Here is a 64,096-nt window from a genome sequence, read left to right on the forward strand (position 1 = left end):
CATCATCTTTCCGAAGGAGGCTGGACTAGTTGGGGATTCAGAAAATTTCTCTTTGTATGAACACATATTCTGTTGAGAATCAATAGTGATAGTAAAGGAGTTAATTTTTATTACAGCATTTCTCTATTCACCTTGCATGGGTCAGTAGACCAACCTCATTGTAGTATTGCAGATTATATGTTGGTACAAGTATAATAAAGATTTATCTTATTTCATCTTGAACATATTTTTTCAAGCAATAGAAGCACATAAAATAGCACTTAGCTTTGTTGTTTATGTCAAACCATAAACCAAAAACCAGGTCTATAAACTCTACCCATCCACTCAAACTGAGCACGGAAAAATATTATCAAAAGATCTGCCTTTCCCTCATATTCCCAAAGCAAAAAAAAAAAAAAAGTTTATTTCAAAACAGTTTTTAACCACCACACTGGTTTTGGATTAGTTGAATACTTATATTCAACTAATGCCTGTCAATGCATATTCAAAACATAGTAAGATTATGTTGATAATACTTTGCCATCTTCAATTGCTGAGTTTTGTCCAGTTATGCTTATTTAATTAATTTTCATTCAAAATGCCTAAATATGTTCTACATTCCATTTAACATGCTATTTAATTTAATTTAATTCAATTTAATTTAGAGCTGCACAGTAGCAGTAAGCCTTACAGCAAGAAGGTCCTGGGTTTGAATCCTGGCCCGGTGTCTTTCTGCCTGGAGTTCGCTTGTACTCCTGTGCATCCGTGGGTTCTCTCCGGGTACTCTGGCTTCCTCCCACAGTCCAAAACCATGACTGTCACGTTACTTGATCTCTCTAATTCTCATTAGGTGTGAGTGTGTGTGTGCGTGTATGTGTGTGGTTTGTCCTGTCTGTCTCTGTGTTGCCTTGTGATGGACTGTCGCCTCTCATCCGTTGACCGTAGAAGATAGGTGACCTATATGTCGGGTGACCCAAAAAGATATAATCATGTTGGATAATGAATGGATGGATGATTTAATTTAAAAACTTTGAAAGCACTACATAATTCTAAATTAATTCAGGCATTAAAGGTTTAACAAAAAAAATGTTAAACTTGGATGCAGTTACATTCTGCTCAATTTTCTTTAAAAGAGAAACGAAAGTGTTCTATTTCTCTTGTGGGTGCTGACTATACCTCTGTTTACTCAGGAACATTTCTGACTGCCCCCCACTTGCTTCAGCATGATCCCAGGTCTTGCCTGCAGTGCAGCAGCCTAGAGGAGCTGAGATTCATAAATGCATCTTCCCAAATATTTGCTGACAGATCTTCTTCAATAATGAACGGATGTATTTTAAGGCTACACCTGGAAGACACTGCTTTCTTGTTCTTGGGAACCATTTCCAGATGCTTGGAGTTGTCATGTTCGTGTGTTTAAACAATTCTACACAAGTCCAGCTATGACAGGAATGTCTAACCATCATAACATTCAGGAAAGAGACGGGTCCTGTGCCCAAGAGATTAATGTGTTTTGGTTTGAAATATGCAAATTGACCCCAGAACAAAAACTTTGTAAAGTGTGGCTTTAGCTGTTAAGCCGGTGTCATTATCCACAGTGAAATGCGTCCCGAACCAACATGAAACCTCTGTGAGGAGGAAGACGTTACTCTAAAAGAAACACAAACAGCAGTTCAAAGACAATGCTATTAAATGTTGAGGATGTGCATTTTTTTTCTCTGCGAGGTTTGTATACCAAACTGCTGTCAGATAAAAAAAAAGGATCTGGCTGTACTTTCCATTAATATGAATGGGTCACCCCTAAATGCTTGCTAAATGTTCTAAAACTTGGACATACTGCTGCCGCACACAGAGAAACATTTTCATTTGTAGAGACATTTCTGGAGCAGATCTGACTTGGTTTTGGTATTAGATTTAAAAGAGCACCCATATTTAAGTTTGCACATCTTAACAAATAGCTTAGTAAATTTGCTCTTTAATTTCCCAACTAAATTTTTAAATTCTTTATTGTTTTGTGGGATTTCATGTAAATCTACTTTATGAGTGTTGGACAACCTTTCAATGCAATGTGCAATTTTTGCGTTATAGCATGCTTTGTTCTTCAAACCTAGTGTGTTTTTGTTCTTCAAACCTAGTGTGTTTTTGTACACTTGTGATTATTTTTCATGAACATGTGCGTATTGGGCTTTCAACAAGAGCGCATGTTGAGTCTGCAGATATGATCATGTACTAGACAAATAAAAAAAATAATAAGTGAGCTCTTATGGCAGCCAGGTTGAACCACAAACACATCAAAGCAAGGACGGCTGCCAGGAGCATCCATCACTCCCCAGAGAGACCCTGAACACTGGCCTGCTGTTTGTTGCAGCTCTATTTAGTTGAATGTTTCTTTTTATGGAGCTTTTCTACACTTTTGACCTTCTAATCCGCAAGGACAGACGTGCTTCAGACAGCAGAACATACTGATTGGGTTTTACACTTATGTGACGCTTTTGTTAGTCTTTAAAACACTCGTTTGTGTTACTTCAAGCACAAATAAATCAGACAACTAAGTAAATTATTGGCGCTCATTGGCCGTCCTGTAACAGTACATTTTCGACTGATAAGAAGTTTCCCTTCTCAACAAGGATCAAATTTATGACTATAATGTTTTTAGAACTCTGCTTAAGTAAACACAGCAGGGAGAGTATGGCTGCTGCATAAATCGACACTAATTTGACAAATTAGACTTGATGCAATGTTTCCCACACGGGGGAATTTAAAAAGGAGTCTCATGCACCACCATGACACAAGGGATTGAGGAGGATTGTTAAAGTGAAGCAACAGGATTTCATTGACACTCCAAAAGGTTTTAACCTCCTATAGCAGCGACTATAGGTCTCTAGGAGCAACAGCTGGCCTATCAATTCCAAGGCCGGCGCTGCGGCTATTTGTAGCTCAGCGATACCTTCAGCAATAAATTCCCTGACACAAACAAAGAGGACCACACAGTTACAATATGCACTAGTGAACACGTCCCTTCCACACTCTACACACCATCGTCTCAATCCAACGTTCTTACCTCACAAACTGGGACTTTACCCGGCTAGACACATGAGAACACAAATATTTTGAAACAGAGAAGCTCCAGCTCCCCCTCCTTCCAAGTGTTGAGAGTGCCTTATTTCATTTGATACGAGACGACAGCAGGAAACTCCTCCAGGCTGCAAAACACGGACATCAATTTCAGGCACTGTGGGTTTACACGGGCAGCGCTCCCAACGCGCAGAGACAAAGGCACACTGATTATCGTCGGGTATAAATATTAGATGGGAAAATATTAAAGGTTGCAGGTGAGGCAGGATTCCTATAAATTTTTTAGGGGGGCATTTAGGCCAAGGACGAGTATTCTTGAGCTGCGAAACATCCATCCACAGTGCCTTTGCAGAAGTATTCAGTACCCTTGAATTTGTTTTAGTTACAACACAAATGTTTTATGTATTTTATGGAAATTTTACGTGATGGGCTAACACAAAGTAGAGCTTAATTGTAAGGAGGAAAACCTTTCATATGAAAAACTTACATATTCACAAACCACGCAAATTAAATCTTGAATGTGAAATCCTTAATGTGATACCCCTCAATAAAATTGGCCAACCAACTATTTTTTGTAAACTTTTTTGATAAATTATCAGATTATTTCTAAACAGAATCCACCTGTGTGTAATTTAATCTCAGCATAACTCCAGCTGTTAGGTCCTGCAGCTTTGTGTTTTCTAAGCTGGAAGAGATGTGCCCCAAAAGACTTGTGGCGGTAACTGCAGTGAAAGCTGCTTAAACAAAGTATTGACTCACTGGGTGTTGGATACAAAAGCATGCTACACCTTTCATACATTTTACAAAAAGAAACAAAAAAAACAATAATTAGAAAACCATGTATCATGTTTATTCCTCTGAACAATTATTTACTAAAGTTTTTTGGGCTGTCATAATAATCCCCAAGAATAAATTTGATTCTTTGTTTGATGAAAATAGAAAGAAATCAAAACAATATGAATGCTTTTGACAGACACACTGCATATGGTTAGGCTAGATGCTTAAAATATTTTTTAGCCAATCAAAAACTGGTTCAAAAATAATTCCAGATCTTTACCTGGTTTCAAACCTTTAAAAGATAGCTGTTCTTAAGTAAATAAACCATGCACAGGAAAAATAAAATACTCAATTGAAAAAATACATTTGCGTCTCATTATCTCAGTTTAAATGACTACAACTATAAAATGCAGTCTTGTGGCTTGCGGTCTAATGAACAGTTTCCACATTGTTTGTTCGCCATTTTTCAGCTTCTAACCTTTGCCCAAACCAGTCCTCAGGGAATGACCAATTACAGAGCTTTTATTTTCACCCTACACCGACCCAGATGTGTTTATGGCTCCTCGCTGCGCTTGGATGTATGCTTGCTCTGATGCCATGAGTAAATCAGTGCTCTCAGTGCCCAACTCTGAGATACCTATGACACCACCTTTTTAAACACAGATGACTGCAAGCTGTCTAATTCAAGAGAATGAGAAAAAGTAAACAATATCTCATGTTTTTGCTTATGCTTTCACTTCTTGTCTCTTACATTTTTCCTTCCAGATCTACCAATTCATTCCTCATTCCTCTTTTTTCTACCATTTTCTCACAAGTGTTTTAAACTCATGGCTCACTTTCCTCATCTTTACTTATCACTAGGTCCCCTATTCTCCACCTGACACCCAATGACCTTTTCTCTCTAGTTTTTGTCCTGTCTTCCCACCATGAAGTTGTGATAAATACCAATGACTATTGCTGCAGTTTTTCCACACTTTTCACCTGGATAGTCATTGATGTTTCTTATAAGTTTTTCTTTTTTCGACTACTATATATATATATATATATATATATATATATATGCTTAAATGTCCCTTTGCAAAACACAGAAAATTGGCTATGTGGGTTGTCTGTATCTTGTTGGAATTCCCACCTGTATTCAAGTGTTAATCACCTAATCAAGCCGCTAAAACTTAAACGAGAGAAAATTGGTGAGGATGTTCAAGAACAACCTGTAAACCACTGGGTATTTTGAACTGAGAGATAAAATACTAGTCAACTGTTCAAAGTGAAGTTTTTTTTTAGTTTCATCTTTGACTTAGAGGGCTCCACCATGAAAGAAATTTCTGCTCCAAGACATATTCCTTCAAGCTGAGCTTCAGTTTGCAGCTACTCACATGGACAAGCCAAATGTCTTCTAGAGAAAGTTTTACTATCAGATGAAAAAAAAGATTGAGCTTTTTGATCACAATAAAGTTTTATAGGAGTCCAGGTGAAGCTTTCCAGCACAGATACAACTATCAAACACAGTGGTGGCAGCCTCATGCTGCGGGAACTCATGTATTGCACAAAGTTGACCAGAACAATGATGGAGGAAGATTTTCTCCTAGTGCGACTACTTAATCTCAACTGAAGAGCAAACTAGTTAAAACTTGGACACTTTTGAGGGTTGCAACCAGACAATTGGGCTAAGATTAGGATTCTAGAATGACATAAAGACAGTGTGGTATGTTACTGGAACCACAGTACATTTATAACATATGTTAAGCGTTAGATTAAATGAGATCGTTGATGATATTATTGCATAAACATTTGTCCTTTCTACATCTCTCAAATTAGAGCAAAATTTTCAGCAAATTAAAATAAATCCTACAGAAAATCATTATTCAAGGGCGTTTCTATTTATCTTACTTGATATGTATTGATTAAATATGCTTATAAAAGTACAAGAATTTTAAATGTGACAGCTGTTTATTGGACTTTTTGTGAATTGTTAGTTCTGTCTTTGTAGGTGCCTTCTTTGTGTGTGTGTGTGTGTTAAACCACTACCAGCTTTAATGCCTCCCTTTGCAGAACACAATGACCCTTGTGAAAGTGACAACTTGATCACTTCTGCAGCTTTATTGCCTCAAAGTAATAATCTGCAGATGTTCTCTGTCCCAGTAAGATGACTCTCCGTTTATATTATATGTGCCTACAGTCACACACACACAAACACCCCCACACACACGCACACACACGCGCACACGCACACACACACACACACACACACGCACACACACACACACACGCACACACACACACACACATAACCTATCTCAACACTGGTATCATCTGTGGGGTCACACAGAATATCATAATTTATTTGATGTTGCCTTGTATCAGGTTTACTGATTTCATCTGAGGTTCTACCCAACAAATGTGATTACAGGTGCCAAAAGAAACTGGTAACCAATCCCAACATCCTCAGGTATAATATTGGAAGTGTCTTCCCCCATTGTAGTGCACAGTTGTAATGTTTGTTGGTTGATTTTTTTTTTTTTTTTTTTGGGAAATGCAAGTGCAGTTTATAAAACATGAAGTTTGTGAAAAGAAAAACAAAACAAATTTTTTGTCACTCATTTCATAAACATGAATCTAATATTTAGATTAATCAGCGCATAGATTTTTCAATCATCTTATCCTTATAACCTCTGTTATAAGCATAATTCATTATTTATTTTCACATTTCATTTAGCCTCGTCTCTTAAATAACTTGTCTGCCTTTTTATGTGTTAAAATGGGCCTTAAGTTTGTGTGAAGTTGGTTTTGTCTTTATGGTCCTTTGTTTCTGTGTGGCTGTCTTCTGTTTTCTTGGAAGCACTTTGTGACAAGTGCTTTATAAATAACTTTAACTTGATTTGACTGTCCTGTCATGCAATATCATAATGGGATTACAACATCTCTTTAAAACACAACTACATCATGAACTGATGTCAGGAAGATGGTCAGTGAGAGAGAGGTTTTCTGACAGCGTTATGCTATGCAAATGTATTTTTGAATATTTATGACTTCATGTCAAGGATATAAAGAATGATTGTGAATTTAGTTTGTATTTTTACTGATATATATTTAATTCAGCCATGCATATAGAGGCAGTTTCAAATATAGAATTACATGCACTTTATAAAAAAAAAAAAAGCCTTCCTCTTTTTCTCACCGTTGACATTAAATCAGACTCATCAAATGTTTCTTGTTTTGGGCGAGTCAAGTCTATCAACGCTTTTTGTGCTTGCTAAATACTAGAACGTATTCTATGAATATCAAATATTTGAGGAGATTTTTTTATCAGACATTTTTTAAATGCATAGCAAACAAATATTTCCTCTGGAAGAAATGACACCATTCCAAGGACGCTTAAGCTCTCTGGTTTTGATTACAAAAGTGACTAAAATTCAATTCAGTTTTACACAACACCAATTCACAGAACATGTTGTATCAAGGCACTTTATAAAACATAGGAGATCCAAGTTATTAAAAGTAAGACATGCTTAATTTAACCTAATTTTACAGATAGATTCAAAGTTAATTGCATACATTCCAATTCAACATTAGCTGTAGAATAATGCAGTTCAGTTGATTTTGCATAATGTCGTTTCTGCATGAAACTACAAACATCTATTTTGTCGAGTGAAGCAGTCCCTCCTGCAGCTTTAGCTCCTCAAACATGATGCTTCCCACCTACAAATCACTTTTTCGTACTGCAAACCAACGTATAACAAGAAGATTTTGTACAATTTCATATCGTAGTAAATAAAAAAAGCTTTTATTGCTTGTTAAACGGTGCATGTACACATCTGGTTTCAAATGCCTCTTTTTGTGGTTCTTGATAGACATTTGGCTGCACAGTTCTGGACCAGTGGCAGACAAGACAATGGAGACTGGCTGATGCCAAAATAAATAAACTAATCTTTGAGTGATTTAAGCAGTAATAACCGTCTTTCTTGAAATTATAGTATGAATGGAAGCTTTGATTTTCTCTTAACCAAAGAGCTGATCTATTTGGGGGATTTTTTACTGTTGAGAGCACACATAGTTAATAAAAATGACTCCTAAAATTCTAATTAGTGACTAAAGATTACTAAGCTACATCCAAGGATTGCAGTGGAACAAACATTTCCATCTCTGATCTGTATTCGTGTGCTTTAAATGTAGAAAGTTGTCATATTTTCAGTGCAGTTCATAATCAGTCTTACAGGTGTGGTACCACCTGGACTCAGTGGAAAGGAAATCTGTGAGTTATCTGCATCATGTGTGATTAAAGACATAAGGAAGATCATGTTAACTATATAACCCTGACCCCAAAATGGATCCTTAAGGACCGCCACTGTTTAAAGCGTTTGTGAAAAACTTGACCCCAGAACAAAATGTTGAGGAAAAATTTCTTCAGAACAGGGTCTATTAGATAAATAAGGCATGTGCCACTGCAACAAATTCCAACAATTGCCTGAGAATTGCTTAAAAGAAGAGCATGATCCACCATATAGAGTGCAACTCTAAAATTCCAGAAATGAACAATGACAAGAAATGTAACCCATGTCTAAAGACAGTGTAACAACATTAAAGACTTTCAACAAATCTTTTTCTACACTATGAAGGGTCCTGAACAATGATTACTTGAAATTTCACCAAAAACTAAAAGAAGAACAATTTTGGCCAGTTTTACTGCTGCAAAACATTTGGAGGTTTGATGCTAATATTAACAGAATACTGAATTGTCTTGATTCTCTAAGCCTTGGGCTGAATTGCATTAAAACTAGACTCTACTCTATTGTTGGAGTCATTGCATTAAACCGAGAAACACTTCTGAACTGTAAGTGAACACGGTTGCTTTCAAGCTCATCCATGCAATAACAAAGCAGGATCCAGAAACAGTCTTGGGTCTGAACACATTCAGAGAAGACTGATGTGAACTGGAGAACGGATTAATTCTCAAATGAACCACGGACAAAGGGTTTTGGAAGTCATTCTACATGCTTAATCTGAGAGAAGCCATTTAACATATTATCCAATGCACTAACTGTGTTGTAATACGTAATAAAGGGGTGTATTAGTGCTCAAGGGTCACTTGTACACATTTCATTGTTCCTTTATTTCTGTTTCCTATTGTTGTTTCAAGCTGACAATACAACTAACCTTTTTCTGCACATGCTGATCGTGTTTGTAGGTATTTTCAGTGAAATTCTCTATTCCATTTAAAACTAAAAAACGACGAGTGGCTCAGTTTTTAATACGCAAGAATGAAAAACTGTTTAACTCCAAAAGCAAATTCTGGAGCCTCATACTAAAGTACATAGTGCAATAAAACATGCCACTAGATATCACTTTTAAAAATTAATATCCTAATAATAGTTTCAATAAAATTTAAAAGTGAATATTTAAATGAATGTAAATTTAATGCTATGCAGCACATGGGGTTTGCGCTGAAGAATGAAAGATTCATGGATGGGTAACAGAAAAAGTGTTTAAGACATCAATGAATATTTTAGGAGCAAGCGGGAGCTGCGGGAGCGACACACAAACTGAGAAAGAGTTGGGCTGCTGAGAGACAGAGGGATAATTTAATAGATGGGCAGTGGGAACGTGATGGAGAGGAGACAGAGAAGCTGGAGAGATATGAGGAGAATGAATGGTGGACTGATCAGGAATAAGTAACGGCGTGAGGATGCAACGTTGATTTGACGAGATGGTTGAACGAGCATGCGGCAGACTGGCGACCTGTCCAGGGTGACCCCGCGTCTCGCCCGGAACGTTAGCTGGAGATAGGCACCAGCACCCCTCCTGACCCCACTAAGGGACAAAGGTGTAAGAAAATGGATGGATGGATGGATGGATGGATGGATGGGTTGAACGAGCAAACAGACAAAAGACTGCTGGGGGGGGAGCTTTTAAACCTGAGAAGCCTGACAAATAATAAATCACTGTCAAATTAGGAATATGTCTAATAAACAAATCTTGAAATCTGAAGCAAACGGCAGACACAAAGTTTAGACAGCTGAAGACTTAAAAGGGAAATTGGAAAAAAAACAACTATTTGATGGAAAATTAAGGTAAAGAAAAATAGAGTTTAGCTTTCTGAGACAATATTGAAACCAACAGTGAAATAAATAATATTTCTATTTGTTTTGGTGCTGTGGGGACAGCAGTGGAGCCATTTAAGATTTATGGCTCTAGTGGCCTTTATTCAATAGTTAATTGACAGTAAAGTGGGTAATAAGAGAAGGGGGAAGACATGCAGCAAAGGTCACCAAGGCCAGGAATTGAACCTGCGACAGCTGCGTCAAGGACTAAGGCCTCCATATGTGGGTTGTGCTTAACCCCTGCGCCACCACAGCACAACCCACAGTGGAGTCATTTAAGATGATGAGCTGGGCTCCTCCTTTAGTACAGGAAACAACTGACCCAAGCTCAGTTAACTTGGATTGCTTTTGTGCTCCACTGGTGATATGTTAGAGGTTAATTAGATACAGCTGATGATATATGAATTTAATTAGCCTTTTAATAGCAAATTCATATCAATTAAGTGTGCTAATGCACACAGAAGTTATCCGTCCATCTACTTGCTTGTCTAACATTAAATTGTCAAAAAAGTGGAGGATAGTATAAAAATGTACAGTAACTGTAGCAACAATTTCTACTTTCAGGAACAAAAAATACAATAAGATTCTAAGGTTAATCACAAAATCCTAACTTATTTATTAATATCATTTTTTCTGAATATACGTTTCAATTACAGTTTTTCTCAGTCACTATGGGATTTCTCAAATCATCCTCAACTTTTGCAAAGCAGTAAGTGCATTTCTCAAAACAATTCATCCAAACAGCAAAGCACCATGGATTACCTGCCAGTTTACTTCTCAAAATCTTTGGTCCATATCTCAAAAGTAAATATCTGTGTCAATGAACATCAGAATGATAAGTTCTTGTCTCATTGTGTACGGATGAGACAGTCAAATGGCTTGTTCATGTTGCCAATATAACAGTGGAGGGAAGTTCTGTTGTACTACTGCTACTGTTTTACTTTAATTTCTTGACATTGTGAGACAGAAATGAAAAGACAGCACTACAGAGCAATAATAAAGATAAAAAGCATCCGGCTGCTGAGAAAATTCCTCAATAAGATTAAGTAATGAGGAGTAGGGTGAGAGGAACTCCATCAGCATCCTGTTGTGGGTCACCAACCATTGCCTGACGATGCTGGTGCGATGGAAACTGGCGTTATGTCCTTGGCCTTTTCTGACTCGTCCTCCGTTTTGCCTCGTTACTCCTCCACACAGCCTCGCTCCTCTTCCTCTTCTTCTCTGTTGTCCAAATCCTTGTTTTTCTGCTGACATAAATGTAACGTTGTCGTGTTCTGGCTATATACACTATATACTTGCCAGTTGATGGTTCATGAGATGAATCTTTGACCTACTGCTCATTGGTTGATCTAATACTTCTAATATCTAATATCTAATCTAATACACACTTACTATGTGGAGAAAGTCAAGATTCACCTTGGAACAATTTACCATTTCAGGACAGATTTAGAAAAAAGTAGAATGGGAATGTTTCAAATTATGCTTGACATATTTTGACAACTTGTTCAAGTGTTTTGCTTGTAAGGACTTATAAGTTTGTTATCCAAGAATAACAAAAACTTATTCTTAGATGTTGTGGAAGTTGAGAGAATCCAATAGAGATACATATAATACATTTTAATCAACATGACAAGAGCAATTGAAGATGTAGGAAAAAGCAGAGAATTGCACATAATTACTTGCTGCGTTCAGTATTTTTCTTTTCAGCTCTTTTATATTTCAGGTCTGTGGGTTTCCTTATAAATGCTTACAACAGTTATTTTTTTTTAACTTCAATTAAATATCTAAATCATTTGTGCATCACTCCTTACAACAGATGGAACAACTTTTTGTGGTTCATATTATTGACTTTGTTGTCAACTAGTTATTATCTGCAGCTCTTACTCTGGTGTAATGTTCCCGTGTTTCAATTTACCTTTGGGTCAGCTGTAATGTTAGCGTACGGAGAGCAGGGTCTAGACATGTCTGATTGTTTATTGATTTGATAAGACATCGTAATGACTAGCAACTGCCTGGACAGCTGTACATCAATCTTGGATGACCTTTCTGTAGCTGACATTTTCATTTAAACACTGAAATTCAAAAGTAACTCAGAAAAAGTAATTAATTTCCATGAACAATATGGTATGAAGGCAACTAACATTTTTTTTTCTCACTGTCTGACACCAAAATACACTAAAGGTTTTATATTTTAGTCCATTTAGGATTGTCAACATTATTTCTATTTTCTATATAGCAGAAAAATGAGAGATGTTGATTTTTTTTCTTTGAAGGGACAGTTTTATGTATTTTCCAGGTACATAGTTCCACTTTATAGCACAGTTAAGTAACTATGTTACCTTCTATTGCTATAATAATGTTACATATGTCAAATATGACTTAAAAGAAATCTGACTTCATTATTGAAGCACATTTTGGCAGGTTGTGTCTGGAATCTTGTTTTCTTTTATTCAATGATTCCAAAACCAGACATCTTCTTCTGCACATTTACTCCTCAAGATCCCGTCCATGAACTCCACACTCTCAACAAGAATGCAAGCCCAGTCTCATGGAAGGAGCAAAACTTGATATTTTACAAAAAATATAATTCATTTATTTATGGTTAACCTATTTTTAAATACGCCAGCACAATGCAAAGTAAGAAGCATGAAAAAAGGCAAGGACTAAGTAAAAGTGTGAGAGCAGATTCCAGCTGAACAACTTCTTCTTAGTACTTTGGGAGACTGCACAGCTATGATTTCATTTAGCTCGCTCATTAAGGTCCACTTCACTGCAGAAGTCAATCTGCAAACATAAATAAATATGCAGTTGTTAAATATAGTATGTTTTATTCAAATATAGCTCTGTTACAATTACAGTCAGTTTCAGTTTCAAGTTATGTCACTAGGAGTTTGGTATAATCTAATTATAATGCAGTACAGTCAGAATTAGTGCGCCATAAAATGGTAGTAACAAATATGTTTCTGTAAGGAATCCAAAGCACCGCACTAGGGGAACTGTGCTCAGATTAAATCTCCCATGTATAATCTTGAATTGGTAATTGAGTTTCCACAAATTTCCAATTTTAAAAACAAAGTTTGATGTGTGAAGTTTGTTTTTATAGCCTGAAATGTAATATTGCTTTTAGTCATCACAGCAGGACAGCTCTTAACTGCCTTACCACAACCAGTGGTTTTTTTCCCAGTGTTTTTCAGCCTTCATTATGCTGGCTAATGAAGGCATAATTACTTCTGTTCCTAACAAATACCTTGAATGGTTAGTATTCAGAAAACAGTACCAGTACATGCACTCAAGAGAATGAATTTGAAAAGCCCTATCGGTACCAGTCCAAATATTTTATGACATTTTTGAATGTCACAAACATCTTGGTATGTTTTATTCAACTGGGATCTGGGAAAAATAAATAGAAAAGTTAAATATGTGAAGCTAATACTATAGAACCTCATGTAACAAATGAAAAAAAAAAGCTGAACTGATCTCAAATGTGGTGGTTAGAAAAATGCCACTACCTATTAGACACAAACATATATGCAAATGAGCTGCTTCATTACTAATAACCTCTGAAAAGCAAATAATTACCCAATTAATATAGATTCCAAACAGCTTAATTAATGCCAATGTACTGGATGAGTCGATTTCTACGCAGGGTTCATTTCAGAATCAATGCTGCACAAGAGAAGATATCAGATATGATCTGCAATTGAAAGCACACATGCAGTGGCTTTAATACTTGTGCAGTAGTGTGGTAAGTGAAGAAGAAAAATGAGGATACAGAGTTTCTTACATAACCGAGACTGTTATGCAGGACAGTAATAGCAGAGCTGCAAAGCAGAAACCCATCAACACACAAGTCAACTGAATTAAGTGATAAAATATGTTGTTGATTTGTGCCGCCCCCTCCGCTTGACATGCAAGTGTTTGGCGAGCAGGATGAAACAATTTTCAAACAGCTGCTGGAATATAAATCTGATTATTATGCGAAAACACTGCTTACAGTGCCATGTCTGTTTTTTGTTCTGTTTTTGCTCTTTCTTCCCAATTGTAGCATTTTTCGGAAAGTTATATTTCATTGTTCTAATACTGTATTATTTGTTATCTGCCGAGGCTGTTGTGGTATTTGGAGGTCAAATGAATACATGGTAAACACCCTGCATGGTGAGATCTGTTTAATCCCTCATCTAAAAATCGAAGGAATATGGATACCCACATAAACCTAGACTAGCCAAAAGGCTGGTTGTGAACCTGTAGGTATTGAACAGGTATCCACTGATCAGCTGGGAGAGTCTGTATAAGAAGATACTTCACTGAGATGAGACCAAAAGTGATGCTGTGGGGTTGTTTCTTTCAAAATTGATAAGGACATTTACCCAAAACTTTCAACTAGAACTATAGTAGAGATAGAAGAAAACACCCAGTCTTACTGAAATTACTCTATTTTGCAATAAAAACAGTGAAAAACTGTTAAAAATCTAGACGTGTGGAGCTGGTAGGTACTTATCCCAAAACAAGCATGTAATATCAGCCAAGGGTGGTTCTTAAAAGTATTGACACAGGAAGGCTGAATGCAAATGCACACAACATTTTTTTGACCTTTGACTTTGAGACTTTGGCAACAAGTAAAACAATTTTTCCACTTGTCAGTTATGCACTATTTTGTACTGTGTCCTTTGCATTAAATGCCAATAAAATACATAACATTGTGGTTGAGAAAGTGTTTTCCCAAAGTAATGTGTAAATTTCAAGTTGCCAACCTACTTTCCCGTGTTGATATGAGAAAACCAATCTTTTGTTTATCAGCATAAAAAAATGCAATATTGCGAAAGCAAATTGTGTTTGCTCATGGGCATTTTATAATAATGGTCCAAATATCAGTCTCTGTTTGTTACCTTCAGTGTAATTGTTCTGCTTCTCCCTCATAACCTTAAGTTCAGCTCTGATTGCTTATGTTCCTTGGTGCTACATTTTAGGCTGAATCTTTTGAGCAGCTGTCACAATCTCTGACAAACAAGGACCCCTTTTTATTGTGATTCTAAAAAATATTTGTTGTCATGATGAAAAATTGCACTGCTAGTTCAAAATAGTGAACTATATTAACCTATTATCTTTAGAAAACCTGCTTTGTTGTCTCAGCAATTATAACTAATCCATTAGTTACAATGCAAGCTTTGTTATAAGACGACATATTATACATTGGGAAAATATGTTCCCAATGTATAATATTGGGAAAATAAGCCTCTCTCCATTGGTTAATCTGTGTCAAAAACTGGTTAAAAGAAAACTGTTTTCTGGTCTTTTCTACTGAGGATATCAGTTTTATGTAATTTTCTTAAAATTAGACTTTAATCAGGCAGGGCAGAATTTGTAAAAAAATATGTTTACAGCTAAATTTGCCTGGCAAAAGGGAGAACCTCTTGAGGGAAAGGGGTAAAAGATACAATTAAAAAAGAACAAGGTTAAAAGCAGCAGAAAATTGTAAACACAAACCTAACAATGAATGAGACCCAAATTACGATAGTTTACGGGTTTGAAAAATTCTTCAACGTCAAAGCATATTTGTTTTTATTTTTTAAATTTTTTTTTATGTTAGGACAAAACAAAGTACATTTGCTGTGAAATATTCATGGAACCGAAAACGTCGATGAGCCCATTTAAAGCCACAGACACTAACTGGCTCGCTTCTCTGAATTTTTCTGTTGTCTGCAACGTTCCACTTTCTTCATCCATGTCATTGTTCTCCTTGTCTCAGACTGTGGTTCCACAGTTTGTCCCACCTTCTCATCATGCAGCTCATTTTCTCTTGTACTTGTACTAATGAAGTGTAGAAGTAGCAAACCAGTGTGAACCAGTGGAAAGCAGTGGAAGCAGTGGAACGAACAGATATTTGAGTTCAAATGGAGGGAGTAAAAGTTGTCAGAAAAATAAATACTTAAATAAAATACAAGTACCTAAAAAAGCTTCTGAAGCATTCAAGATCTACCAGAATGTGAAAATAGCTTCTTTACACATGGAATGTATATGCATGTATGTATGTAATGTTTCTTTTGACCTTATCAGGACAAAACAAGTGGTTCTTTTCTCACTTCAGTACTGAATACCTAAGAAAAATACCTGAAGTTGTTTTTCACTTTGTCACTGTTTTCTTTTCCAATAAAAATTTTATTTAGAAAAATGTAACGAAACATAATCATTTGAATTAATCTGCAAAGATGAAAATGCAATTCATTACCACGAAGTCCAAGACTATTAATCCATGTTCTGACAGTATCATTCTTGCATGATAAATTGTTCCTGACACTGCGCAGCTTGGCATAGCTGTTTCGGTTTGTGGCAACCAAACATTACCCCCAGGCCTCCTAGAAAATAACTAACTTGAGTGAAAGAAGAGAAAAAAATAGAAAGAATACATCAGAACAGTTTAGATTCCAAATTATGTGTTAAATTATATTTGTGGTTTTGAGGGATTTTCCCAGCATTTCTTTGAAAGCTGTGGCATATCATAATAATTTTTTTTGGTTTCTCTTGAATATATTTTCCAATTTCACTTGAAGGAACAGCAGGTTAAAACTCAAACTTTATTCCCTCGGCTCTCCCAGTGAGAAAATGTGTAATTTTGTGATGAAAAATAAAACTGACATCTTCAGGGAAGGTTAGAGTATAAAGACGTCTGTGCTACAGACGTGTATGTATTATTACTGCAGAAACATGTTCTGAACAGTACCCAGATTTTTGAAAAGAGTTAGCCCACAATCAAAAGAAAAGTGCAACTCTGGGGATGTTAGTAAGAGGAAGCAGTTTTAGAAGATATGTCTATAGAGCTATTACTGTGATATCTCATTTCTCTGCTACACTACCAACTTCAAAACATTTTATCTTCTCCTCTAAAGAAGACAAATGCTGAAATACAAATGCAAGAAGCATAATTTTCTTTCAGCTTTATTATTTTTATGATTTCCTGGGTAACACTTTATTTGAAGGGGGTGAATAAGACTGACATGACACTATCATGAACATGACATAACACCTGTCATGAACATGAATAAGCCTTCATGAATATTTATGACTGTTGTCATAAAGCGTCATTCGGTAAATTATGACACTTTTAATACAAAGTTGACATTATTCAAAATGTCTTTGTTATGACAACTTGACATTAACCAAGAAATCATTACTGGCATAAATTTGTTATAACAGTATCATTGATTGCACTTTGGGGCTGCACAGTGGCGCAGTTGGTAGAGCTGTTGCCTTGCAGCAAGTAGGTTCTGGGTTCAATTCCCGGCCCCGGTCTTTCTGCATGGAGTTTGAATGTTCTGCCTGTGCATGCGTGGGTTTTCTCCGGGTACTCCGGCTTCCTCCCACAGTCCAAAAACCTGACTGTCAGGTTAATTGGCCACTCCAAATTGTCCCTAGGTGTGTGTGTGCATGGTTGTTTGTCCTGTGTGCCTCTGTGTTGCCCTGCAACAGACTGGCGACCTGTCCAGGGTGAACCCCGCCTCTCGCCCGGAACGTTAACTGGAGATGGGCACCAGCACCTCTCCCGGCCCCACCAAGGGACAAGGGTGTAAAGAAAATGGATGGATGGATGGATGGATGATTGCACTTTAAAAATTAGGGAACTTTATGTTATTAAGTTTAAAGAGTAATGATTTCTTGGTTAATGTCAAGTTGTCATAACAAAGACATTTTGAATTATGTCAACTTTGTATTAAAAGTGACATAATTTACCGAATGACGCTTTATGACAACAGTCATAAATATTCATGAAGGCTTATTCATGTTCATGACAGGTGTTATGTCATGTTTATGAAAGTGTCATGTCAGTCTTATTCACCCCCCTTCAAATAAAGTGTTACCATTTCCTGTCCTGCAAAAAGATCTTTTATGCAAAAGCTGGCTTTAGTAAAAACATTTTAAAAATATCTTTCAATTGCTTTATTGTATGTCTATGTTACTGTATTTATTAGTTTTGGTGGTTCTTGTTGCAATTTTTGTTGAATTAAATTACAAAAATTAATTCAATATTATAAAACATACTTTAAAATAATTTCAGTTCCAATTAAAATTTAAGGAATTAATTAAGAAAATTAAAATTACTGTATCAATATAAAGGTTTTGTAAGATCAGACAACAGGCAAACGTTGCTTCTGTTTCCAAAAAATGACAGTCGCTCCACTATATTAACCATGAAGAGATGAGAAGTTTATTTATAGAATTCAGTAACATTTGTGTTTGATTCCAGCTGAAAGTTGTAACCCTGAGTAGTCTGGAGGAGCATGATGTATACATTGTTTAAATGTCATACAGAGTGCAGTACTGCAGCTCAGTGAAGCCAAGTTATTAAAAGGTCAGCTGCCTTGTCATTGTGATTACTATGGCATTTTGCTTAATACAGACACCTACAGTGTAACATGGATAAACTTCTATATTAAAATCTTTTTATTATGAGTTGAAAATATCAGACTGATTCTGTTTAGGAGCAACTTCATGGCAGTCATCAATGTTTTACCAAGTAATGAAAATGTGTATAACTTACTTACTTTATTACATATTTCATACACAGAAGGCTTTTATAGTAGTCTGATAGGACTTACTTGTTGTTTTCACACAAGTTTGGCTTCATATCTAATGACTAGTAATTTTCTGTTAACTGCATAGGAGTCTTACAGAATCAGAATCTGACTTATTGATCAAGAGTTTGTGCACAAACAAGGGATTTGATTTTGGTTTTCAAGCAAACAAAGTATGAATATACAGCGAAGGCAGCATGTTCTGAAGAGGATCTTGAGAGAAGATAAATATGAGGAAGCCAGATATTTCCACTCCGAGCTGCATGCTTGTAACAATATGACGGGGTAAGCTTACTGAATGAAAGATTTTCAGAATACAGCCCAGAAAAAAGGTTGGATGATTTTATTTGATCAAGATCTCCTTAACAGCCTTCAAAAAAACGAATAAAACCACTTGGAAACAGAAACAAAAAGCATGTTCCTATTTCCATTATGCACCCTGGAGGTTATGAATTGGCTTTTTGTTTGGTTATGCACAGATTGGCCAAGTTTGAGGAGAGAACACCCTTAGTCTGTATTATTTGTACGTTTGAATTATTACGTTTGCAATAATTCAAACGTAGTTCCTTAAAGGTTTTAGTCATTCATTACTGTTAAGTTTAGGTTTAGTTAGGATTAAAGGAGAAAACATAGCAAATAACCACGTAGTAGAGATCAACAGAAATATTTTAATGAGGACTTAACTTTTTTTTTTCCTCAGAACACATGATACATACAGTGCTTTGCAAAAGTATTCAGACTGGTCTAACTTTCACATTTCATGAGGTTACATTGCCGTGAAATGAAAAGACAATTACATATACTATAAATATTTTTTAGCTACAAATAAATATCTGAAAAGTGTGGCATGCATTTGCAATCAAATGCAGGGAAACACAAGCACCTAAGGAAAAATTTAGAGAAACCAATTAATCTAGCAGTCCCGCTTTTTTGGACTGTGAGAGTTAACCCAGGGAGAACCCACACTCGCACGAGGGGAACATGCAGAGACCCTGAGCTGGGATTTGAACCCAGGACCTTCTTACTGTGAGGCAACAGTGCTACTGTACAGTCACTGTGCAGTCTGATTGCAAAACAATGATCCCAAATGTGGGATAAAACCTCTGGTTTGTTTCAGAGAGAATAAAAAGCTGCTAGAATGATGAAGTCAATCATTTGGCTTGAATTCAGTTGAAATACATTGAAAGAACTGAAGACCAGCATGTAGACCAGATCCTCAGAGCCTTCAAGATTTGAAGACTGATATTTGGGAAACTGGTTGGGCTATTTCTAACAGCTGTTGTGAACAACCCATCAGCAGCCTTGTTAGAAACAAATTTACTGAGAAAATATTGTCGGGTTCTGTGTTTATGATTCCGGCTTTGTTGTGTTTTTAGGTGATGTCCTATTCTGTATTCTTTAAACTTTATTACACATCTCTGTAGATACTTGTGGCATCTTTAATTTGGGGACAAAGTATTTCATTGAACTCCACCTCAAAAAAAAAAAAAAACATCAACAGCCCTCACCTTCATCTACACCTATGACATTGGAAGCCAGAGTCCATCCATTTTCTTACACCCTTGTCCCTCAGTGGGGTCGGGAGGTGTGCTGGTGCCCATCTCCAGTTAGTGTACCGGGCGAGAGGCGGGTACACCCTGGACAGGTCACCAGTCTGTCGCAGGGCAACACAGAGACACACAGGACACACAACCATGCACACACACACACCTAGGGGCAATTTGGATGGCCAATTAACCTAACAGTCATGTTTTTGGAGTCATGTTTTTGGACTGTGGGAAGAAACCGGAGTACCCGGAGAAAACCCACGCATGCATAGGGAGAACATACAAACTCCATGCAGAAAGACCGGGGCTGGGAATCGAACCCAGAACCTTTTTGCTGCAAGGCAACAGCTCTACCAACTGCGCCACTGTGCAGCCAGAAGCCAAAGTCTTTCTTATATTACCAATGGACGGGTTTCATTTCTGAGCTCAAAAAGATAAAGCAGACAGAACTTTTGCTGTCCCAAACTGCAAGACTTTGTGAAGCTTATATAGTCAGTGTCATCCTTCTAAATCTCCTCTCAAACCCTTTCACAAATTGAGTTGCATTTCTTATTTTTCCTTTTCTTCTTCTTCTTCTCCTTCTCATTATTGGTTTTAAAGAAGGAGAAGAACTGCAGGAGGGCTAAGCAGACACAGGAGAGCTCCGGAGCAGACACAGGAACAGGAATAGATGGATGACTGGATAGGAGATTGTTGAGGAGAGGAATAGAAATGTCCTGAATGCTGCTGCAGCAGGGTGTGCTGACGTGAGGAGTGTTCCCAAACACAGTTAGTAGCGACTGCGGACCAACTGCATTACCATACCCGCACACACACACACACACACACACACACACGCACGCACACACACACACACACACACACATGCATGCACATACACTCAGAGCGCCTAAGGGAGGGAGCTGCTTGCAGCCATAGCTAAATAGAATGGGGACAGACTCTCCTGTTCTGGTCCTGAAGAGGTCACTGTGTACTTCAGCATTATTTGTGTGTATGAGAGGTGAAGTGTGCAAGCAGGTGTATAAATCCCTACATTTGACAGCAATAGTGATTTAGTCATGCTCTACAGGTGTGTGTGAAGCCATGCGTGCTTACCCACAAATGTTCTTCAATAGTGTGTCTCCCCTACTCCTCTCTTTCTTTCTTTTTTTTTCTCCCCCAGTCTAGCAGAGCTAGGTGCATATCATTGGATCAGTAGCTGCTGCCTGCCACACTGTCCAATCACATCTAGGAGGAGAAAATAGAGAAAGAAAGAGAGGCAGGGAGAGGGAGATGGGGGAGGAGAAAGAAAGAAGGGAAGGGAGAGGGAGAAGGAGAGAGAGGGGGAGATTGATCATTTAAACGTCCTGGGCCCTGTGTTCACGGAAGAAATACCTACATTCCAACTATCTGTGCTTTCCCCCCACCCCCCATCGCTTTCACGTTTCGGCGGACTGAGAGAGACTGGAGGGCTGATCCCCCCCCCCTCACCACCACCTCTTTTTCTTTTCTTTCTTATATGGGTTATTTTCACCCAGGAGACGCGCTACCACCACCACATCTACCAGCAGGAGCAGCAGCAGCAGTGTAGGAATATCTCCCCATATCCCATCCCGGGCACGTCGGATCAGCCGCAGCAGCGAAAACACGAGGCGATCATTGCGGTGGACTGGAAGAGGAGAACATGCACCGCGGGATCTCACTCCGCTCAACCCGGCTGGGTACGGTGCATCTGTCATTTGGGGATTCTTTCCTTTTCTTTCCTTTTTTTCCCCCCATTTACTGCAGCGGGAATGCAGATTGAGTTTTTGTGCATTTTGGTATGTGTGTGTGTGTGTGTGTGAGAAAGAAAGAACGGGTGAAAAAAGCAGTAGAGTGTGTGTGTGTGTTTTTTTTTTTTTTTTTTGCCGTAGTCAGCTTCATTGCCGATAGAGATTCAGACGGGATATTCTGCCTCACAGGCAAGCATTTCCTCCCCATCCTCTTTTTTTTTTCTTGTTTGCTGCTGCTTTTATCAGTTCTTTCCATATGAAAATAAACCAAGGGGGAGGGTGGCAGGCGGCGGGTCTGCCTTGATAAATGGAGCGTTATTCATCAGCGTGTGTGTGATCACCACTGGAATGTTAACTAGCACCTTGGACAGCACCAATACGACCCAGGAAGAGAGGAGATAGTGATGATCATAGCTATATTCTGACACGACTGCAGCTTATGGAGGGGTATAAGGGTGAGAGATCATTGTGTGTGTGATTGTATAGAAATTTCTCAGAGTGCGTGTATGTGCGGACGTGTTAATATTCGGTCTTCAGGCCCTCAGAGAGAGCCGGCTGGGAAGCAGCTGTGTGTGTGTGTGCGTGCGTGTGCGTGTGTGTGTGTGCGCGCGCGCGCGCGCGCGTGTGTGTGTGTGTGCGTGTGTGTGTGTGTGTTTGAGATATAGAGGGAGAAAGGAGTGTGTGTGAGCAGGAAAGGTGACCAGAACTACAGGCTGAATCCCATTTACTGAGGTTACCCCCACCCTTAGTTCTGCTCTCCTCCCTCTATCACTTGGCACCTGAGTTCTGGTAGCGGTCAAAATAAGATTCTCTTTCAAGATGCTGATGCATCAACTTGTACATAAACATACAGGTGCAGCAAAAAAAAAAAAAAAAAAAAAAGTCAGAATAGTAATATAAAACTTGTTTATTTTTCTAAGTCAACAGAAAAAGTGAGAATATTATATTACATAAAAAACGACATAAAAAATGATACATTCAAAGTTTTTTTTTACTGTTAATTTTGATCATTATAGGCGTCAGCTCTTAAAAAATAAACAAAAATAAATGCTTTTGTAAAAACTAGAATTAGACAGTCATTGGAAATGTTGCTGACTTGACAGTAGAAATTCGTTGGTATCCTCAATGACTAGCTTACAATCATCATCAACAAAGTCGGTTGGCACGGTGCTGTTTGATGAAAAGTTTAGTGGAAGGAAAAAGAGTGGCAGGTAAAAACACACAATTAACAAGGATAACCACAGCCTTGAAATGACTGTGAAGCAAAGTTCATTCAGCACTTTGGCAAAGATTTACAAGGTGTGGAGTCACTTCACGCACACACACACATACACACACACACACGCAGACACACAAGTGCCACCACACACAGCATACCCAAGACATGGGCTACAATTATACAGTTCCTTGTATTAAGTCACTTCTGAAGTAGAGATATAAATAAGGCTGGACTGTTGCTGAGGTGTCAAATGTCTTCTTTTTTTATTTTAGTATTCTAATTTACTATGGTGCACTTATAAACATAAATGACCTAAAATGCTTGTACACATCATATAAAGCATTGTCAATCTTTCATCAGACATCAGCATATACGATTTCTATGATTGTTAAAAGGAAGATCACCAATATAATGTCAGATGTACTGTGTTAAGGACTAAATCTGCTTTGATATATTCAATATTCATATTTTTAGAAAAATGTACGGCAAAAATAGAAGACTTTATCACACTCATCTTCATTTTTACTTAATGACTACTGAGAATATACACTTTATACCCTAGTATGTAAACCAAATTCACCATAGTGATAGATATAGCAAGCGTACATAAACTTGTGGAGGAATGAAAACAATATCTCAAAGAACATACAAATGTATACATTTAACTGCACATCTAATGCTTGTTTTCTTCTAAATTGGAGAAAATGACAAAACAATTGAATTTGGGAGATATCCTATCTTTTTGTTTCTAAGCTAGCCTCTGAAAAATCTCAATTTTCAGAGCTGTGAAGGCTTCCCTCTTAAACCTCCCCATTACCCAGAGAAAGAATTAGGATGCTCTATCCTATGTAACATAGGGTCAAAGGGTAGGAATCAGAGGTAACAGGGTGAAAGTTGATTCAGCTTGTTGTGTGTGTGATGTGAAGGAAGAAACAAGGTGTGTGTGTGTGGAGGAGAAACAAGTGTGTGTTTGTGTCACATGTGTCCAGCCTTACGCTACATACAGGTCAGGAGCCCCCTGGTGCATTCAGGATTTAATTAAGCGTGTGACGTGACACCCACCCCCACGCACACATACACCACCCCTTCCCCCAACAAGCTCCTGTGATCTGTGAAACAGTCTGTAGTGAGGATGTGACACAGCAGCAGCCCTGACAGCCTGACACCAAGTTAAGCTGAGCGGACAACATCTCGTTTGCCCCATCTATCACTTTCATATCTATTTTTAAAAGGAGCAAGTAAGGTAGCTCAGCAAAAGGCTGATGACATGTGTGTATCATACATGTGTGTGTGTGTGCGGGGGGTTGGGGGGGAGTATTCCACTGGAAACTAATTAAATTCATCTTTTATTTCTGTCTCCCCCCCGTTCCTCCCTCCCTCCCTTCTCTATGCTTCCAGGAGGCAGTCTGGGCTTGTTATGGGGGTGACCGGAAGGAGAGAGTGACAGAGGAACAGTGATGCCACTGTTTACATAACGACACATTCACACACATGCATCAACACACGTATATACCCACAGACATGCATGCGGGCTCAAATTGCCAGTCCGGGACACACACGCTCACTTAAACTCTCCAGCACATACATACGTACACTCACAGGGACTCAGTGACTGAGTCACTGCACACTCAGAGGCAAAGACTCACTGACTCACATGCAGACACATACACAAGGGGAAAAGGTTGCTCTCAAGAGACAGGACTGCGTGCAGTGTGTGTTATGGGCCAAGCTGAGCAGCAGCTGTGCGTTAGAGTTGGATACCTCTGAGGGGTCAGCATAGACGTAACCCTCAACCTGCCTCCAGCACCTCACTCTCCCCTCCCCTTCCCCCTAGTTTTCTGCCTAATCAAACCGTCATGTCTGAGCTGAGGACCAGCAGAACTATCCCTCCCTCCCCCTTCTCCTCCCCGCTTGGATTTCCATCCCTCCTCCTTTCCCTTTGCTTCTCCCTTTCTCTCCAGCCGACCTCTTTGTCGGCTGAGCAGACAGTGCCTGTTGTTTCCACGGCGCAGGGTCGCATTCGTGGCATCCTGACCCCTCTGCCCTCGGACCTTCTGGGGCCTGTCATCCAGTACCTGGGAGTACCGTATGCAAGGCCACCAACTGGGGATCGCCGCTTCCAGGCACCTGAGCCGCCTCTGCCGTGGCCCGGAATACGGAATGTGACACAGTTTGCTCCAGTGTGCCCGCAGGCTTTGGATGAGAGGAGCATGCTGGGAGATATGATGCCATCCTGGCTCACAGCAAACCTGGATATAGCAGCAACTTACCTCACTCACCAGAGCGAGGATTGTCTCTACCTCAACATCTACGTACCCACAGAGGAAGGTGAGTGAAGTGGGTTTATGGGGCTGGGGCGGTTAAATTTGCATGTACAGTTAAGGTTGGGATTACATGTTATGGTTTATGCCCTAAGCTGAATACATGAGCTAAGAGAATGATACCTTTGACAAATGATTAAAACATGCAGAGAGCTGTTGCTGCACGTACTCAGGCTTGTTGAATAAATAAATAAAGGTTTTTAAAAATGGGCCTTGTTTTCTCCTCCCCTTCAACATGCCGCTGGTTGAACCGACGCTTAATATGCAGACACCTGCGTCAGTCGCTATGGGGTTTACGCATTTACTTGTGGAGGAAAATGGGAAGGACACAGGCTTACTCATGCATACATATCGGTTGATATAAATGCATGTGAACCCATGCACATGCACACTCAAATCAAGGACTGCACCCTCCGGCTTTTGGTGGTTAACTAATGTCACCTTGGTGATTTGAACACATTGGTAATCTGCCTGTCTATCTCAGACATCCATGAGGAGGGGGGTCAGCGGCCAGTGATGGTCTACGTCCACGGAGGCTCGTATTCTGAAGGCACCGGGAACATGATGGATGGCAGTGTGCTCGCAAGCTACGGCAATGTCATTGTCATAACCCTCAACTATCGCCTTGGAGTTTTAGGTAAAAGAATCATTTATCTCAGTTTAACACATCATTTGTGTAGCATGTGCAGAACATTGTGTTATTAGATAGCAAGTAGCTATAAGTTTAGTAGTAGTAGTAGTAGTATGAGTATAGTTTTGTATAAAATACTTTTTGAAAAATAAACCTTAAGTTCCCTTAAATGTATTAATTTTATGTAATAATTTCCTTTAGTGTTGGACCAACATCTACTTTGCCATAGCAGCAATACAACAGTGTTGTTCTATTTATTGGAACTGTTTTGTGGGTGTCTGTTTTTCCAGATGGTGGAGGAAATCTGATTAGATCATATATAAAGTTATTAATTGGCATAGTCAAGCTTTTGTACTTCAGCAGTTGTAGGATTATATAATTTTCACTGAAAAATACCTGTCTAGTCAAGGTTTAAAGGTTTCATTAAGTTTCAAAAGGAATATGTCTGGACCTTTTCAAATTTACTTCCAGTGGCTCCTTTGTCCAAAAGGACAAGTGCACAGAAAAGCTGTATTCCGTTTCATTCCTTGCCCTTACGCCATATCTGCACCACTTTAATTTGCTCGTTCATACCAAGGTCGCTGGGTTTCTCGTTCCTTTTTGTAATGCTGAGGGTCGGCAGAGAGGTAGCACTACTTGGCTCTTCAAATGGAGATTTGCTTAAAAAGTCAGGTATGACCAGAGTTCAGAAATCTATTTCCAAGTATTTCCTACACTTTACCCTTTCGCTCTAGAACATCTGGTTTACATGTATGTGAAGACAAATGGAAAAAGGTCTGTTATTTCCAGCTTCAAATTCCTACACATTAAATTATAGTGTAAATAATGTAATTCCCAAGTAAGACAAGCTACCACACATTGTTTTGGGGTTTTAAAATTCCATGACCTGATGTAAACATATGTGCTGCACAAATGTTCCTCACTCTGCTATAAACATGTTATAGCAATATTGTTACCTAATCTAGTGCCATAATACATAGATTCTTTGCCTGCATTGATGGTCATTTACTCAATTCAGCATGCTGAATGCTTGAATTGGGGTAGACAATTTTTAAATTGGAGTGGACAATTTTTGGAGTAAAATATATAGCTTTGTCAGAAAAACGATTGTATTGTGAAATGTAGTGTACTCTGATGTCTTACATTAATTAAAAAAACATTAATCTCAACACAAGTCATTTGCAGGCTACATAATTTTACAGAGTGTGCATGGATGCACTGACATTGCACCTGTTTAAATGAATTAAATCGGGCCAATTCATGACACACTTGAATTATTTTCCCTTTCACAGATGGAAAGGGGTGACCGGAAGGAGAGAGTGACAGAGGTCTTTGTCATTTTGGATTTAGAGTGATAGGGCTTTGAAAAAAGGGATAACTATTAAAAATGAGACCCTTGTAACTGCATCACTTTATTCACCATTTTTACGCAGTCAAAACATTTAATTGCATTGTTGAGTAGCAAAGTGGCAACAAAGACTGCTCCACAAGAGTATAACAGTCCAGGACATGTCCAGTGTTCTGGAAACATCTGTGTGTGGTGAATCTTGAAGCACTGATTCCAAACAGTGGAATCAGCACCAATGGGGGTGATTTGTTGTGAATCTCCCCCAGACTCTTGAATTAACGTCACCGTTCTTTCACTGTTGCTAGAACACTTTCTTCTTCCACAGCTTTTCCTTCCACTAAACTTTTAAATAATGTGATGGGATACATTTGTATTGGTTTTATGTAATAGCCAGTGTCTTTAAGAAGCAACTTTGCAAACTGCAATGATCAACATGAACAAAAATAAGCACTTGAAAGATATTACTCCATGAATTGTATGTAAAAGTCTTACTTTTTAAAATTGAATTAATGAAATAAATGAACTTTTCATTGATATTCTAATTTATTGAGATGGGCCTATAGTTTGCGACTTGATTCAGAAGATTAATTCTGGCAGGTTGATAATTATCTTTCAACTCATTTCTCTATTATCCAGGGATTCTTAATGATTCATTACAGTTTTGTTTAAGGTGATTCTGCATGTAGCTTTTTTTAAATAGCTCAACACAACAGCTCATTTTTCTGAACAAATGTATACAATTTTCACCATCTGGGTTATTTAATCCTTCAATGAGCTATAAAAATGCTCAAACCATCAGTGATTTGTTTCTTTCCCAGAGCACAGTTTCTCTCCCGCTATTCCTTCTTGTTTGAATGGAAACATGTTCAGCCTCCCTTGTGGAAACAAAACCTCCCTGAAGCCATTTTTTCCTTCCACTACTGTCATCGACTTGAATCTGATCCTTTTTAACTCCATGGCTCTTCGACTCATTGCTCTCTGAACAGAAAAAAATTTTTGGATTCCCTTTGGTTTTTCTAATTTTAGTCAGCCCTACAAAGCCAAAGAGTTGAACAAACAGACAATCTTAAAATCCATTTAGGCTTTTTGTGTTTTCAGTTATCGGTGTGACATAGCTTAGGAAGGGGCACATGAGGGTTAAAACATTTAATGCCATAAAGCCTCATTTACTTTGCTGTACTAAGAGCCGGAGTATTGAGTTGTTTATGCGAGCAGAGTATCTATGGCCTCAGTGTGATTAAGTCAACCGGACAAGATGCATATTCAATTGCCTCGGCGATATTGATATTTTATATAAAAGCAATAACAATAACAAAATGTCAGGGGCATTGTTTCAAGTTTGTTTATCCATTAAAATGTTCTTTAAAAGCACAAAGCTGATGCTAATTCTGCTGCATGGAAGCATTTGAGGACTTTATGAGAGGTTCTGCTCTTAAAAGGAATGCCACATCTTTGGCTCAGCTTTAATTAAACAGATAATGTTTTTTTTTATTAGCCCACAGCGGTGCAGACAGGAAATGTGGAGAAAGACATGCAGTAAAAGGTCCAGCAGGCTTGGAATTGGTCTTGGGATTCGCTGCTTGAAGGCATTCATGCCCATGTGCCCTCACAGCTTAGCTATCAGGTCGCCTCAGGCAGCGCAGGTTTTCTTGCAAATGTATTGAACCCGAGTTGAACATTTTCTAAAAAAAATAAAAAAGATTTAAACGTCTTTAAAAGTTGAAATTCAATGTTTTTTATTAGATGCAGAGTTAAGGCTGACCTTGTGGAAAATTGCTGCTGCAGATGTGATCAAAACTGTGAGCTAAACAAAGAACAATTCTACATGCCTATTTTTGTCTTCACCCCCCCCTCCCTCCATTGTGTGTGTTTATGCCACCTCCAATACAATCTTCACCATTACCATCATCATCATCATCATCCTCATTTCGAGTAACAGAATCACCTTCCTCCTCCTCCTGTTTTCCATCATCATGAGTGGATGCATGAGGTGAGCCCATTTACACAATGCAATACACTATTATGGCAATGATTTTTTTTGCCTACTCTGCAATATTCACCTGGAAATGAAATATGCCTCTGTGAAAATGTGAACTCCTTAAACAGTTTTAGTTAAATATGGCTTGTATGCATATAATCCTGTAACCGTTCAGAATGAATATAATCCTGATATTTTCTTTTTTGCTTCAATAAAACGTCTGATAAAACACACAGAAGTGAAGTAATGCACTACTTTAGCCTTGCCTTCACGGTTATTATACTCTTTTTGTGCCGGAGGTTCACAGAAATGAGCTTCTGCAGTAATGAGATATACTGTGGCAAAATGAGCCATTAGGATCTTCTGTGTTTACTTAATAATGTCAGTAGAAGAGGGAATAGGAGGCGGCTGTGGGTGTGATGGCAAGCGTGTGTGGTTTTCTGCTTGTGTAAGTTCACAGTATTGTGACTGCACCTTTGTGGTTTGGTCCAGTCTAAGACCAAGAAAGAAAACCACATCTTTTTTTTTTCCATCTCATTTTTAAAGCTACGATAAATACAGTTCCTTGCAAAAGTATTTATAATCCATGAAATTTTCCACATTGTGTCACGATGCAATAACAAGGCTCATTGTGTTTTATAGAGATATTATAACAGGGAAAGACCAAGTCAAAAAAGTGCATAATTGTGAAGTGGAAGGAAAAGGACACAGTGTTCGACATATTTTACAAAGAATATCTGAAAAGTGTGGCAGACATTCGGTATAAGCCCTTTTCACTCAGGAACATGAGAATAGAATCCAATGCAATCGGTGTTACAACCTATGGTAAAGTATTAACTCAGAGCGACTAATACCACACATTAAATAGTTTTATTAATGCGTCTTCAATTTAGCGCTGCTTTGTGTTGGTCTGTTACATAAAGTCAGAATAGTTTCTATAAAATACACAGCAGTGTGTGAAAAAGTAATAGCAGAATGAATATTTCAAAAGACACTATAAAGTTGCAGACATGTACATTTATACAGTCATGTTCAATCACTTGTTATTGAAAAGCCCACAAAGTTAAACACAATTTGTTGTATATCCATTAACTATTCTGATTTTCCAGCTTTTAATTAACCAAAAACGTTACATTTAAAATCAGAATATTAAGTCAGACCAGTAAGAAACATTTTAATGCAGAAATGTGGGTTTACTGCAAAAGTATGTTTAATACCTGCTTAAAAGTTATTTTCAAATGGTACTTTTAATCTGACAGAAGAGATGAGCTGGAGCACATATTCTAGTCTACTGGGCATGGCCGTACATGTTTTGCAGGTAATATGACTTCCTTTTATCTCTGCCTGCCTGCAGGATTTCTCAGCACAGGTGACCAGGCAGCAAAAGGGAACTACGGCTTGCTAGATCAGATTCAGGCTCTGCGCTGGGTGAAGGAGAACATTGCATCCTTTGGCGGCGATCCAAGCAGGGTCACTGTGTTTGGATCTGGTGCTGGTGCATCATGCGTTAGCCTCCTCACCTTGTCCCACTACTCTGAAGGTAAGAGAAAATCATGCAACACAATTTCACTACTCACTGATATTTAGTTTTCACTTGATTTTCTTTTTTGTATATATGTTAAAAATAGTAAACAGAAATTGATGAGGATAGTGTATTCTGCGGAAATTATATATTTGGAACCAAGGTAAATAAGAGTAAAAAGCCTTAAATGCTGCCTTTAAATAAAATGAAATACTTGTCTCTTTTTTCTGATTTTTACTTAAACCTTTACATTTCATGCTTTTATCACTTTTTAAATAGGTTTACCTTTGTTTGCTGCAAATCATCTTTTATTTTGCTACAATTCTGTGCTAAATCTTGATTTATTTGTTTTTTTAAGACTGGACAGTAAAGATAAAAGTATTTTAAGGCTCTTTACACCTTTTAACCAAAAGAATATATATCAATGTACGTGCGTGTTGATGTATTTGTGTACAAAAATGTATTTGCAAAAATGAGCCTTTTTGGATTTATTGAATTTTTATTTTTTTGAATCAGATCTGTTCCACAGAGCCATTATCCAGAGTGGCAGCGCTTTAGCCAGCTGGGCTGTCAACTACCAGCCAAGCAAATATGCCCGGCAGCTTGGCGAGAGGGTTGGCTGTGGCATTGATGATAGCACTCAACTGGTCACCTGCCTCCAGGGCCGGAGTTTCCGTGAACTTGTGGAGCAGAACATTACTCCGGCCAAATATCACACTGCTTTTGCCCCGGTGATTGATGGCGACGTTATACCTGATGACCCTCAGATTCTGATGGAGCAGGGAGAGTTTTTGAACTACGATGTGATGCTGGGGGTCAACCAAGGGGAAGGCGTGAAGTTTGTGGAGGGAATTGTGGATTCTGAGGACGGTGTCACAGCCGAGGACTTTGACTTTGCCGTGTCAGACTTTGTGGATAGTCTGTACGGTTACCCAGAAGGCCGAGATACACTAAGAGAGAGCATACGGTGAGTATGAAAGTGAAAATCTATGTATGTTTCAGCATTCATGTGACATTCTTGGAAGTATGATTACCAGCCTTCCTGCTTAGAATTAATCGAAATAGACAAAGAAGGGAAAAGGGCCATAAATGGGTCCACATTATCCTCATCGACAGATGTATAATTTTATGTTGGAGGGATGAACAAATAGATACTTGGCAAGCATTATGCAGATGCACTTTTTAGTGATGACACTTAAGGTGGCTGAAGACTCCTTACAAGAAAATGTAGACTTCTATATTTTTAATAAGCAAAGGCAGCAATGGACATATAATTTGTAGAAATGAAAGCTACAATTCAGAACTGAATCTCCAGTTGTTGTTGCTGTTTATGATCCTGAATCTAGCATTTCAACTGCAGCACAGCTTGCTACTACAGGGTAGTAGAAAAGAAGCAGTTTAAAAATCACGAGCTACTGCTTTAAATACTATTCTTTTTTATGTTTATTGATTTTCATAGAGTGGTTACAATACATGAATGAGTATGAGATTCTTGCGGTATGACAACTTTAAATCTCTGCTTCTAATATATTATAATAATTATAGCTCATAGCATCAGTAGTTGTTATAATACCAAACAAAGCCTTGTTGCTCTTTTTAGAGTAACGCCAAGAGCAGAGACGTACCGATCGTGGTTTTATTCCTGACAGACAGTTTTTTGTAAAGCTCACCTACCAATCCTAGTTTTCCTTGATGGTCTTAAGGTACTGGTTCATGAAATCAGGCCTGTCTGGACCTCACTTGGGGTTAAAAATCAACAAGTGCACGATACTGAGAGTACAAAAAATTAAAAACAATAAAAAAATGGATAATGGTGAAAGAATAATTATGCTGTCTATTTTAGAAAAGATTAAAAAAACAGTTCTTACAAATAGATGAAAGACAATGTGCTCACTGTTGATGCTGTACCCCTGTGTAACTGACTTACATAAGGCTGACACAATGAACCTTAGCTCTGCCTCTGCAGTCTCTTCTGCTGCCTATGTGTCAGTCAGAAGTTGACAAGTTTTGAGAACCACTGTCTTAATAATCTATAAATAAACCCTTTTTTAAGTATTTTTATCCAACCTTTCACCATTAATTATAATTAAGAGCAAAGTGGCAAGTGTATATTTCATGAGCTGCTGCTGTAAAACAGAGTTTTACCATTATTATAAAACAAAGACAAAAAGATATGAGTTGAAATTGGAATCAGTCCTTAGCATCTTCAATCAGAAATTAGCCCCAATAGTCTGGTTAATAGTTTTACATGTGGTCTCTGTGTATTTCATAAAAAATGGAGATTCTTCCGCTAAGATAAACACATGGAAAAAAAAAAAAATCCAAATGGCTGCCAACATTTCCAAATCCAGCAATCCTTGACAGACATCAAACAATAAAATTGCAATTGCAATGTAGCACAACAATCTTGTTATCTCACTAAGCCTCTCAGTAAAAGTAGCATCCTTACAATCATCCTCTGCATAAAATGCAGTTTCAATCTTCTTTCACTCTTTAAGCTTTCTCAGACTTAATTTTAAACTTGTGATAAATGAAAAAGGAATCTAATTTTGGGTTTCCCTGAAGTAATAACTTCCACATGGAAGATCTGGTAAAACATAATCCAGTGCTTTCCACTGATGAGAAAAATACTTGATTTCTGAGGTTATGTTGGGCCTCTCACCTGTCAGGGTCAGTCAAACTGAAAATCAGGTGATTCTAGTCTGACCCATTTCTCTTTAAATCCTTTATTGAAAAACATAACAAGGTGATTTCAGCTGATTAATAATACAGTTAAGTAGCTAGCCTGCAGTTGGCTGCTTGTCAGACATGCAGATTATAGCTTTACAGCTATAGTTTTAAAATACCAATACCTTTATACTTACTTTAGAGTGATGACACTGTACTCCTTTTAGTTTGAACACAATGACTGGAAATTAGTTCAAACATATTTATTTTTTATGCCATCCCACTGTGGCGGCTTTCAAAACATTTGGTTTTGAAACCTTGGTGTACACAATGCCTATGACAGGCCTAGTCTCAACCATTTATTGAGAAATAAAAATTATTGATTAAAGAATGTTGATAAAGGTTTTTCAAGGTATGGAATAAAATTAAAGCGATGGGGGTTTGTAAGCAACATTTCTATTTATTGGGTGCCTGAAATTAGCAGGGTTTACGCAGTTCAAATGCAGCTTTGTCTTTTATCTTGACTTTGATCTTTGCATACCTGCTGATCTTTTGCAAAAACGAAGCAGCTTGAAATCTTAATAATGGTTACAGATTAACACAAAAGTACATTTTATGTTTTTTTTTTAATGATGCTACAAAACAATGAAGCTCTTGATAGGGAATAATGTGGAACGTACCAAAGTCTGCCAGCTTCTATTCTAATGCTCATAAAATAAACACAAAATGCATTGATAAAATCATAGTTTACAAAGTAAGGGTAAATATAATTCCAATTTTATTATATCTTCATTCCTGTACTTTGATTTAGTGCAGACACACTGAATTTTGCAAGTTGGTAACAAACAGCTCCTGAGGAGAACGCACCACTTCAATGCCATCAGGTGTCAATGGCCTTTAGATAAAAATAGTAAACTATGAGATAAATAAAAATCCACCTTCGCAGACGATAAACGCGTAGATAAAACAGCTATCTCTGAGCATTACAGTCCCAGATATATTGTTCACATAGCAACTGTAGCCCATAAACTCCCATAATTTACTGTGCATACAAAGCTCTGTGTTGCCAAGTAACACAGTGATCGCTGGACTTCTTTCTGGACAGTAACATCCATTAGTCAATTTGTTATACTCATTGGTCTGATCATCATTCTGCTCTCAACTCCTCTGTACTTCCCTCCTCCCTGCAGTAAAACCACCCTCTAAAGATTTTAGATACTCAGCTATATAATGTCACGGTAGACGTGCACGATTAATGAATTTAGCATTTAGCCAGATTCAGTGAGCGCTTGTTGGTTATTTGTTGGTTGCACACACATTGGGTGTGTTTGGTGGGACCCAATTAACTTGATCTGTCATTTTGGTTGTCTTCTCTCACTGTTTCAAAAATACTCTGTCAGGCTAATCTTTATTATTATTATTATTATTATTATTATTTTTTGCAAGGACTTCTGTGTAGATGCTGTCTTTTATTTTACTGTCTTTTAGCAATGAAATGCTGTTAGAAAACTGCTTAGCCAGCACCGGCGTGACCACCCAGCTTTCAGTATTATTTACAAGCTGAAAGCCTTGTACTCAATGAGCAGCGGGGAAGACCTGAAGTTCATTTGTTTATTTTTAATAACTTAAACAAACCATCTGTGACTCTAACTTTTGGAAAGCTACTGCATTAAATGTAAATACTTGACCATGCAGAAAATGTATTTAGGAGCACGATTTATTTGGTGTATGTGAAATATTTTGTTTAGTCAAGCGGCGAGCTGATTTCAAGTATGTTTTGTGAAGGTTCATGTACACTGACTGGGCAGACCGCGACAACGCAGAAACGCGTCGAAAGACACTGGTGGCACTTTTTACAGATCACCAGTGGGTGGCGCCAGCCATTGCTACAGCGGATCTCCATGCACAGTATGGGTCTCCTACCTACTTCTACTCCTTTTACCACCACTGCCAGAGTGATGCCACGCCACCCTGGGCTGATTCTGCCCATGGTGATGAGGTAAGACTGCTTGTGTCTTTCCTAATATTTGCTTTTGATTCACCAAAAGAGATAATATTAGATGTTAAGAAAAAGATGTTTAGATACACTCACTATGAGCATAAATGTGATTCATTTTGGGGTTTGGATGATTTGTTTAAAATAATTTTTCAAAATGGAATGATAATACGATACACAACTTCCATAATTTTGGTGCACAAATTTTAAATTATAAAGTATTTTCTACCCAGTATGAAAAAAAAATCAGATGATGGTGAGATTGTAATGGTATTATTAGTTGCAATAAAGCAATCTCTCTTCTGGTTTTTAGGGATAGTCGTTACATTTCCAACAAGGTTGAGGTTTAGGTGGCTACAGAGCTTAATGTTTTTGCCCACTTTGCTCGTAAAAAAAAAAAAAACAGTTTAATAATTTTCTGTTTGGTCCACCAAGGAGAAGATAAAAAAATCGGGTGTAGTCCTCCATCTTCATTGTTGCACCAGGTTTGTGCAAACTTCAGCAAGAGGCTGCCGCCACTGTGCTTAAAAGATTGTATAGTATTCTTGGGTTTAAAAGTTTTACCTTGACTCTCTTTCTGTTGTTTTGGCCCGAAAGCTCAATCTTTATCTTGTCTTACCGTAAAACATTTCACCAAAAGGTACTTATCCAATAACTGCAGCTAATTTCATTTCCGCTTGAAGGTGTCGGTTTCAGAGCTTTTCTCTTGGCAAATGCGACTTTTAAGTGGCTTCATGGTGTTTCAGCATCTTCCAGTGTGTGATAAACTTGAGCTTTAGTGGTAACTCGGTTGCCCCTTGAGCAAAATAAATAATGGCATTTAGCATCAGAGAGTTAAAAAGTTGGACACAACTGAACGTTTCAACGAAGCACAGATCCCAAAACCACGTAAAAACAGTGGAATAAATCAGGCTAACATTTTAGGCTCTGGATGGGTGCCAACTTCAGCCCTATTAAACTTGTTTGGACCATGCTTCAAAGCTGAATTACCGTTTCTGATAAGAGAAGTGGCCAAATACTCTAGCAGAATTAAGTTACAAGGTTGTTGGCTCCAAAAAGGATGTACTTCATCTACGGCTTTATAAGGGACATTCATCCAAATGCAAACCAGGCAAGGTGAATGTGTATATCTGAGCCTGTATGTAAGATTTCGATCCTGCATTGATGCTACACAATTCACAAGTCCAAACAAAGAACAAAACAAAAAAATAATCAGTTTAAATACATCAATTAAAGCCCTTAATGAATATGACTTTCATGTTAATGATGAGTGCCTGATCTGTGATGATCTCAAAACCCAACAACTATGCCTTTGTAAACAGATTTATATCTGTTTTCTCAACTTTACCCACGTGTCAAGTACAACTTTAATATTTAAAGTACACTCAACTGCTCATAAACTGTTTTAATTTAAAAGGCATACAGCAACACAGGTTAAGTGCACTACTGTTAAATAAAAGTTAATTTATGAAGCTAAATGAAACGAGGAGAAATAATACTCAAGAGCATTTGGGAAATGTCAGAAAATAATCCATCGCTTGATGAACTCTTCGGAAATTGTTCAAAAAGCTTCACAGCAGAAATACTCAGAGTCGAACCAAATCAAACTAAGTTGTACATTTTTCCTTTCAACAGATGTTTGTTTTTTAGTTGGACTTTACAAAACAGATGTCAAATAAAGGTGAAAAACTACTGAATTATTTTTCTTGGACTATGTTTTGATACTTTCTACTATAGGTGTGGGTTCACTTCTTAAGTGCAACTAATAAAAGCTGAGGTAGGCAAAAAGGTGCAAAAAAAAGATAAATTTAAAATTCAACTAGAAAAATACAAATGTGAGCTGTGTTTCACAGTTAGTTTTTATAATTATCAGAGAGCTATTCTAAGCAAAAGGCAAAACAAAGAAAAAAGACCCTAATCACCTGTTTTAATTACATCAGAGATGTAATTACTGCAAGGAATATCTGAACGAGAACAGTACCAAGCTTAGAAAACAGCAGTTTCTGGATGCATCTTCAGTTGTACAAGTACCCTTAAAGATGAAAAGGGTTTTAATGTGCTTAATTTGCTCTGTGCGATTCCCCATCTCCCCCCCCCCTCATTTTCATTTGCTTTGCAGTGTAGGCAGTTGTTTTCAATACGGAAATTCTGAACACTTTATTCACATTTTTCATTCATGTGGGCTTTTCTGAAGTCTGCAGAGAGAGAAGGAGCTGAGTTCTAATTTTCTTTTAGGCTACTTCAAATACAGTCTTTTGAGTGGTTATGAAATTTTAGCTCACTGATGCTAAAAATGTTCTGCTTTAAGGCTTTAAGCATATTCACTAAAAGAAAAGAAGCATCTACTGTCTTCTAGGTCTGACTTTCGCCACAATCCTTTTAAATCTTCAAATGAATTAGAGGCTTTATTTTAAGTTCATTTTCAGATTGTCTTGTTTTAAGCAGGGATTGGATGTATTGTGTAGTTTGATCCAGCGTGTGTGTTGGTGTGTGTAGGTGCCCTACGTGTTCGGCGTGCCCATGGTGGGCCCCACTGATCTGTTCAACTGTAACTTCTCCAAGAACGACGTGATGCTGAGCGCAGTGGTAATGACTTACTGGACCAACTTCGCCAAGACTGGGTAAGCTGAAAAAGGTTCAGTGATGTGTAACATCAATCAGACGGAAAATCCCACTGACGGGGTTTTTCCATTTTCTTCATGCAGCAAAAACTCATGAAAAACAAAGCATCTCTTCAGCTAATTAGCTTTACTGCGATATCAATAACTAATCCTTGCCTACGAGGAGAAGAGGTCTTATTTTAATGAATGAAGGCCCAGACATTTAATCACATTTTCGAATGTAAAATAAAGTGTGCTGATTGATTTTTTCCTTCTCGTTTTTTTTGTTGTTGTTTTTTTGTATGACTTCACAGAGACAAGGGTTTGGCAACATGCAGTGTTGTTTGTGTGAGTGTGGACAGCTCACTCTTGAATTTACAGGAACAAATCTCATCCAAGCTTAAAATGAGACGGCCAAGATTCAAGTCAATGTTGTTGTTAAGATTAACAGCTTTGTGCCTCTTCGCTGTGCAGTTCTTAATACGCTAGCTTTAATTCTTTGGGCTAACTCAAAGTGATTCATATCGCATATTTTAATACACATCTTCTTTCTTATTGCTAACTGACATTCAAGGTTGCACTTTTATTCATAACATATATTTTATTTTGAAGGGGAGTTTCCACTGCGAAAACTGATTATCTTAAAAGCAGAAAACAGTGTTAATAGGAACAAACAATGAATTGACAGGTGAGGAATGTGCTTTGTTTTTCCTTCAAAGCGTCTCAGGGTGATGAGGAGATACTTATTCAAATAAAATCATTAAAGAAGCAGTGCAGATTGTTTTGGCAGCGGTTGCACTGTGATGTTCTGTCAAAATCTAGACAGGCCTTTTCATTTTTTTTTTCAGGGGCTTGAAGTAAGCTGCTCTCTTCTTTTCTCTACTCGATCATTTCTGCGGAACGGAGTGCTTACTCAAAATGTTAAATGAAAAAGTACTGCCTAAAGCTAGAGGATTCAATTTATTAAACTGAAAATGAAATTATCTGCCTGTGGCTTAGAGAAATATAAGTATAGAAAAAATACCACTTTAAAACTTTGCAGATCTGAGAGTATATACGGTGCCCTGCAAACATCCTAAACCTTATTTATTTTTGTTAATATAATGCAATAGACCACAATGTACATTTTATGTGGTAGACCAGAGCAAAGAGGTGTACACATGCAAAGTGGAAGAAAACACATTCATGGTTTTCTAAATATGTTACCAATAAAGATCTAATAGAGGAAAATGAATCTGCATTTAGCCATTTTACTCTGATTCATCTAAATAAAATCCAGAGCAAGTAACGATCTGCTGAAGTCACTCAAGGCCTCAGTGGTTTGTTAGAGAACCACAGTAAACAAGCGCCATCATGCAGAACAAGTAGCACAGCACGCAGGCCTCAGATACAGTTGTGGAGAAATATAAAGCATAGTTAGGTTATTAAACAGAATCAGAAGCTTTGGATATCTCACAAAATACTATTCAGCTCATCTGTTTAGTTACAATGTTCTTTCATTCTTACTAGTCTGGTGCTTATTTCCATCAGTTACTGGGTGAGAGATATTTAACATATCTTTTATGCATCTGCTTTTCATTAAAAAGCTAACAGGAAGAAAGCAGCCATAAAGAATGCTGTCAAAATTTCCATCTGCCATCAGGCAGTTATGTTAGGGACACCTAAGACAGCATGCTTATAAAAAGAAAGTACTCTTGTCAGATGGGACCAAGTCTGAGCATCTATCCCCACAGGAAAAACATTTTGTGGTTGAAACCTGGCAGTGAACATCACACTGGAAACACCCTACCCATATGAAACATGGTGGTGGCAGCACCAGGCTTTGGAGATGTTTTTCTTTAGCAGGGACAGGGAAGCTGATTAGAGCTGATGGGACAATGGAGGAAGTTAGTATTAGAAGCTATTTTAAAGGCTGCAAAAGGCTTGAAACTAAGATGGATTTGGTTTGGTTTTCTGTGGCCTAATCGATGTTGAGATTTAGAATGAATTGTCAATCTGTGTCATAGCCCTCCTTCCAAATCTGATTGAGTTTGGGCTATCTTGCAGCCATTTTTCACATTAACAACTGTTTGCAGTAATGCATTGGTTGATCTACCACATAAAACCCTAACATTTTACACTGAATGTTATGTTCATTATGTGAACATGATGAAAGGGTGTGATTACCTTTGCAGGCACTGCTAAGACTTTTGTTTACTCTACCACTCTAAAAGACAAATATAATAGCTGAGGATAAACCAACAGAAGTGAAAAATTACTATTAATTAATTCAATTGAGGCTCCCTCCACTGGGATCTTTTTAGACTTATAGAGACATCTAAACAAACAGTCTCGCTCTCTGACAACATAAAGAATAGGAAAAGTGCTTTTAGAGATTTAACTCTGACGTGTGAAAAAGAAAAACAGAAACGTATCTCTAATGTGGATGCACTAAAGCAGTGACATCACATTAGATTTGCAGTTTCCAGCACAGCTTGAATTATCATTACCACCATAGCAAGCCGCAGAGCAAGAATCACTAAAGGAGGGATGTGAAGAGTTCAGTCCACCCTTCAATTATCAATGGGGAACTTTCTCTGAAAAGGAGATTCCACTCTGCTGAGAGCGCCACAGACGATGATGGAACTCTGCGACAGCTCAATTTAAGCGGCGAGGCGACGCTCCCAGATGTATATTTTGTGAGCTGCGTGGGCGTATCAATCCTCAGCTTGTGTACTTGCCTGGGTGTTGGTCGGGCTTCCCACTATGGCAGCATTTCTGCTCTGCTCATACAGCAAAATCAGCAAATGACAGTTTAATTTCAAAATTGGTTTACATTTTGAAACAGTTTGACTGCTAATGCAAATACTGTATGCTGATTGATGCAAATATGTTGTCAGATGAAAATATTAATGTTACTTGATATTTTCACATTTGTGAAAAACTAACAGTTCATTGTATTTTACTGGGATTTTATGTCAAAGATTAACCCAAATTGGTATATGATTGTAAAGTGTGGGGGCGGTGGGTTAAACATGGTTTTCAACATTGTTTGCAAATAAATCCTGAAATCTGTGACACACATTTGTGTTCAGGCCACCCAAATCAACACTTGTGTTGGTTTATCACATAAAATCCCAATAAAATACATTGACGTTTGTAGTTATAATTTGACAAATTGCAAAAAAAAAAAAAAAGTAGCAGGAAGTCTGTGTTCATGTCTCAGGAAGATGGATTCCCCCCCCCCCCCGTTCTTATTTCACTATTGTAAATAATAATATCTCTCACAACAATATTTTTTTTATTACTAAATGAATATTTTTCTTACTATAAACACCTGAATGTGTATCTTTGTTTACTCTTGCTCTCTCAGTCTTATGTATTTGTGCTGTAAAGTGTCCAACTATTACATAACCAGGAAAAGTCAGTGATCTACACATAAATCACCTTGAAGTGATTTATGTGGAAAAAAAAAATCTCACACCAAAAACAAAATGTATCCTTTGAGAATTTACTTGCCAGTAGTTTGTTTCATGTCACCTTGATATTGATTGGATGGATGTCAGTGTGAAATTGTTGGCCAGCTCTGAGAGAAACAGTTCCCTCAGAGGAATTTGGCTGAGAAGAAGAAGCTCAGAAGATTTTTTTGGACTCTCCTAGATTTAAGAACTTCAAAAGAATAAATACAAATATAAATAGTTGATTTTCAAAAAAAACCATCTGAACCACACGAGATTGAACATGATGCATTAGAATAATTCTATTTGATCTTTATTGCATCATTTTATCTAACGTAAATTTATGCGTTCAAAAAGTTATCTGAGTCCATCGAATCCTTAAGGACCAAATAGATGTCCCAGTTAAGTTTCTACTTATTTTAGTGAATACTAGCTACTTTCAAGTGATCATTGGTTATAAGTATGATAACCTATAAATATTTATAATCAGTTCATCTGATTATCAAAACTAAAATCAGTTATTTCATCTGAAGCATTAACTTTTAAATTTTCACTGAGTAAATGGTTGTACATACAAAGAAGGACATGGGATGCCTTTAATATCCTCCAGAAGTATGTTTTTTTAAGAAAAGAAAATCAACATTGAAGAACATTTCATTAGAAAGAATAATAAGATCGGAAAATGCTGATAGGGTTCTAGCTTGCTGCTGACTAAGGAAAAACTAGAAGAAAATAGAAGAAAAAGTTTCTCAACGCCAGGATGATCATCATTAAATATTACTTAAGTTATAGTAATCAATCCTGCCCTAAAGTTGTTATTATCACTTTTATGTATGACCAAAGTCAATTTCAAAGGGAAGATAATTAAGGGAAATTAAGGTTGGAGGCTTCTGACACACAAGATAATATACTAGCACTTAATTCAAGAAATAATTCAACAAATTTAAAATGAAACATTTTAATGATTAAAACTAAAAAAGCCCATTTTGAATGTTCTCACAATGATTTACCGGTCAGCATTTGTTCTTCTTTCAGGGATCCAAACCAGCCAGTTCCTCAAGACACCAAGTTTATCCACACAAAGCCCAATCGCTTTGAAGAAGTTGCTTGGTCTAAATACACCCCCAAAGAGCAACTGTACCTCCACATCGGCCTCAAGCCGCGTGTCAGAGACCACTACCGTGCCACCAAGATCTCCTTCTGGCTCCAGCTCGTTCCTCACTTGCATCATGTTAATGAACTCTTGCAGTCTGTTTCCTCCTTCACACACAGTCCCTCTCCACAAGACGATACGCCTTATTCCTACACCAAGCGTCTATCCAAAGGTTGGCCTCCTATAAGCACACGTCATCCAAGTTCGCAAGGGGGAACGCCACAGCCTCCGGAGTCTGCTTTGGGCCAGGACGGAGGGGAAAGTGGAGTTCGGATCCCAAATGAGGACTACTCGACTGAACTCTCGGTTACGATAGCAGTCGGAGCATCGCTGCTGTTTCTCAATATTCTTGCATTCGCGGCTCTGCTTTATAAGAAAGACAAAAGACGTCTTGAGCATAGAAGACCACGTCCTCTGCCTCCTCCTAGAAGAGACATAACTCCTGCAGATGTTGCGGCTCACCTGCAGGGGGAGGGGCTGATGTCATTACAGGTGAGTAATCTTCTGTCCATTTCTAGAATAGGCCCATGTGCGCCTTCTCAAAGCTGATCTAATTTAACCGGTGGTGTTATGAGTTTGATATAGATTCCTGTGTTAGGTTTTCCACAAAAACTGGTGGAGCAACAAATAACTAATATTGAGGTGTGGGTTTAGTTTAATTCTGCTTAAATAAGTGGATTACATTTATAAATTATCCAACCAATAAAAAAATCAACCACATAAAGTCTATTAAAACTTTATTAAACTCTATTAAAACTCTATTAAAAGAAAAAGTTTAACTTCTGTTTTGTGATCAATGTAAAAAAATAATGACAACGAGAATAAAGTGGAAATAATATCTTGAAGAAAAGGCAAAAATTAAACAGCTGTTAGTTAAAAGTAACATAATTCTAGTCTTTTGTCCAATCCAACAACCTGAGTCACAGTTTTTGACCCAGTGTTTCGCTGAATGTACTAAACATCTGCCCTGACAGCATAAAGTTATTTATTTGTACTAAATAAATAACTCAACTCTTTGTGTGTGAATTGGTGAGTTTGACGGCACTTTAATAGCAACAAAGGTTACACAGAACTAGTCAAGCACTGACATTAAGTCGGTTGAGGCTGTGAGGAAAGATTTACTAAACTCTTGGCCTGCCGGAAGCACAGCTGCTGGCAGATCTCTCTTCTGACTCACAGCCTGTCATCAGAGGATATTATCAGTATGAAAATGAGCGAGAGCGTTCGGATGGGTGCACGTGTGTGGATGTACAATGGCTTGAATTGAGGCAGATTGCCTCCAATTCATTCACTGAATGTTTCAACTGTATTTGCTGTGTTTTGGTTGAGTGAAGCTTTTTACATACTTTTTATGCTAGACAATTTCTAATAATTTGCGATTCAACTGTATTGCTCAGCATCACAGCTGCTTAGACGGTCTGTTCTGTTATTTGAAAAAAATGTTTTTTTATATTATGTAAGAAAAAACCATAAAAACCCTTTTTTACACACAGTATTGTGATCCATGTTTGAGTTGAGGACTGATATGCTAATTTACAGGTTTCAGATGCAATTTAGGCATCTGCTGGAATAACTTTGTAAATTGTATAGTCTGTTAAATAGTGATATTAAGATACAGTATACAGATACAGTGTGTTTGTTCATTTGATTTATAGCAGAGCTTATATGAAGTGACCGAGTGATATCTAATGTTGCTTGAATGGATGGACGAATTGCAAAACTGCTAATGAAATAAGAATATTTTTTTTCCTCTTTCCTGGCTGGCTTAGTGCTCAGTAGATACAAAAATCCAATTATTGTTTTCAATTTGTGAACACACCATAACATAGGAGCTAATATGAACTAATAATGTGACATCCTCACTATTGATATTTTTAGAGATGAATAAATCTCAATGGCAGCTAATTGTGAGCTTCAAATGTCTTTAGAATTATGTTAGAGGAAGAACAAGCAGTAAAACGGGCCTCTAACAGGAAAAATATTTTTCATAAAGTTATGGCTGATACTCATTCCTGTAAATTCTTTTGTAGTGCCAGTTGCCTCTTAAAACCTTATAAATAAAGATTTGCTAGGCTAATATTTATTTGAATTTGAAAATGAATGCATTTCCAGCAAAATCATTAAGGTGACTTAGCAGATACAAATCAAGATAATGAAAATGATTAATTAATTATAATCTGGTTTGCCACGATGATACATAGCAGCATTCTCTCATTATGTTTTTACTAATACATCCCTCCATGAAATGCTTTATTTTCTGATTAATAAATATAAATAAACAAAATAAGCATTAAAATCAAACTTGAGCAAATGATTTTTATTTCTAAGGTTCATTGAAGCTGAACCATTGTTCTGTCATCAAAAGCCTAAAATTATTTCCATCATTTGGCACCGTACGCTGAGTGACTCCACATATATTACTGAAAATGTTGTAAAAAATCTCTAAAATTCATTCTTTTTTCTTTATCTTCATTGTGTTTACTTTTCTGACATTCATGTTTCAGGTGAAGCAGCTCGAGTGTGATGTTGCGTCAGCGGACGAGCGGAACAACGCCCACCACCATCACACTTTGGACACGCTTGATGCCCTGGACGGTTTGGACACCCAGGACATTTACAGCACGCTGGACACTGTGCGACTCACCTGTCCTCCTGATTATACCCTGACCTTGCGCCGCTCTCCAGATGACGTTCCCCTCATGACCTCCCTGACCCCGGGCTCGCTGCCCGTGACCCCAGGGTCACACCCTGTTACTCCTGCAACACCAATGACCCCAATGACACCAGGATCGGTGGCTGGGATGAGGATGGGCCACCCTCACCAGGGATACACACACCATAGCCCGTATAGTAATACACACTTGCCCCACACACACATCTCCACGCACACACACTCCACCACACGTGTATAACCGCAGCCAGACACTGACAAACACACAAATCTACAGCTCACAATCCAACACACACACACACACGCATATTCACACACATGCATAAAACAGACTGAAATACCTCTAATAATTACCCTGCAGGATTGTTACAGATTGAACCACAGAGAGACTTCTTTCAGAACGAGAAGGCAGACGTGTGTGTGTGTGTGTCTGTGTGTTGCATGTTGGGTAACTGCAGTTAAACTGGGTTCCCCAGAGACACAACTCTGTGCAACCCAATATGTCAAGACCTGCTCTGGATTCTAAATCAGCTTTTTCTACACCTGAGGAGGAAGATAAAGGGTGCGCGGGTCAGTTCTGGTTCTCTACTACCACACCCGAGTGACTGTCCTGGGAGTGAGGAGATCAGACGCAGATGTAGAAACGAGTGGAGAAGTACCACACACAGACTGCTGATGTCAACTTGAACAACCTGTTAAAATGTGAATGTAGCATTTTTTTTTCCATTAAAATAGATCAAAGGCCCTATCTGCCAAGGATCCAACTAAGCTAAGATGGAAAGAAAAGAAAAAAAGCAAGGGATGGTTGTAAAAAAAAAAGATTTACAAGAGAGGGATTAAAAAATGATATCAGTTGAAGGAAAAAAAAATTGATTGTAAGGGAGATAAAGATTTTGTTGAGTGATATTTGACAGCCAGGAAAGAGGATAGAGCTATAAAAAAAACAACATGGAAAGTATGCCAAGAGACAGAGGTTAGATTCAGATGAAGAACGGGCCTCTGAAGCGTTGCCAGACTCCCTGAGGAGTCACTCTAACCAGCTATGTGTCAAACTCTTGTAAATAGAATGGAAAGATACAGATATATTATGATTTATAGCATTTACCTGCTACTTGCATTAAAACATGACTTATTTAACCACATTATTGCTTTCATTTCAGATATTAATATATTATTGTATAGATGTCCTAGAGCAAGGCTGGTTGTTTTTCCATCTCACCTGCTGTAGTATTTACACAGTACGTTGATATAAAAGCTACATTTGCTATGCAGAATCATTTTAGAGATTTTTTTTTTTACCTATGTGACCATATAGATACTTGTTCAGCAGCTGAACTATAGAATATTTTCACATCATCCTGCCATTTTTTCTTTCCACATTGATCAATGAGCTAGTACTGTGTAGATAATGCAATATTGGTTTGATGATTAAGCACCAGCCAAAAAAAAAAAACAACAAAAAACATTAACCCTTTGACCCTTTATCCCGTTGTCCCTGATTGTTCTGACATGATTTTCTTTTCTGAACCCCTACTCATAATGAGGTTTTTGAAAGACAGACAGATGGTGATGATTAAAGGGCCCCAGAATTTTACGAAATGTCTAAAAAACTCAATGAGGCATTATTTCTTGTGTAAGATCCTTATAAAGTAATTGAATCTACGAAACTTCTTCGCTTTTTTCATGTTACAACCACAAACTTTTTTAAAAAATATATTTTAATGACATTTTACAGAGTAGTACATCATTGGAAAGTGGAAGATTTGTCAACTTTTGATACATTTACAGCTGTAAATCTTTTGTCATTGTCAGTTTTGCACAAATAGATTTTTTTTTGTTGTTTTAAAGAATTAGTTTTGTCCATATTTCTTTACAAAAGAGCTCAAATCTGATGAACCATTTGTAACCGTCAGGTTTTAAGTCCACAGATTCTCAATTGGATTTACATCTGCACTTTGACTGGGTCATTTTAATGCATTGATCTGATTTGATGCAATTATATATTGCATATCAGCTTACATATTACCATTGGCTGCCTCTCAGATCAATGCCGTCTTTGCACTGTCTGTTGGTTTAGGTGAAGTTTGCACATTAGATTTTATTTGAAGGTACCAGAGTAAATGTGGATCTGAAGGTGTTTTTTGAAAGATAATTTTAAATTAATTCAGAAATTGTCTTCCATTTTACAATTTTGAACAACTTTGTGTTGATATGTAATAATAAAGTATTTTAAAAGTTGTGGTTTTAACATAAAAATGTACAAATACTTCTGAAAGGCACCGTGCCCTTGATATTTATACTTCACGAAGAGCCGCTGTTTTTCCAAGTTGTTCCCCTGATTAAACTACCTGGTGCTGACAAAAAATCCCGGCCCTGATTAAAAAAACTTCTCTAAAATCAATTTTTTACAGCTTGAAGTTGGGTTTACTTTCCGCGACCTTGGTTTGGAACAAGCTTTGATTAATGAGGTGAAGATAAAGTAGCTCTGGGTTATAATGAGAGCAACGTAACACTGTAGGAAAACAAGGCTCCAAACATGCTGCTTCCTAAGCCTTAATATCCTCAAACAGGATCTTTTTTTTAATTAAAAATGTTGAATTAAAACAAACCTATCTCTGAAATTCTGACCATCATCTTGTGGACATAATGACATTACTGAGGTTTCTGTTGTTGACTTCACTGTGAGTGTAGGAGGGCTTTATGGTTGTTACTGGTCTTAGTCATTAGCAATATAGATCAAGCATTTCTGAAATCCATTACAAACAATTTCCATGCATAAGTAAAGTATTTAACATAAAGAGCTCCCATGGAGACCACATAAAAGCCTTTTGCTGTGCTCCAGTTAACCAAAATGATTATAGGACCCATAATGACTTCAAATCCAGTAACTCAACCAAATGCCCGGGCAAAGGTTTTGCAGCATTTATGTATTATCCTGCGTTTTGTTTCCCAGCCCTTTTCCTTCATCCAACTTTAGTCCGGTCCTTCCATCCCTTCTCCTTCCCAGCCTCAACATGTGTGACCACAAGCAGCTTTGTCACATTGAGACCTATATAATCTCTGCTCATCCTAAGTAACTTCCTCATCAGTTTTCCTCAGAGTTTTTTTAGTCACTTGTTAACCAGAATATGTGAAAAATTTAAATTTGCAGAAAACTTTGTGGCGAACAAAGAACTTTTACAAAACGATACAAAAACAATATTTAAAGGATGTTTGGATGAATATTTGTTTCTTCTTATGGGTTTGCCGTCTCAGCAGACGGATGGCGGGTGACGAGCCTAAAACATTTCTGCTGCATTTTTGAAAAATAAAAATATCAGTATTTTACAATTTTTTGTGCATTTTACATTTTTACTGTCCTTGTTTTAATATGTATGGCACTGTTTAAATTAGATATTTGCTTACTTTAAAATTTATTTGCTGTGGGCATTTTTTTTCTGTAACTTTCTTTTATATATAGCAATTAGAAAATCTTCAGGACATATAACTTCTACGCAAAAATGCAAGTAGCAGAACAATAACATATGAGCAATGTAACAAGAAGCTTATGGTCATGTGCTTTTTTGTGGATGGACATTGAGCTTGGTTATATAACTGTGGCCTATGCCAACATGAAATTCACATTTAAATCCACAAAAATGGACATCCTTTAATCAAAAAATTAAAAGAAAAACAAAACTATTCTGTCCAACATAATAGAATTCAGAATAAGACTGAAAACTTATTGAATCTTTTCATAAACATAAATTCATTGATGTCATCAGCAAATCTGAAAGCAGCATGTTTATTTAGTTTAATTCCACATTCTGAATAAAAATATTAAAATATTTATTCCATTTCATACATAACCATCATATTTGTACCAGTGAAAAAATTCTCCCCAGCTTGAGATTTTTTTAATGTGTTTTAAACGAAAGGTCTGCTCGTCTTTTGGTGCCATGAACTGACTGTGGTATGTTTATTACACAACTATTTATATCAAATACCCTCTAAAGTTTACATTTAGCTTTACGTTGCTAAGGATGTCCCACTGAGTCACAGTCTGATACTTCTTTAAAGTTAAGAAAATCAATACTACATATATAAGCTTAGCTTATGAATTAGCTTAACTTGACATAACACCTGCTGTCCATAGGCATTACACTTGCTAATTAATGATATCTAGGGCACAGCAGTCTGTCCTATTTGTGTTTCTTAGACAGATATTTATTTCCAAATAAAGCCCCTGCAGGTCAGCATCAGCATGCTGCTTCAACACAGTCTACTACTGTTCACTACTGCAAATGCACGGCAATGGTTCAACAAATGGTGAAACGCTGCAAACAGGTGTAAACACTTAACTAGGAGGCGCTTAATCCATTAGTACAGGTGCTTCACTCTTTTCTTTACAGCTGTAAAGATTGTAGAAAGATGGTCAGAATGACTGCGACTGGTCAAATATGTGGAGCAAACTAGCTTGAAAGCACAGCTCTTCACATATATTTATATACGCTGACCTCATATTGCAGTTCTTTGCAGTACTGTGTAGACACTGAAAATGTGATGATGATTAAAGTCAAAAATAATGTAAAGCTCTACTTGGTGTTTGGATACGATTGAAGTGCATCTGACTGAAGTGACTGCTACAGAGGCAATTAGTAGACACAAATGTAAATCATAATGAACCATCACCAACTGTCAGCTGGCCAAGCAGACCTTGTTAGATGTCAACAAACTAAACTCATGGCTGACTTCCAGACCAGATTGATGTCTCCTACATTGTGTCCCTCCTCTAATCCCATTAACTCCACTTAATTTGATTTGTGGAAGGCACCATGTCAGAATGCATGAGTTGAATCCATGACCAGGTGTTCCTTTGCTTAATGTCAAGGCCTGTTAGGAATGGTTCAGACCTGAAAACACTCTTGCTTTGTATATTTTGGCAACTATTACCTCCACAGCAGGCAAGTCAAAGGTCAATTAGAAACAGAAGCACTTTTGTTAGTTTGTCTGTTTAGATGTTTCATAGGTGTTTTCTCCATTTGTAGATAATGGACCTCACGGTGGTTTGTTGCTGTTCCAAGTGACTTTTCAAGCCTTTCCAGACTAATAGATGTCAAGGGCTCTGTTTTTTTTCTATATGTTGTTTAATTCCTTTTAATGATGTGTTACTATTTGAGATTTTTATTTACTCCATGTTGTCAGGCTGGTCATCAAGTTAACAAGCCTGAGCTTTGCTACTGAGATTGATTAATCAGAGCTCATTTGTGGTCCATGAGGCAAATGGTATTGTTGGTGGCCACCCACCAGGGTGAGTCGGGTGGTCCTTTCTTGACATAATAGCAGGTTGTCTTGGATTTCACTCCTCCCTCAATAAATGAACATTTATGTTCATAAAGTGATATAGCTTCTCAGACTTGTAGTAGAGAGAGAAAGAGAGAGAGAGAGAGAGAGAAACAAACTCAATGGACCGATGGAGTGTAAGAGGAGTTTGTAATATTGAAAGTTTAAATTTCAACCTCTAAATAGACTCATTTTGTGCTATGGGTCTATAGGGTGTTACATGTGAATATTTTATACATTTTCAAATATTTCCTTATTCCAAATGTATTTTGATAGGTTTAACTGAGAAGGTTATGAAAAGATGTATGCTTTTTTAGAAACATTTTCAGTTGAAAGATTAAAAGTGAGTTTAAGCCAATAGTCAGACAAAAATAACCCTGTGTAGTAATCACCACCACTATTTCACCACTTTTGAAACAATGTTATTTGCAACTCTGATTTGGCTCGCCACAATCATCTACATCAAAAATGTTCCTGACAATTGTGGTGATGTTTGTTATGTGGCAAAACAATTCAAATGTTTTCCCCAAAGCACATAAACCTTTGCTTTGCGGAAAAAAATATATATTTTTTTAATAGACCATTGTCCTCCTGCAACAACTCGCAGATGCAGTCTTGCCTTTGAGTCATTAGTACTACTCAAAATTATGGAAGGATTTAAAGTAGTACATTCAGAAAACACTAAAGTCCTCACCTTTGACCTCAGTATACACATTCTATTCCAAACAGCAGCACATATATATGAAAAATGTGACAGGACTTGCTGTTTGCAAAATCTGTCCGCATTAAAGTATGACAGCAGTTTAACAAAGAGTGGGAAGGGATGAAATGGGAACAGCCCCCCCCCCCCAGCCGTATGTTTGACCATTTCCAACAGTCAGTTTTATCACCAGACTGAAACTCCTGTTCTGTGTTCGCTGCAGATTGCTTTTAAATTCCAGATGTGTAGTTGTGGTGCAGGAAATAACCTTCAACACATGGATCCAAATATTGAACTCGCTAATTACATATAAATTATGCATTAATAAAACCAAGCATGTATAAATTGGGTTTATCCAAATTTAAACTAATCATGGTCCATGTTGAGAGAAAAATAAATAAAAAAAGAAGACTTGAGAACAGTTCTCTCTGTGCAGCTGTGTGATACACCCAGTGATGTTTTGAGTTAAATAATAGAATCAGTGTGTTAACTGGCTTACAATTACTTAGGGAAATTACAGCTGAAGCAGATGTTAATTTTGCAACAATTTGGTCTTGAGACAAAAGATCACCAGACTCATTAACCTTTCGCAAGCGAACATGATTTTCTGAGCAAAATATCATGGCAGTACATCCAAAAGTAATTACAGTCTCAGCTGTCCCTGCAGAGCTGTCCTGTTTAGGTCAGTTAAGCAGCTGTCAAACATACCCAAACACTGTTATAATATGGAATATGATCAAAAGCAGTCTAAACGCAAGACGTTTACATATCAAATTTCATGTCTAAATTAATTATATTTACTTGTGTCACATTTCACAATTTGTAATACGATAAAGTCATTTTCTTGTGATTTCTTTTTTTTATTATTTAAAGGAAGTGAGTAGGCACGGGCAGAGCAGCAAGATAAAAAAGAAAAGCAGCAGCTGAACCAGAAAATATAAAAAGAGTATGAAGTGCAGGATGCAAGACGAAGGATAATGGGACATATGCAGGAGAAAGAGTGAAGTAGATAATGTAATAGAGAATAAATAAAGGATGCATGTAAGGAGGAGAGGAGCGTGGGGTAACTGATAAGGGTAACTCATTAAGGAATGGAACACAGCCGGCCTGGTTGTTTATTGGCTGGCAGACTCCCAGCATTTTATCACTTCTGCCAAACTGCGCACTTAGATATACATGCACACACAAAGACACACACTTTCTATCTTCACAAGGACTTTGCATTGACTTCCATTCATTTTTTTAAATTCATTTCTGTACCCTAACCCTGACCTTAGCCCTGAAGCTAACCTAAACTCATTACACACTTTAGCCCTAAACCTCACCCCCTACCCTAAAACAGCACTGCTCCTTATGGGGCCCCGGGTTTTGGGCCCCATGAGGTGTAGTGGGTCCTAGTATTTGTTGTGAAAAGTGAGAAATGCTAAAATACACACCCAGACGCACTTTGGTAAACAAACCTGCAATGTCTTGCATATCTCCCAACAAGTGATGCCTACGCTGCATGGATTTGCACACACACACACACACACACACGCACACATGCGCGCACACGCGCGCACACGCAGACACGCGTAATGAATACCTAGTGGCATCTTGAATCATTTTCTTCATGGTCTTCATCACTCCTATTCACCTGCTTCTCTCCTGCTTTTTATTTCTCCTCTTGTTCGCTCACTATCAACCTCTCTCCCTCCCCCCAACAACCACCCCACCTTTGCTGCACTGCCTCCTCCCTGCCTCCCCTTTGGTCTGAATGGGTCCCCTCTTATCTAGCAACCTTGAGATGATCTTCAAAGCGTTATTGCAGCCGAGAATGTGAGGTCACAGCTTCCTGTTTCTCATCTCTCATTCCACTCCTCTCTCCTCTCCTCTCCTCTCCACTACACTTCACTACACTCTTTCCCCACATCTCCTTCCTTCATCTAATCTAGCGTTGTCCTCCTCCTCCTCCTCTTCCTCCTACGCTCTCTCCCTCTGCATCCATCTCTTTTCTTCCGTCTCACACTCCATTTCTCTCCTTCCTGCAACCATCTATCTTTACCTCAAATGGTTTCATTTTCTCCCAACTGATCCTCACTCCGTCTCTGCTTTGAGCCGCTCTTTTCCTCCTCTCTTCTCTTCATTCATCCCTTTCCCACTCTTGCCATTTAACACCCACCCCCGCCCACCGCTGTCCTTTTTGCCACGCACAACTTGTTTTTTTTCTTTTGTCGCCGTTTTCTCCACCTGCCCTCTGAATAAGACTTTACAAAGAGGGGAAATAGAGTTCTTCTTCCTTCATGTCCTTACACACACTTTGTTTTTGCACATGTCTGGGTCTGTTTGTTCTTGCGGTGTGTGTGTGCTGTTGTGATTATCTTATATGATTCAAGCAGCCAAAAGCCCTGCGGTGTTTCCATTCCCTAATTAATTAAGTGTGGGACATTTAAGCACATATATTGCTCATCTGTCTCACTTCCTGTTGACCATCTGTCTGTTTCACCTCCCTGTTGCCGCTACGTTGTAGTCTCCTACCTATTAGGAACCTGTTCTCCATATGTCTGAATTGTTTCTGCTGCCTCCGCTGTCTCACCACTCCCTGTTCCTGTCTCTCTGCTTGTCTCCTTCTCTCTGACTGCACGCTCGGTTAGTCTTCTTGTCTGTGGGAGAACGGCCACATTAGTCAATCATCTATGCTGCCTGCTGCTTTTCATAAAGGAGTGTAAACAGCAGTAACTCGTCAGGTCCAGCTGAGGTCAGCATTGTTCCTGGTTATTAAGGAGATAAATGAGACGAAGAGAGGGGATTAGGGAGAAGATTTTGCTTGTGGGATGTTTTTTTTTTTTTTTTCACCTTGAAGTGTAATGATTAAGAAACCATAATGTTGCTAAACCACAGAGGTTGGAGCTGGGAAGCAGCTTCAAACCTGAGAAAACACTTTAACACAGCTTCAACGTAACACTTCACATGCCAGGCTACATACTAGTGACCCATTATTTTTGCAGATTTTGCACATTTTTATTTTGGTAAACTTTTATGTTGAGTGGTAAAAATATTAGCTGGTCAAGTAAATAGGAGGGGGAAAAAATACATGAAATGAATTTATTAATTATTTTCTCCTGCTTTGGATGAACGGTGCTTTAAAGAAGTTTTCATCCTCCTTGAACATTTTTTTGCATTTTATCAATAAAACCACAAACCTTAATGCATCGATATTTAATTTGGTTGACCAATAAAATTGTGAAGGGGAGGGAAAAGAGTGGCGTGAATATGAATTCAGCATCCTTTTATCCAGTTCCTCTACGCACAATCAAGTGCAATCAAATGCCTCAGGGATTCAGCTGCAGAGGCGTAAAAAGTAGAGTTGGGTTCTAAAGCAATATCCGAATACTTGAACGTCTACGGAGCATTTTTCACTCTATCATTTTGAAAACTGAAATGGCCTCATTTTGGCAAATCAAGACTTACCCGTCCACCTAATCTGACAGGCTGGGGGGGAAAAAAAAAGAAAAAAAAGCATGTTTTAAGGATGCAGCCAAGAGAATCCGCAGAGATCCACAACTCTGATGGGAAAATCTGCAACTTGACAACTATGGGTTTTGAATTCCAATAATCTGCCCTTTAGGGAAAAGGGACAATAAGAAAGCTGCTATTTTAAAACAGTACTTGAGGTTTCCCATTTGTAGCTTGCCAAAAGTCATTTAAGGAACAAAGCAAACATTTTGTTTAATTGTTAAAAGGGAACAAAACTGAACTACGGAAAGGAAAACTAAAACGCCACTATGGTGGTGAAAGCGTTTATGTGCTCTGTATGTGCTTTTCTTCAGCAATGACAGGGCAACTGGTGAGAGATGATGAAAAGCTGAATGGAGCTAAAAAAAAACCATTGAAGTAAACTTGTTCTAGGACTGCAGAAGACATGAGACTGAGGGAAGTTTCATCTTCAAACAGGACAGCAACCTCAGACATACAACCAGAGGTATAATGAATGGTTTAGATCAAAACAAAATGATAACTGAGAATCTTTACCAAGACTGGTAAATAGATGTTCCCAGACAAAAAATGAATAGAAAAAACTGATCTATCCTTTTGTGGTTGTAGTGTAAAAAGTTAAAGGGTATGATTACTTTTGCAAGGATGTATATTACTTTTTGAACGTTTCAAAACAGTAGGATCAGGGGCCGTGTTTATGGGAGCAGCCATCCACTTCTCTCTCTGTCAGATCAGTCAGTAGAGTCTGCATCCATCTGAAGCCTGAGACAGAGAGATAAAAAAGGGAAAATATATGTGTTATTCTTGGACAGTGATGTTTCAGACAGGAAGGAAGTTTGGCTTTTCAGCAACGACTGCCCCCCCTTTAAAACTGTTACCAAACTTTCTCTCTCACACAGTCAAGTTTCCATCATTTCCCATTTCATACCTGCTTAGAATGGATAGCTGGTAAAAAAAAAAAAAGGAGTATTCATCCTCACCTGTACTGTATGCATGCCTTAATTTTTTAATCACAAAAATATCTTGATTTCCTACACAGTTAACTGTGCATGTTCACATAAGCACTAAAACACTAATTCCCAGATGCACCTGAATATAAACCACAACTACTAACAAATAAACAATAAGATGAATTACATTCATAGGTTGAATTTGTCTCTGGGTTGCAGGTCTCTTAAGTTTTCCTATGAGTTAAAAAAAACGTGTCATTATAGCTGTTTGAATTTGCCCTTAATTATTAACAAAATTGTGGGGAAAAAAAAAAAGGTCATATGTGTCAAAATGTCACATTTGTGAGGGTGGGCCCACATACATTTGATACAAATATGTGTTTCAGTTACTTTACTATTTTTAATTTGGCAGCTGGCACCTTTTCCATAAGCCAAATGCGACTATGTGGTAAAGCCAGCTAAAAGTGAGTAATCAGACTTTTAATGAACAGTTAATCTTTTCAAAATGTTTGCCAAAAAGGGTAGGTATTAAGAAGATGTTGTCACTTCACCTTCTTGTCCTCTGGATGTCACAGACCAAGACTTAAGCCTGGGAACCTGCAGGAGGAAAGTTCACTTCACACAGGTAGGCTTTGTTTTCCTTTTTTGTTATTTAGAATAATTTGCAACAAACAGACTATGTAGACATTTGTACGTGCCAGGTTGCATTGTTTTGTCCATGTTCTGTGGGTCAGCAGCACCGTTTTTGTGCGCCATGTGCATCTCGTTCATTTAGCACACTTGTGCATATGATGCGCGTTGGGGATGTGGTTGTGTTTGTGTGAGTCAGATGCCTGCCCTCCGATAATATCCTGCAGGCGTCCCTGGTCTCACACACAATTCCTCGGTTTGTCTGTCGTTGTCGCTCTCAATAACACTTTTGCCTTGCTCTTGCGCTTGAGCTGTCCTCTTCATCACGCAGCAGGCCAGTTGGTAAAACTTGTTGGCAAAAAGCAATATATTAGTCACATTGTTCAAAATGTGTAAAAAGAAGAAAAAAAAAGTAGCAGCTTATGGAATGGAAATTACAATACATAACTCTTTTTATGTGTGTACAAACTCTTTCTGATTATGTGTAAATAAAATCTGGTCATTCTCAACCCCACAGCGGCTGCAGGCGGAAAAACTGAAGTCACTTCTTTTCACTTCCATGCTCCTTACCAGATCTCATGCATTATGCCACCATGTCCCTTCCAATAGCACAAAAAGCAGGCTAATTGGTGAACCTCCGTAGCACACTGAAGCCCACTGTGCTCAAAGTTTATCTGGCTTGTGCTTTTATAGGCTGTAGTGCTCCTCTGCATCCTGACTGTGTCTCATTTATTAATTTGCCAATATGTTTGCGGCATCACAATGAGCCGGGTAGCTGAGTGTAGCAAATGAATGCTGGAGTCATCTCATTACCATTGGTCATCTTATTACAGGTTGGGCTTTTTTATTGGTTCAATTATGCAATATGAGATTGACTTCGTTCCAGTTTCCTGCCATTTTCCTTGGCTATTAAGTCTGAGTTCTCTTCGATGTTAACAAAGCTGCAGACAAAAGTTAAAGGATCAAACAAAATGTAAAAAAAAAAGCCAAATCGAACAAGCCATGATTGTTATTTCATCCAGATTGTAGTCCTTCTGACACATTATATTGTCGGAATCAGATGTTCTCCTGATTTATAATGATGGGCCATTAACTGTCTTTGGGACTTTATGACCATCTGTAAATAATCCCTTCTAGAATCACAGCCTTAGCTAATTAAGGCATAGAAGACACCACTTCTAAAAACACTGCTGGGGGTGATCTTTGTTGATTTCAAAGTTAGCTTTTGTCTGCTGCTCGTTCCAATAGTTTCAGAAAACATTCTGTCACGACGCAAAAATGACTGCCTTCAGTCCTACGTAATAAATCAAATTTATATTGAAAAACAATTTTTTTTTGCATTTTCTTGGATTGTCATTGTCTAATATAAGCATGTTCTAAAGGTCATTTCAGAGTGACAAGAAAAAAAAATCAGAAGAAATCTGTATGGAGGTGAAACCTTTTTCACAGTGCAGTATTCCAGCCTTCTGGTAATATCACTTTAAGAAGTTGAAGTCCTTTACGTATCTCTATCTGAATTAAAACCGAATTAGATCACTCTAAAACATGATCAAAAAAGGACCCTTAACCCTCAGTAATCAGATAAATGTGTTTGTTTTAGAAGAGCTTTGTTTCTAAGAAGCTACGTTCCTTGTATGTACTGCTTTTCTCAGACCCTGATCCAGAGGAGATTTTTCTGTGCATCATTTATTTTTAGTAACTTATTCAATTTCTTTTTTTTTTTTCTTTATTTGTATCAAAACCCAACCAGTCAACAGGATTTCATTTAGTCAATATGTACTGTATATTTAAACACTGTAAAAACACATATCTGTTTTTATCTTGTTACATTTTTTTTAAAAACAAGTTTAATGAGCTCTTCTACACACCTCTGCTTGGTACTCTGTTCTAATTACTTGTAATCTTTGGTCTGAAATAATTGTTATAATTGACACTTAATTGTTTTGCAAAAATGCCAAAGAAGTACAGCTGACAAGCCTCACCCAAATCATGGTACCGCAGCCTCCATGTTTTATAGCTGTTGGGTTGATGTTGGAATTGAGTGGTTTTCGTCCTCCAGGCATACGGTTACCTTAATCTCATCTCTTCCAAATAGCATCCATTCCAACAGCCGGTGTTCTGTGATTTCCAGTAGCCTGAAGGCAAACAGCAAGGTTCTGTTTTCAAGTGCAGAAACTCTCTCCCTGCAGTCCTGCTATGAATGCAATTGCTGTCCAGTGTTTGTCTGATGGCTTACTCATTAGCATTTCTCTCCTAGGGAAGGTAATGATAGTCTTGAATTTCCTCTAATTGTACGCAATCAGTCTGACTCCGGATGGAGTACTGCATTTCAGAGAAAACATTGCAACTCCAAATGACTTGATGATAACAAGAAAACAAAAGTATGACAACAAGCTGTGTGAGTAATAGCTTCCTTTTGGAAATTTTAAAATGTTTTACTAGAGGTTTCACGTTTACCAATAACGTTATGTTTTTTTTCCAAAATTGAATTTCCTGTCATCTTTAATTTAATTTTCTGGTTTTCTTTCTTGCAGTACCTTTATCTCACCCTTCACCCTTTGTCACCCACAGCCTTCAGTCATTATGCAGCCAGGATGTGCAGCCACTCTGGCCTCTGTGCTTTAAGTGGCACGGCTCTCCCAGACAAATGGTTCTGCTTACCCAGTCTGGTCATGTAGAGATAGATGAGGCAAACAGAATCACTTGGCCAGCTCTCCAGGTACTGTGCCGTGTCCCTGCTCTGATTCAAATGACAGATGCACAGCCACAGTCTGCTGAGACCAAGCTATTCCTAAATTTAACAGATCTGCTTCATGCCTGAACACAGGCACTTACACAGCTATGTGTACTCAATGCATACAAGATTTGTCCATGTGAGTCTTTGCATGTTGTTGCTTTTGATGTGTGCACTTTTAAAATATTCCCAGGTGTGAGTTTTGTTGTGATGCAAGTTGTGGGCTCACAGCTGCGAGGCACAGATAACCACTTAAACATGTTTGTGTTTGTGCAATATATTTTAATATTCTTTGTACTCTGGGTGTACTCTTAAGCAGTTAAGCTGATTATAATGGAGCAAAGATCCCACTCGACCTTGTGATGTTGCTATGTTTCCTTAGTGAATCTGACCAAATAGCCTCAAGCTGTTTATTCTGCACGACATAATGAAACCTGACAGTGTTCACACCTTTGGCAGACCGGAATACAGACCTCTAAAAGAAGGGATGGAAAACCAAGCAAATGTCAGGTCAGGTTTCAGTACAACCTGCATAAAAGGAAAATTCAAGAGCATGGAGCTTGTAACTTAATAACAAAAACTTCATTTTCCCAATGTGACTTATTAAATGTAATGTTACAGTAAGAAGAAAACTTTCACTCAAGAATTCTAGTCAAAAAAAGGGGGAAAAAAGTGTATGTTACATAATGCATATTGTAAATGTATTATATATGGTTTGCTTCAGAAGTCACAGGAAAGCTACAGGGAAGCTATACAGAGTTTAAACGAACATGACTAGCAAAGTACAGTGAGCTGTGGGATTTATTTGTACAAAAAATTGAAAAGCCAAGCCGCCGTTTCCTTCCACTTCACAATATTCAGCTTTGAGTAGATTCATAAAATAAAATAAAATAAAATAAAATATATATTTAAAATATGTTGTGTTGTTTTGAAAATGTTCAAATGCATAAATGGAGTTAATATTTTTGCAAGGCTCTGACTAAAGCAATTACAAATCTGGATCTTGTGGTAAGCCACGTCAATAAGAAACCTGCATCCAAATCTGTCCATAATAGGCAAATTAACCAAACCAAGCAAACAAGCTTGTTAATATTAATAGTGTAAATCTGGAAGCCTTAAAAGACATAAAATTGAAAAATAGGTAACCACATTACCAAGCTATTATCTCTTCTTAACATCTGCAGAAAATGAGAAATTATTATTTTTTTCTCTCTATCAGCTTCAGCTGTTATTGCAGCCGTGTTGACTCTAGTTGGAGAAATGTTGCACTCTGCTCATCAGTTTTCATGGTAAGGCTGATGTGATTTATAGCGGGGAGCAAATTCAGCACCAGAATGCTAACATGGAAAACCTTAAAGTAGTTTCCTGGTAAGTGAAAGCATGCCCATGCGTCTCTGATTTTGGATGTGCTTCGGAGAGAAGGGAGCTGTTAGTGGTAGAAACTAACAGCGGATAATGAATGTTAAACTGTCTTTTAAACTGCAAAGTTTTATCTGAGAAACCAATTAAGGCTTATTACTTTACTTAAGGGAACCCTATCAAACCCTCTGCAATAAACCAGTACCTATCTCAGCCTCATCTATTACACTATAAACATAAAAATAATAAAATACTGAAATCCTGGTAAATATCTTATATTAAAAGGTAATGTGTTAAATGAACTATTTTCCCACTGTACAGTTTGTGTAATTGTTCTTTTTAGGAATATTTTCAGACCAGGAGCCTGTTTGCTGAAACATTCAGGTCCAACACACCTGAACCAAATCGATAAATTACCTGCTCAATTTTCAGTCAGGTTTTCCAGAGTCATGCTAAGGACCTAATTATTTGACTCAGGTGTGTTGAAGCAGAGACACATCTAAAAGTTGCAGGACACCGGCTGTAGACTCTCTGTTTTTATTAGGAATCTATTTTATTTTTTAAAGGTCGTTTCACGCCTTCACCATGTTGTTGTTTTGTACCCAGAGTTTGAAAAGGAGCAGAACATTTGGTACAAGCCATGCATCAATGTGTAACTGGCATGTAGACATTTTGTTTATGCTTTGACAGCTGCTGACCGAAAGCAATTTTTGATAATCTATTTGTTGTTTGTTTTAAGGAAACGCAGTGATGACACACCAATAAATATACCAGCAGAAGGCCAATAGGAATTATTTTTCAGAAGAACTGACTTGCCCATCTAGAGATCTATACTCTAGTCATTTGGAATATGGTGCTAATTTTGACAAACTAATGTACTGTGCAAAGCACTTCATTTGGTATTATTCTCAACGTTCCATAAAGGTAAATTTGGGCTGGAAAAATATATCCATAAAAAAAGGATCCCACAGACTCCTGCTAGTTTTCAGAAATTCCGAAGTTTGTATTAAATGAACCCCACAATAACCTTCACAGCAAGCAGCCTTTATAAAAGAAGTATTGGGGCTAATGTTCCATAGCAGACAGCGAGAGGAGAAAGGCTTCTCCTTTCCAACATTTGTTACTCATGCTAAATCATGCAGCTGCATCCTTTGGACTGTTGGTCAGTAATCAAAGCAGTGCAGGCCCAGAAGGAAACACTAACATGCAACCTGAACCTACAAGCAAATGATGCAGAAAATGGCCAAAGTGGTTTGTTTCAAGCTGGATTTTTAAAAGGTCATATTGGAAAAAACAACAGAAAATATTAAATAGAGCAATACGATGACACAATTAAGACCTTGTAGGTAAATATCATAAAGAATGTTTAATTTTTCTTTGATTAGAGAAACAACAAGAAAAAAGAAGTATCTTTCATTGAATTTCATTATGACCAGAGCTTAGATCTAAATCCCATTCATGCATTTATTCATGCTTGCTGTTCAGTTTCTGCTGTAAGGCAGAGCTTTCACTTTAAACATAAATGTGCTTTGGGAGCACAGTTGCAAAATCACACTTATGGATCATCACGAGCAACAGATTTATTTCAGCTTCTCAATCTAGACCTTTTGTAATGACAGTGTAGCTTCTTAATTTACTGGCCTATATAACTGTCTTTGTGGTATCAGTAAATTATAGGTTAAACTCCCTTTTACTGTGAGTGTGAACAAGCCTCTGGAGAAAATTCTAAATGAAGTAAAATCATAATGTTAGTTCTGGTACTCCTTGTCTCTCAATTAAGGTTACAAGTCTTTAAAAGTGAGCGAAATGAAGGAACGTCTGACCGTGTTGTAAGTTTGCATCACAGAACAGCTGTACGTAAACTTCAGCACCTTTATCATTAATTTGTAGCTTTGTCTTTTCAGTTGTTTCTAATTGGTTACTCATAATTATTTCTATTTTTGTGTCTGAAATTGAACAGGAAAAGATGAAAGAAAAACAAAAGAGGGCAAAGGAGCCAGAAGTTGCCGAAAAGTGATGCCTTTATACATTTGGACAGAAAATGCAGGTCTCTGGAATGGGCACTCAAGAAGACAGAAGGGAGGACAAAGTCTCCAGCTTGGATTTAATGAGGTGAATATATAGCTGGTGATTTAGCATTTGGAAGTGTGGAAAACTGCTGTCTGAGAAGGAGAACATTGGACACTTAGCAAATGTTGTGGAATGCCCAGTCAGTCTGTAATTCATCACAGTGATAATAGGTGCTTGTAAAAAAACAAACAAAAAAAACAACAACAAAAAACTGTACAAAACAATCGGCTGCATATAACTGAAAGAAATGAACCCTTATAACGGCTCAATTTAGTTAAATCACCTTGATCCCTTGATATGCATTACTGTGCACACTGCCCTGAAGAAGCCATGTCGACAGTCGTCTATATCTCTTCTCTTAGAGGTTCAACCAATCAGCAACAAAGAAAATGAATGGCATGCTAATTGCATCCCAAGTAGCATTCATCTGTAATAACTCTGTGTTTATTAAAGATGCTTCTGAGTAATTCTAACTTTACAGATGCCAGAGGTCAAACCGTTTCCGCCTCTTTTTAAGAGGTTAAACTCCTGTTCCTTCCTTTTTCTTTGATCTCGGATTTCCTCCTTTTTTCAGCTCCTACCATTTCAAGTCTTTCTTGAGCTTTAATGAGGCACATGAGTGACAACATTTCATCACTTTCAGACCTCTTTAATCAGGCTAACTTAGTCCACCTTTTCCATTCTTTCAAACCTTTCAGTTTTATTGTCTGCTTTATTCTATTTCCTTCAATTTACGTTTCTGTGATCTTTTTAAGCAGACGGTTTCATAGGACCAATGTCTTCGCTTTTGAACCTGTTATGGTCTGAATCGTTTTAAGAGTATTTCTGTTTCGAGGTGAGTCTCGACTCAGCCCAGTCTTTCCTGTTTGAAGTATTAAAGAAAAATGTTGAAATCATTGAAAATGCTGCCGTTGAAAACGGTGTCATTTCAGCCACTTAAATGCAGTGAAAAAGCATTGACTCCATTACAGATTCATTCGATTTTAGCTTTTAGGTCAGCTTTTATTAATTCATATTATAAAACTATGAAACAAGGACAACATGACTAAACACAACCTACAGATTAAGAAGAATTACTGTGTAAACCAGGGTCGGGTTCATTTCAACAGATTTTTCTTTACCCTTTATAAATAAAATAATTGTGAGAACTACATTTTACTCAGACTATTTTTAATATTGATATTAATTTATTATGTGTTCAGTTTTCAAAAAACAAAAACCTCATAAGAATAAGAAAATACATGTTCACATCATTAAAGGCATAAATTACTTTAACATTCACCCCTTTATGCTCATACAGCGCACCATGTGGGGCAACATGGAGTTCATTGCTTTGCCCAAGGACGCTTCAAATATTCACAGGATCAGAAATAGGATGGAAATCTCAGTTGCACCAACATGCAGCTGGACTTATGAATCTCCTGTCTGCCTCTGCACAGGTCTGCTTTTCCTAAGAGGAGCAGATTGTTTCATGACCGCACAGCAGAGTTTTTTCCCCCTTGGGACAGCTGTTGCAAGAAGTA

General features: G+C 37.8%; 1 protein-coding gene across 1 annotated transcript; it reads left to right on the top strand.

The window, feature by feature from the left end:
* The first annotated feature begins 21,286 nt into the window (after nt 1-21,286).
* On the top strand, nt 21,287-48,664 carry LOC103461641 (neuroligin-4, X-linked-like). The gene is made up of 9 exons (XM_008403910.3): nt 21,287-21,740; nt 24,409-25,338; nt 25,816-25,968; nt 30,643-30,828; nt 31,327-31,777; nt 35,263-35,476; nt 37,970-38,094; nt 42,546-43,155; nt 45,168-48,664. Exons 2-9 carry the CDS (start codon nt 24,867-24,869, stop codon nt 45,573-45,575), a joined length of 2,619 nt encoding a protein of 872 aa, XP_008402132.1. The 5' UTR covers nt 21,287-21,740; nt 24,409-24,866; the 3' UTR covers nt 45,576-48,664.
* The last annotated feature ends 15,432 nt before the right edge of the window (nt 48,665-64,096 follow it).

The sequence above is a fragment of the Poecilia reticulata genome, chromosome 2 (assembly GCF_904066995.2).
Source record: "Poecilia reticulata chromosome 2, P_reticulata-male-v2, whole genome shotgun sequence".
Taxonomy (NCBI): domain Eukaryota; kingdom Metazoa; phylum Chordata; class Actinopteri; order Cyprinodontiformes; family Poeciliidae; genus Poecilia; species Poecilia reticulata.

Bases quoted from the DNA above. Each gene is read 5' to 3' on its own strand.
- LOC103461641 (XM_008403910.3), top strand. From the start codon at position 24,867: ATGTCTGAGCTGAGGACCAGCAGAACTATCCCTCCCTCCCCCTTCTCC. The intron at 25,339-25,815 runs GTGAGTGAAGTG...TGTCTATCTCAG, and splicing joins CTACGTACCCACAGAGGAAG to ACATCCATGAGGAGGGGGGT. The intron at 31,778-35,262 runs GTGAGTATGAAA...TGTTTTGTGAAG, and splicing joins ACACTAAGAGAGAGCATACG to GTTCATGTACACTGACTGGG.